Source organism: Malaclemys terrapin, chromosome 3 (genome assembly GCF_027887155.1).
Source record: "Malaclemys terrapin pileata isolate rMalTer1 chromosome 3, rMalTer1.hap1, whole genome shotgun sequence".
In the NCBI taxonomy this organism is placed as follows: domain Eukaryota; kingdom Metazoa; phylum Chordata; order Testudines; family Emydidae; genus Malaclemys; species Malaclemys terrapin.
In genome coordinates this window covers 142,629,061-142,701,149 of record NC_071507.1, presented here as the reverse complement: position 1 = coordinate 142,701,149, position 72,089 = coordinate 142,629,061, and the positions used below count along the sequence as shown (strand labels likewise).

At 43.4% G+C, this 72,089-nt stretch overlaps 1 protein-coding gene, 1 long non-coding RNA gene and 3 other non-coding genes across 11 annotated transcripts in view; all 5 read right to left on the bottom strand.

Moving 5' to 3' along the window:
- Positions 1-12,276, bottom strand: part of SYNCRIP (synaptotagmin binding cytoplasmic RNA interacting protein) — a 36,769-nt gene extending 24,493 nt beyond the window's left edge. For 5 of the 7 annotated variants that reach the window (XM_054024161.1, XM_054024162.1, XM_054024163.1 and 2 more), the window contains exons 1-8: positions 12,085-12,171; positions 10,568-10,727; positions 9,567-9,685; positions 9,264-9,371; positions 6,011-6,124; positions 5,738-5,914; positions 848-983; positions 1-56 (exon numbers count right to left, since the gene is read on the bottom strand). The exon at positions 1-56 is cut by the window's left edge and continues 150 nt beyond it. In XM_054024161.1, the coding sequence (XP_053880136.1) occupies positions 1-56; positions 848-983; positions 5,738-5,914; positions 6,011-6,124; positions 9,264-9,371; positions 9,567-9,685; positions 10,568-10,715 (858 nt within the window). In that variant the 5' untranslated portion in view covers positions 10,716-10,727; positions 12,085-12,171. Of the gene's footprint in view, positions 57-847; positions 984-5,737; positions 5,915-6,010; positions 6,125-9,263; positions 9,372-9,566; positions 9,686-10,567; positions 10,728-12,084 lie in introns of all 7 variants that reach the window. The other 2 variants (XM_054024167.1, XM_054024166.1) reach the window with 2 other exon arrangements.
- A 35,893-nt stretch (positions 12,277-48,169) lies between these two features.
- Positions 48,170-58,531, bottom strand: LOC128833749 (uncharacterized). The gene is made up of 7 exons (XR_008444327.1): positions 58,490-58,531; positions 56,574-56,629; positions 55,356-55,433; positions 54,557-54,661; positions 52,759-52,788; positions 51,713-51,756; positions 48,170-51,086 (listed from the first exon to the last, which is right to left on the bottom strand). It is a non-coding gene; the product is annotated as an uncharacterized LOC128833749 (long non-coding RNA).
- Positions 51,277-51,343, bottom strand: LOC128835192 (small nucleolar RNA SNORD50). The gene has a single exon (XR_008444609.1). It is a non-coding gene; the product is annotated as a small nucleolar RNA SNORD50 (small nucleolar RNA).
- LOC128835190 (small nucleolar RNA SNORD50) lies at positions 52,638-52,706 on the bottom strand. The gene has a single exon (XR_008444607.1). It is a non-coding gene; the product is annotated as a small nucleolar RNA SNORD50 (small nucleolar RNA).
- Positions 53,733-53,802, bottom strand: LOC128835191 (small nucleolar RNA SNORD50). The gene has a single exon (XR_008444608.1). It is a non-coding gene; the product is annotated as a small nucleolar RNA SNORD50 (small nucleolar RNA).
- Positions 58,532-72,089: the final 13,558 nt, after the last annotated feature.

Genomic DNA, 72,089 nt, shown 5'->3' with positions numbered 1-72,089 from the left:
CCTGTTCTTTTTCTTGTCATCAGGTTGATGATACAATATGACATCTGTGAGACCCTCTGTGAAATTAAGCAGAATATTTAATTTGGCTTCAATTGATGTGCTATACTATAAAGCGAAGGAATGATTCTACTTAAGGAAATAAGTACGTTGCAAGCCGATCTGAAAGCATGGATGAGCTTCAAAGATTGGTGTGAAGAAACGCCAAGATACATTTCTGTACTTTCAGAATACTAAGTTTTTATATCACATATCACTGCAGCATCTTAGCATCAATGGACATAATTATTCCTGTCCCATAAAAAGTAACACTGTTTTGTGTTTAGAAGACTTCTGAAAGCCTTGCTTCACATTGCTCTTTTGGATGCCTTTGTGCAGAAGTAACCCTTCAGCATTAAAGGAAAGTCAGTAACTTTAATCCACTAATGCAAAGGACTCAAGCACAGAACTCTCTTCATATTGGTTACATTTTACCTTTAAAAAGGAGACCAATACATTCTTTGATACTGAAGAAATTTTGGTGAGTTGCGGAACAATGCATTTCTTTGAAAGAAACTTTCCTTTTATTGTATTTGCCAATTATTCATAAGTATATAATCTAAGGTTTAGTTACAGAGATTCAAATAAAACAAAATATGTTACTCCAAAACACCACAATGGTTTAGGCAAGGATACATTATTCCTGGTTCTTTCAGAAGTGAGAAGTCTGAACACTCAGGACAAAGCTAAGCGATCTCAGTTTAAAAGGTTGTCATCATTCAACATCAGCCGAAAGATGGTGAAAAAAAAAAAATCATCATTGATCACTCACATTTATTTTACCCAGTTCCCAATACACTTACTAACTTACCTGTTACTTTACTAAATTCTTCAACAATCTGTTCCTTGGTTTTACTCTTAGGAATAGAGCCAACAAAAAGCCTATTATTGGCAACAGAGATGCATACACCAATGTGTTTTCCAGAACGAATTTCATGATTATTGTACTGAAAGAAAAACAGAAAATGGCAAGTTATTACCAATCTTTCACTCTTCCCTACTCAAAAGCATCTACAGCAGGTATTTTACTTCCCTACAGCTGTGATGAACAGTGAGGTATTAACCCTTCAGTGGCCTGATGTGTGCATACAACAGCTGTTAAGATTACTACACTTGTGGTATATTCATATTCTTTGCCACTGGTCCCCAGTTTCAGCCCACAACTATTTCTCCCTATGTCTTGACTCGAGATCAAGCTTTACTTCTGGAAGGAGCTTCTACTATCTCAGTCTTCACTAGATAATGCACTATGCAGAACTACAGCAGTTGGCGCTTATTCTACCTAAAGTGTTGACAATAAAGGTACTGCTTCCAGTCACACTGCAGAGCAAAACTTCCCCTGGTTACCAACTATAAGCTCTTCTTAAACTGAACAAAGCACATAATAGCAGGTATTCAGGTTCAGTTCACAAAACCCTCAACAAGTCGGGGTCCAAGAAAAGCCTTCTATTGGAAAAAAAAATATGGCTCTCGTATAAACAATATGCATACACTGTTTGACCTCACCACCAATTCAAGCAGCTTCTGGACAAAAAACTAGAGCAAGAGAGACACACACACCACGCACAAATTAGCTATTTTCCTTGCAAGCTTCACCATAGGCTGCTCTCCAGTTAGGAAAGTTGATGTTTCTTAGCCAACATTTTCTCAAGGCAGTTAGCTTGCCATTCATTCTGCAAGTGATATTTTGTTTGAGAGATTGACACAGGTAGTTTTTCTTCTGTAGGACCAAGTTCTCCCATACTTCCTCTGCAGTGAATGCTTAAGTCTGCTTCTTCCAGGTTTTGCTAGCTCAATTCTCTGATCCTGTAGAACACTGATTCCGTCTTGCTGAACATTTTCACCAATGCTTGACAACCAACAGTGAACTACAAGGTAATTCTTAAGTACAAACTTCCACGCATGGAGAGGATTCTCATTTCTCTATTGGCTGCAGTAGTAACTCCCAACCATTTAAGAAGTACCCCCAAACCAAAACCTAAAAATTACCATTAATAGTATCTGTCGCTCCCGTTTCACAGGCTACAAAGAAAAAGCTTCAAAAAGGTCAATGAAGTTCCAGAGCTTGCATATCCACTACGGTAGTACCAGCTATTATGCTACTGATAAACAGCATGTTCTACCTAGGAACTACTAAGTATGGTTTCCCTGGAAATTCAGGTGAATGGCCAATATCCCTCAAAGCTGAAAAAAGTCCATTACTTTATGTGTCAGACAGCCTCAGTTAAATACAGGCATATTAGATCGAACACTGCATATCACCATTAAAAAGGACCTTAAAGGTTAGCCAGCATCAAGTCGGGCCCCAAAAGTAGCTTTTGTAAGAAAAAGTACTTACAAAATTTAAGGCAACAGGAATGTTTCCTTTTTTTAAAATTAAAAGTTTTAATATACATTCCCTGAAGTGTTTGCAGCCCAAAGACATTACAGCAAAGCGCTAATTTAACAAGAAAACTGAGTAACCTAGTCTCACTGTCCAATCTAAGAGAAGCAGAAAACATTAATAGCATAGTAAAAAATAAATCAGATCTTTAGTTTAATATCTATGGGTATTACAAATGTACATATGATTTTAAAAAGTTTTGTAAACCAGCAGAGTCCCTTTAAACATACCACCTGTAATTTTACATTAAGTGGGGTCAAGCCCAGTATTTACAAGGGAGATTGCCATGGAACACAGACAACAGAAGCAGCATTGCCAATTCAACATATTTATGCTTTCTCCCAAGTCAGTTTTGAATCAATGCCCCAAACTGGTATTAGGCACACAACTGAAGTGTCTTTTGAGCATGCAAAACAGGTCTGACCTCTTGGGGGCCAGTCATCTAAGATCCCATACTTCTTTCTGTAAACTAAATGCGTTAATCCAACAGCTCTGATGAGACTAAATCTGTGTCATTTCACCCACCGAGAATTCCAACAGCAGTTTTAGTTAGCGTATTCACTTCCTATATTGAACAGTAAGTTACACTGCTGTGTGCAGATGGCACAAATTACTTCAAGACACCTGTGGCTAATCTCACTTCTATCTGAGCTACTGGTCATCAGTTTTGCATTAGTTCTAGATTTTTCATTACAGAGTTAAATAAAACCATACTCATAATTTTATGGATTGTCACAGTAAGAAATTTGGTTCCTCAAGCAAGCAAAAAGGCTTCTAAAATGGGAGAAGTTTAGAATGATGGAATCTTTCACAAAGTGGCCTGATAATCTTGGGTAGCGGTAAATAAAGAAAACTATAATCCAGAACAATGGCATGGAATATTTTTTAATCACACACTCCATTGCAGTGCCTCAATCTCAATTTACAATCACCCAAGTTACTCTAGTCATGGATTTCCTGAGTGAAGTCTGTTAATAGTTCCAAGTCGTGCAGTGGACTTGTGATGAACACACATGTTCACCAAAGACTAGGATGACCCCAAACTCACTTTCAACAGTGATCCATAGTAAAATGTTAAGCCAGTTTATCAGACGATAAATACAGTGTGCTAAAAGTAAAAAGATGTAACCACACACGATTCTCCTGCTAAAGTACTGCTTTGAAATCTACTTGAGATTAAGGGGGAAAAGCAAACACAATATGACAAATGCTCACTTTAACATGCTGAAAAACAGGAGTGTGTGTGAAGACTGATTATTCCGTTCAGATTTATTACAAGAAATAAGGGTGAAAGCCAAAAAAAAAAGATTACAAATTCCACAAACTCAATTTACTTCCACAAAATCTAAGGTTTATACAAAAAGTTTGCCACTGAGCAGCCTCCCTAGTCCCATGACAGAGAGGCTTCTCACCAAGGCACAGTGCCCCGATCTTACTGGTATCCCCATACTCCTACCTTCTGAATTGGCCTCTGGGTAGTATGCACCTGGTAAGTTTTTCCAAATCATGATTTAACCAGCCAAGTGTGGCTGGCACCTTATACAAAACCAACTAATGCCAAGGTACTTGCTTTAAATTAGTATATTTTCCCCATACCCACTCCTCAGCTGAATGGACGCTGCTAATTTGTCAAGAACACCACATTGTCATGTCCTAGTACTTAGGCTGGAAAGGTTTCCCTGCCAACCCCAAATTTTCCCTTGTATTTCCCTAATCCACCCCGTCTAACAATTTAAACAGCATATGGTTCTTTATACAATGTCTGATTATATAAATATCTTAGATGGAAAGCCTCATACTTTTGCAGCACTAGAGACCCTTTATACACAAGGGAAGGAGGATCAAGTCGAGCTTAATCATATCAGCTTAATATAGCAATATAGATGGCCTTCCAAATCTACAAGTATGGTGCATTTAAAGACACCATCTATTTGAAAGTCAAGTTTTAAACCTACAGTTAAGTAACTTCTAAGATTCAATCTTTTCATTTGAGGGAAAAAAAGTGTGTTTCCAGTTTACTTGCAGCATCTGATAGCACTAAACATTCAGTCAGTTTTCATTGTTTTGCTGTTAGTCAGTTGCATCACTCTGGTTCACTAATCTGGACAGAACTCATGCAACAGGGTGTTTAACAGCAAAGCTGAAACCAAAAAGGCAACAAGCAGGTATGTGCACGGACAAAGTGGATTTACCCCAAGCATGTTGGTTGGTGTTCTTTGAGCCCACCAAAATCTTTTATAAAAAAAGACAAACGCAGAAAAACCCTTATGTTTTTAAAGAAAGTTAAGAATTTGGGGACATTATTTAAAATGTATTCTATCAAAAGTTTAAATTATCTTAGTTCCTAAATGAGTGTCCCAACAGAAAGCTGGCAATCTAGTATCTGTGAATCATGCAGAGTTCAGATCCAGATTTCACTAGGCTGAAAAAACTAAAACCACAATGGTGACAACATGCTCAACACTGAGAGGATGGTAACATCATGCAATGCTGTCCAGAAAATACTCAGTACTGAGTGGCCTGTGATTTTTATTCAGCATTAACTGAGTAGCCTCTGATCTGTATTCAGCCTTAATTTGGGGGTGGAGAGGCATGGCCAGGACACCGTAAGAAAAATCTTTATTTATTTATTTGGTAGAATGGAGGAGACACACAGTAGGTGGTTCAGTGTTCATGCTGCATATCTGAAAGGCCGTGGTCCATAATTTACTTCACAATATTTCGTACTTTTGTTCAAATTAAATACTGTGTTCTCTTTCTTTAGATTTTGGTAATCTCACCATCCAAAGAGTTTTGAACAAGAGAGGTAGAATAGTTTGCTACCAAGAACAACCTGTCTGAGGTCTCTCACAAAATTCAATACCTTTTTAAGAACAGTTACTTACCTTACAATAAGTGTGGTTCTTCAATATATTTTGTCCCTATGTATCCCACTATCAGCACACATGCACACAAAGTGTGCGCCAGCAGTTGGATCCACACAAACACCTAATTTAAGAAATTCTTCTAGAAGAAAGCAATCCAAAGTAACCCTCCTCAAACACCACCTCTTGTTCAACAAATGGGGCATCAAGGATTTTTTACTAATTTGAAATTTTGGATTGCCCTACTAGATTATGCCAGCAGTGCATCTAGTTTAGTATCCTGTTTCTGATATTGGCCAGTAACAAATAATTCAGAGAAAGGTGCAATAGACTACCTACAAGTCCATTACGTGTGTGACTGGCTCAAAGGAACTTATTAGCCACTTACTAACAGAGATTATAGTAATTGTTTATGGATTAGGGAGTGATCTCATAAAAGGCAAAGAAAACTTACCAGTTTAACAGCCTCCTGAGCTGCCTCTTTAGTACAGAAAGTGACAAAAGCATATCCTCTGTTTAGACCAGTTAGTGGATCCATCATTAAGCGCAGATCCCAGATAGGCCCAGCTTTCTCAAATAATGGAACAAGCTCATCTTCAAATAAGTCTCTTGGAATCTTGCCCACAAATATCTAAGTAACAAACATATTTAACATTGTTTAAAAAAACCAAACAAACATGGTATAAGTGGGTTGTTCTTTACATGAATAAAAAGATCTCCTACTTACCTCTGTACCAACAGAAGGCTGTTGTCCTGAATACACAGAATCTGGAGGAGGACCACCATACTTCCTCTGTCCAGTAGTCACATCAAGTGTATATCCTGTTCTTTCCAAGAGTGCCTTCAAGAAGAAGTTGAATATCTTAGGTCACGTACAATTCCCAATTTATCAAGACAAATAGACTATAACAAATAAGTAACCATAAGAACAGCCAATGGCACATCTCTCCCAGTATCCTGTCTCCCAACAGTGGCCAGCACCAAATGCTTCAGAGTGAGAGAACAGAACAAGACAATTTATTGAGTGATCTGATCCATCCCCCATCATCCAGTTCCAGCTTCTAGCAGTCAGAAGTTTGGAACACTCAGAGCATGGGTTTGCGTCCCTGACCATTTTGGCAAATAGCCATGGATGGACCTATCCTCCACAAATTTATAAGAACATCCATACTGGGTCAAGACCAATAGTCGATCCAGCCTCGTATCCAGTCTTCCAACAGTGGCCAATGCCAGGTGCTTCAGAGGGAATGAACAAAACAGGTAATCGTCAAGTGATTAATTCTCTGTCACCCATTCCCAACTTCTGGCAAGAGAGGCTAGGGACACTTCAGAGCATGGTTTTGCATCCCTGCCCATCTTTGTTAACAGCCACTGATAGGCCTATCTTCCATAAATGTATTTCCAGTTCTTTTTTGAACCCTGTTATAGTCGTGGCCTTCACAACATCCTCTGGCAAAGAGTTCCACAGGTTGACTATGCGTTGTATGAAGACAAACCTCTGTTTGTTTTAAACCTGCTGCCTATTAATTTCATTTGGTGACCCCTAGTTCTTGTGTTATGAGTAAACAACACTTATTTACTTTCTCTATGCCGCTCATGATTTTATAGACCTCTATTATATCCCACCTTTGTCGTCTCTTTTCCAAGCTGAAAAGTCTTATTTACTCTCTCTTCATATGGAAGCTGTTCCATACCCCTAATAATTTATGTTGCCCTTTTTTGTTCCTTTTCCAATATATCTTTTTTGAGATGGGGGGACCAGATCAGCATGCAGTATTTACAATGTGGGTGTGCCATCTCATTCTTGCCATCTCACTCTTTTTTTAAACAATTATACTTTTGGCCTCCACAACATCCCCTGGCAATGAGTTTCACAGGTTGACTGTGCATCATGTGAAAAAGTACTTCCTTATGTTTGTTTTAAATCTGCTGCCTATAAGTTTCATTAGGTGAGCCAATGATTCATTGGTTCATGTGTTATGTGAAGGGGTAAGTAATACTTCCTTATTCACTTTCTCCATACCATTCATTATACCTTTCTTTGGCATCTCTGTCTGTATTTCCATGTTAATATTACTGCTTTGAAACTTACAATACACTGTAGGTTTATATGCACATGAAACCAGAACCGTTAACAAGTGTAACCATACTGAATATTTTAATATGATTAATGCTGTTGGGTTGAGGCAGAATAGTTAGTTCCGAGAAACAGGCAAGGTGCATCTTCATAAGAATAGATCCAGGAAATTTTATTTTTAATGTAACAATGAAACCAAGTAAAGACATCTCAGCCAGATACCCTTGTTTTTGCTTACACCTTCCTGCACATACATGCATGTATTCCAATGACTCAATGAAACTACTCACACATCAAGTTAAAGTGCACATGTGAGTTGTTTGCAGAACTGAAGCCTTACCTCACCTGTCAAATGCAGCTACTACTTCCTTTCTCCCGCCCTTTGTCTTGTCTAAATTACAAGCTAGGGTCAGGGCGTATCTCCTACATGTATGTACGGCACCCCAGTACAAGGGACTGACCTTGGCTGGAAAATCTCGATACTAACGTAACAGAAATACTAGATAATAGACAAATATAGTTTAATATTTGATATGTTAAATACCTCATCAAGCCTCTATCTGGAACAGCTTTGTTATAAAAGTAGTAAAAACGTTCGATTATTTCTCTTTCCAGAAATATTTCCACAAACAATAAAATGTCACCCATGAGGAAGAGGTGCATTAAATAAATTTAATTACATCAAGAACACTGATTTTTTCACAACTGGAGCCATGCTGAATACGATTTTGAATGGTATGGCATTGACTTGCTGTAACCATGAACAGCAAAAGCTGTATTACTCCAGGAAAATGAATGTAATTAATACTCTAGCTGTTGACAAATCACAGCCTGAAAAATTACAAATGCAAGTCAATTTTAAGAAGTGGTGATATAAATCCCAGTAAGCCCTTAAAGTTTTCTAATTAAGGCACTCAGGTCACAGCCTGCTTTTTCACCCATTTTCAAGCTGAGGAAAGTAAGAAGTTCTGAGAAGTACCCCACTACTGGTAATGTTAGAATATACAAGTTCATCATTCTACACTCATACAAAAAAGCTAAGGATGACAAACTGTTCTCCTTTCCCTAACCATCCATTTAGAGCAGCCTCGGTAAAGCTTAACTTTTAGCTTGAGTCCATTTACTATCAAGGGTCCTTGGACATCAAGGAGTTAATTTTTCAGCCTTTTACTGCTGAGACAGACTTCTGTGCACTGAAACTGTTTTTGAAATTTAAGTTAATTTTTGTATAAAGTTTACTCCACGAAAGCTTATGCTCCAATACTTCTGTTAGTCTTAAAGATGCCACAGGACCCTCTGTTGCTTTTTAACAGATCATGTGATCTACAATTGGGCTAACTCTCAAATCCACTGGATGTGTCTAAAAAGAGATAGCACCATTGCTACCCTCTTTACAATGAGTGGCTAAATTTCATTATTTAAGTCTGGGTAACAAAGAACAGATTTATCCTTAATTAAAAACAAGGTGTATTATTTGATCTTTATATTCCAAAAAAATCCTGTATTTCTTGACTTGCACAGTAGAACTTTGGGTGGAAACATTTGCCCCGAATTATGGAAGAGTGGCACACAGTACTTTTCAACCTAAAAGAGGCATGTCTTTATAGCTAAGCAACCTGCTAAAGGGGTATTTTTACATTTAATATTATAACTCACTCCAATAAAGTAAGTAAATTATACATGCACTGATATGAAGAATTTGCTACTGTTTACTTGATAAAAAGTTTCTAGTCCAAAATACATCTAATATTTGTGATTACCAGGTTCATGAATTATCTGAATTAACATTTACCAGGCAAAGCACAGTTACTGAAGGAATTAAAAAGTCAGACCTGGAATTTTTTTTAATTTTTAAAAAGAGAGAGTGGATACTATCACATACTTTACAACTTCAGACACATACCTTAATTTTTGCCTCATCTGGTCCTTTGCTAGAGTCTGCCACCTTGGTCCCCTGTTTTTCTCTCTGTCTATATGTTTTCATGACTCCACATAAAAAGGCACTTTTGTTCTGAAAAAGAGTTGACATTTTCATATTTGTAAATCTGAAGCTCAGAACCCAATTTGTTTTAAAGTGATTATCTGATTCTAATTGCGCAAAGTTCTACACATCAAAACACAGACCACTGACAAGACTTAGGTACAGTTCTTGCCAATCTAGCAGCAGTTTGTTCTTCCAGTTATATACCAAATTGCTTAACATTACCTGAACATGTGAAAGATCACTGTCTTTAAACTGCTGAAGTACTGCCAATGCACCTTCTTCATTAAATTCCTTTAAAGCTTCAATAGCTCTTTCATCTAGATCACTGTGTGCAACTAGCCCTAGGGAAAAGAAAAAAAAATTACTAATTATATTTGAGCAGCAATCTCTGGTTAACTATATTCATCAAATTTTAGTGGTCCAAGATCAATCACTGAGTTTCTGTAACAAGTAAAAAGGCTCGTATTACACAACCTACCATTCCTCCTTAACTCATCCACATGATAAAAATTATTACCATTTCCCCATTAAGATAAAAACAAAGATATTTACTGAAATAGTTATTGTATTTATGTACTTATTTTAATACCATAGGGCATCCAGATATTACATGGGCCAAAATTATCTTCATCATCCTGAACTGAATGTGGAATTGTTTATAAGCAACAGACTTCAGCTTGAACAGCACAGTAACTTGGTACATTTTGAAAAGGGGCCATCTAGCTCAAAGAGATGTAAGCGCTCAAATTGATACCACAATCAAAATCAAATACTATGCTTAAGCAGCACAACTTCTGCATCCAAGAGTCCAAATACTAAATCAGAGTATCATCTACAACAAGAGAATATAACCAGTGCCTCAGTTACTGAAAAGTTACTTACAACTATTAATATGCACCAAGCACATCACTTGCTCCTACTATGAACAGCTGTTAGCAACAGCTGGTGTAGGTATTGTCTTGTACCTACCCATCTGATTTACTGACCTCCTTCCTTCCCACCTACCCACTCCAAGTGACTTTAATGACTGGTCCCAGACTTATTCACTGGTAATACTAGGAATCAGTTATAGTATTTGATTTTAAAAAATCCATAAACCAGTACTAAAAGATACGACTGCAGTCCCCATACTTTTGGAAACCACAAAAAGTTGCTATTTTAGCCCAAAGCCAGAAGAGTCCAATAAAAAAACCAAAAGTGATTTTGCAAGTTTTACATCTTACCTGCAACGTAAATTTCATCTAGTTTTTCAGCAACTTTCTGTGGTAAACCAGCATCAAGCAATGTCTGGAAATGCTCAGAATGGGTAACTGCAGCAGAAGTATCCATGGGCTCTTCAGTACCATTCCCATTAACATGTTCAGTAGCCATGTTTCCAGATATCTGTTCAAACGCAATAAGCATCATAATTAAGCTAGAAATCTTCAAGCAGAACAATTCAAGTGACAATACATGCAACCGCCTGCTCTATGCTTCCAAAAATTTCTCAGACCACTCCCCTGCTATTTTTGATTTCGGAAGATCCACAAAAATCCTCAAAAGAAAGCACTAACACAAAGGAATACCCTAGCACCACAGCCTATAGGGGGTAGGGTAGCCTTCACTGCAGGTTTTACACAATCCAGCCAGCCAGACACTCTGACTCACCTCCCTCTCTGTCTCTTAACACTCCCTAAGAAGCCCTGAACAAGTTAGAAATGGAGCAAGACGCCAATGGCGGGGGAGGAAGGGGGAAGGGAGGAAGAGCAAATCTGCCACATGCAGCAGCCGCTACCGCGCGATACAGTCACTGACACTCACTACTGCTTCCACCTCGATCGCCTATTTCAAGCCCCCCATCTCTTGGGAGTAAATCACAGGCCATCCCGCCTGGCCGTGCACGGGGTCGGGGTCTATCCCTCCTCCGCTTCGGGGTCTGCCGAGCAGGCAGGAGGAACAAAGCGCTTCCCAGTCCGCACCCACGGGGGCGGCGGTAGCCGCCATGAGCCCAATGGAAACACGTGCTCTGCTGCGCGTTCAGATGTCCTACAACTTCCTCCAGTGACCGACTTCCCCCTCCCTCCCTAGTCCCTCAGAGATGCAGCCTCACCCCCCAGCCATCCCCCTCTCACCCCAACCCCCGGGACAGCAATTGCAACACCCCGGGCCCGATCTCGCCCCTCCATCGGGAGCTCGCCGCGCCTCCTTACTCCACCGCCTCCTCCGGCCCTGAAACAATGAGCTGGCCCGGCCCGGCTCCCACGCCACGCTGGGCAGAGCCGCCGCCCGACCCCCCAGTCCGTGAGCCGTAGCAGGCGAGGCTCGATCCCGCACGCTGGGCGCCGAGGCCGCAACCAAATAGCCCCTCCGCCGGCGGGCCCGGCCCGGCGCCTCATGGCAATGAATGGAGCTGCCGGGCCGGCAGGACAATGAGGCGAAAGCCACGCGCCCCACCCGCTGCGGGGCCTAGTGCGCGACCACCAGCTCGGGGCGCCCGCCCCCCGCCCGGCAAGAGCGGCCACGAAAGCAGCCAGCTCCCCCGCCCATCATGCAGCAGCTGGCAGCCGGGCCCCCCGCTCCCGGGAGCGGCTCACGCGGCCTAGGCTCCGCGTGCTACTCCCCGCCCGACTCCATTTTCCAGGGAGCCGGCTCCCCTCGCCCGAAAGCCCCAGGCCCGCTCCCACCCCACTCGTGGGGCGGCTGCTGCTGCCTGGAGGGAGCCCCGGCCGCGGATCCGGCCCGCCCCGGCCTGGTGTCTGACCTGTCGCTGTGGGGGAGAAGGCCGAGCGAAGGGGCTCGGGGCGCGGCTGGCGGCTCGGCGTGCGGAGGAGCTGCCCCTCTCCGCTCCCGCGGCGTGTCCGGACAGTGTGCTGGAGCTGGCGTAAAATGGCGGCCGCTCGAGCGCTCACGCCGCTGCTGGCACCAACCCCAGCCCCTTCCACTCGGCTCGGGGAGGAGGGGGGCGGAGAGGCGCCGCGCGCGCTGGCGCAGCCCCAAACCCGGGGTCTCCCAGGCAGTTCCGCAAGGGTTATCGCCTCGCCCCGCCCGCTGGGCCGCCAGCGTGCGCGCGCGTTCGCCTGTCCCTCCTCTTCTTCCTCGCTCTCCTCCTGCCGCGCGCTGTAGGTTCCACGGGAGAAGGGCGCTCTGGGGCTGTCCCCTCCCTTCCGCCTGGGCAGAGTGTGAATGAGCGAGCCCGAGACCTCCCCCTCCTCGCGTCCCGGGGGCCGAACGAGGACACACTGCCCCGGCGCCCAGCATCGGGGGCGCCGCGGCTTCCGCGTACCCCTCGCTCCCGGCATGCCAGGAATCCCGTCTCCCCACGCGGGGGAGAGAGCCGGCGGCACGGCCGGTCCGGGGAACGCGGAGCCTTCTCTGCCTCACTGTACGTCAGGCATTTGCACCCGTGCAGCTCGGGTGCAAAGCGGAGCACGCCGGTGCCCACGCTGCACAAGTGTGAATCACAGCGCGCCGTACCGTGCACGGCAGCGGGTTGAGAGCCATCGGGAAGGCGGCGCAACACTAGCGCTTTGTGTGCTTCGTGGTTGTGCTGCTTTGTACTCCTGAGAGCTCCGCAGGGTTTGTCTTCTCGCGCTGGGAGAGAAACGACTCATTTAGGTTTATAGTGAGCATTTAAAAGAGTTTCCCTTTTCCGATGGAGCGTGCCGTCTGTTTCTCCGTGTCTTACTCAAAGTTAGGGTGACCAGATGTCCCGATTTTATAGGGACAGTCCCGATTTTTGGGTCTTTTTCTCATATAGGCTCCTATTACCTCCCACCCCCGTCCCGATTTTTCACACTTGCTGTCTGGTCACCCTACTCAAAGTCCCTTATCCTGCAATTGATTGCATTGGTAGATACCTCTGCATGCCTGGATCCCAGTTGGCATCACTGCATTACCAGCAGGGGGCTTCTGCATGGTTTCAACTCCAGGATGGGGCCAAATTCGAAAAGTTTATCAATCTAATTTGTGGTGGTTTCAAACTGAGATTCTGCAAGTCATTAGCTTGTAAGGAAGCTAAAAATCCAGGATGGGTTTATGGGAGGTGCATATTATGTGCCCATAATTTAAAATTAAAAGAGATTTCAGTGCCCAAATTTTATTTCATTTAGGCCATTGCAACTCCAGACTAGGTGGAATATGAGAGGATTCTAATGCTTCTATGCTAGTTAAGTGAAAGTGTAGATGCTATCCTGTGAGTAAGCACAGGGGAGTTGTAAAGTTCTGAAATTGTACACATGTATTCTTTCTGTGGAGTTGGCTAAGGCTGTGAGTACACCAGGATCTGTAACTGTTAGCACCAGGAACCCCTGTAAGCATGTGCTATGTGCATATTGAGGCACTGCTGAAAGAGGGAAGATGACATGGGCAACTTTTTTCCCCTCCATTTTTGCTTGTTTGTGTTGGAATCCCATGGGTGAGAGTAAATGGGTTGTCAAAGGAGGTGAAGAGCTTATATATTTCAGGGTTGGCCAAATAAAGGTATGTGTAGTAAAGGGGCATGTAGGGCATTATTGAAAGAACAGAATTAAGGGCTGCATGGGCTGCTTTTCCTGGTTTTCCGAAGTTTTGCTCAATTCAGCATTTTGCCATTTAATATAGAATTAGAACAATTAGGCCTAACCTTTCTGTACTAAGCTCCCACGAACATCAACTGGGGTTCTACAACCAGCACAGTAACAGCACAAGCAGACCCTTAGACTGTAAGTTCTCCACATCAGTATCATACCTCTTAGCAGGGCCGGCTCTAGCGCTTTTGCTGCCTCAAGCACACAAAAAAAAAAAAGAAGCCGTGATTGCGATCGGCGGCAATTTGGCGGCATGTCCTTCGCTCCCAGAGGGAGTGATGGCCTTGCCGCCGGACATGCCGCCCTCCTCTTCATTGGCCGCCCCAGGCACCTTTTTGCTACGCTGGTGCCTGGAGCCGGCCCTGCCTCTTAGCTGTACCTCTTTTAAAAGACATCACCTATTATAGTTACAGTGTTATATAATGTTCCACACAATATAGCATCCCCTCACTTTTATTGTTTAAAATTTATATCAAAAATAAAAAATTACAAAACTGAGGTAATAAAATCATGTATACTCTTTTAATGTATCCAACATCATTTGAAGCTTTCTGGATGGTTTTTTGTTTGTTTTTTGTCCCCGACCTTGAGTGGGGTCTTAGGTCTTAGTCTGGTAGACTAAGAGGTATGGGTACAATGCCTTCTCCCATAGTCCGCACAGCACCAAGAATACCTAATAAATAAGTCTACATGATAGAACAAGTAGAGCTAATTAGGTCAAAAGTCCACTTTTAAGAAATACCTATATATAAATATATCAGATATACAGTAATTGCATATGTGAGTTAAGAATCTAAACACCACAACTAGTAATTAGCCACCTAAGTGACAGATCAAAATGCACATGTAAAAATAATTTAGTATTTAATTTAAAAGATCTCAGTGCTTGTAATCTATCTGGACAAACAAATACAAGTACATTGTAGATTACACTATTTCATTATAGAGGTACATTGATGGGGAAAAATGGGAATGGATTTTTAATCACATTTGTTTTTGATTCAGTGAAATAGACTTTTTTCTAACTTGTGATTTTTTTCAAACAACTTTTTTCTAAAACATATTGAATATTTTTGTTTTCTGAAAACCCAGGTTTCAGTCAATCAAAAATTTTGATGTATTAGTTTAAAAAAAAACTAAAGCACACCAGTTATTCACAAAAAATTTTAACAATGTCAACATTTCTTCATTAAACTTTTTTCAAAAGGCCATTTTTTGACAAATAATTGTTTACAAAATTTCAGTCAGTTCTACATACAGGTGACATCTATAGTCAAGGGAAGGATGTTTTGGAGCCAATTTTCAGGGAAAATGTTGCATGAAAATGTATTATTTATCTTATATAAACATGTAACTATTACAGTTCAGTTTTATTGTGAACGTGACTTCAAAAATGGTATCATGAGATTGATTCCCTATTGCTCCAGTTGCACCAAATTAAATTTACTACATTTACAAGTAAAACATGTTTTTCTTCTGAATTAGACGCTTATCTAAGGATTTTTGTATAGCACTCATCACCACAGTGTCTAATCAGTTAGCAGGTATCTCTTTTACTTGGAATCAAAACAAATTTGATCTGGAGTTATTAAGACACAACAAACATACCATTTTAAGTCATTTTGCACGGTAGAATTGCATCTTAATATAGAGCATTACTTACATAAGAGAGTGCATTGCCTTCAATGGGGTTTCTGTGGGCAGAATTTGACCCTAAACTGGAATGTGTTTCATAGCTGATGAAATTCTGAGCCAGATAGTACCCACCTCTCACCCATAACTGTGGCTTAGCTCTGCAGTATTCACAGAAATAGTAAAAACTTACTTTTGTCACTAAAGTTCTCATAAAAAACTCAGCAGATATGACTGAATATACACATGGAGCAAATTTGTTGAGAAAGAAATTCCCATGTAGACTCACTTTTCAGAGGGGAACTTCACTTGAAGCATCGTCTTCATATTCCCCATCAAAAAATCACAGTGAAACACAGAGTTATGAAATCAGATTAAGTTAAAAGAACTTTGCCACTAGAACCTATTTCCGACAAACTTATGCTATTGTTCAGGGCCAGCTTTAGGCCAATTCAACCAATTCTCCTGAATCGGGTCCCGCACCTAAGAGGGCCCCGCGCCCAAGCCCCGGTACAGCTTCCCCAGGGGGCAATTTAAAGGGCCTGGGGCTCCAGCCCCTGCTGGGAGCTTTAAATGGCCACCAGAGCCCCACTGCTGGAGCCCTGGGGTAGGGCTGCAGGGGGCTATTTAAAAAGTCCGGGGCTCCCGCTGCCTCTACCGCCCCGGCCCTTTAAATAGCCTGCTGGAGCCCCGCCGCTTCCCCAGGGCTCTGTCAGCTATTTAAGGGGCCGGGGGGGGGGGGGGGGGGCGGTAGAAGCAGGGGAGCCCTGGGCCCTTTAAAATAGCCCCGAGCCCTGGGGTAATAGGGGGCTCCAGGGGCTATTTAAAGGGCCCAGGACTCCAGCTGCCTCTGCCGCCCCAGTCCTTTAAATAGCCGCCGGAGCCCTGCCGCTTCCCCAGGGCTCCCTCAGCTATTTAAAGGGCCGGGGCAGTAGAAGCAGGGGAGCCCCAGGCCCTTTAAATAGCCCCCAGAGCCCTGGGATGAAGCGGGGAGCTTGGGGGCTATTTAAAGGGCTGGGGCTCCAGCTGCCTCTGCTGCACCCCCTGCCCGCAGCCTGCCCCGCACCCCCTGCCCTGCCCGCAGCCAGCCCGTCTCCAGCCAGCCCTGCACCCCCTGGCCGCTGCCATCCCTGCTGCACCCCCTGCCCTGCCTCCAGCCCTGCACCCCCTGTCCTGTCCATAGCCAGCCCCTGCCACACCCCCTGCCCGGTCTCCAGCCAACCCCTGCCGCACTCCCCTGCACCCCATGCCCTGCCCGCACCAGGCCCGCACCCCCTGCCTGCAGCCAGCCCCGCACCCCCTGCCCTGCCTGCAGCCAACCCCTTCCACACCCCCAGCCTGAAGCCAGCCAGTCCCGCACTCCTCTGTCTCCAGCCCTGCCAACCCCTGCCACACCTCCCTGCGGCCCTGCCTGAAGCCAGCCAGCCGGGAAGATTTTAGCATGCAGAATCAGCTCCTGGGGAAAAAGAAAAACAGACATCAGAAATGTTTGTATGCAATGTGTGTATTCTAGAACAGTAGCACTTGGTAACCTGGGATCTTCACCAAGAGTTCTATTTCGTGTGGCTAACTGACTTTCTCTAATATATAGAAAGTTGTGCTTGTACCTGGAGTCTCCTTAGCATCTAAGGCCGAATACATGAAAAAAAGACTTGTGCCTGTACAAAGTCCTATTGGAGTCGGCAGAGCTCTATATGGCCATATGGGTCTGCCCATGTGCAAGATCAGGGCCTGAGACAGGATGAGCAGAAGAAGAATGCTGAAGGCCCAACAATTAAAGCAGATAAGCAAAAACTGGATTTTCACCAGTTTTCAAAAAGGTCTAAATTTTGTTTCTGATCCACTGGCATATATTTAAAAAGTTATAAAGTATGTACATTTAAAGAATGAAAATCCTTCAAATACTAAGTGTAGCAGCAATCTTGTCTTCACTTTCTATTTGATGCATACCATGGCATCCACAAAAGTGACAAAACAAAAAATAGCAGCAGGAGTAAAATGAATGCAGGCAGAAGTCCTGTAGCAGAATGGAACCTATCCAGTTTATTGCACTAAATGCAGCATGCATGATTATCTGCCTTGTGGGCAGGTGGCATATGTGTGCATTTGGTGCAAGGAGCTCAGGGCCCTCAGAGACCAAGTACAGGCTCTTGAGACCCCAGAGTGGCTGAACTGGAGGAGCTAAGGGAGACAGAGAGACATATAGCTTGAGACTTTTCAGGACACAATAGAGTGGTCCCAGCCCCATTCTGACAGCCTCTGTGCTGTTGAGGAGAATGAAAGTCTCAGAGAAAGAAAACATCAAACTGGAGCTGAGGGAAATGACCCAACGTTGGGACCCTCTTTCCAGATGTCATGGTACCCTATCGCACTGAGGATACTCTCCCGGGGAGAGAATCCCAGTTATTAGGAAGAGACAGGTAATAGTAATAGGAAATTCAATCATTAGAAATAGATAGGTAGGTTTGTGATGACTGGGAGAACTGCATGGTAAATTGCCTGCCAGGTACGAAGGTTGCAGATCTCTTGAGTCATATAGACAGACTTATGTGCGGTGTAACAAGGAGCCGGTGATCGTGGTACATGTAGGTATCAATGACATAGGAAAAGGTAGGAGAGAGGTCCTGGAGGCCAAAGTTAGGCTGCTAGGTAAGAGATTAAAGTCCAGAACCTCCATGGTAGCATTCTTTGAAGTGTTTCCAGTTCCACATGCAGGGTCAATTAGGCAGAACTGCAAGGTCTCAATACATGGATGAGATGATGGTGTAGGGAGGAGGGGTTTAGGTTCATTAGGAACTGGGGAACCTTTTGGGAAGGGAGGAGCCTACACAGGAAGAATTGGCTTCACCTAAACCAAAATGCAACCAGATTGCTGGCATGTAAAATTAAAGAGGTCATAGAGGAATTTTTAACCAAGTGCTGGAGGAAAGCCATCAGGTGCAGAGAAGCACACGGTTAGGACAGAGACAGCTGATAGGGGAGGATATGTTAAGTGTGATTTTCTATATCGTAGTAAAGAGGAGAGGACAGAAGTAGATAAAATACAGGTAGGAACTGAAGAGAAACTGTCAAATGAAAAAAAGAGTTCCATTCAATTATATCACATGAAGTCAGACAATTAAAAAGAGACAAATTGTATAAGTGCTTATATACAAACACTAGAAGTCTAAATACAAAGAGGGTGAACTTGAATGCTTATATTAATATCCTTGTTTAATACCAATATGCATCACAGAAATTTGCTGGAATGATGACAGTCAGTCAATGGGACACTGTAATACCAGGGTACAAAATATACAAGAATGACACAATAGGTCATGCTGGTGGGGGAGTAGCACTGTAGCTGAAAGAAAGCATCGAGTCAAACATAGTAAAAATCTGTAATGAATCAAACTGTACCACAGATGCTCAATGGATAGAAATTCCATGCTTGAATAATAAGAGTATAGTGGTAGAAATATACTACCGATCACCTGATCAGGATGGTGATGGTGATTCTGAAATGCTCAGGGAGATTCGAAAGGCCATAAAAATAGAAAATTCAGTAATAATAGGAGATTTCAACTATCCCCTATATTGACTAGGTACATTTCACCTCAGGATGGGATGCAGAAATAAAGTTTTTAGACACCATTCATGACTGCTTCTTGCAGCAGCTAGTGCTGAAACCCACAAGGAGAGAGGCAATTCTTGATTTTGTCCTAATAGACTTAATAGAAAATGGAGCACAGGATCTGGTCCAAGAGGAGAATATAGCTGAACCGCTTGGTAATAGCAACCATAATATACGGTAATTAAATGCAACATCCTGTTGCGGGGAAAAATACCAAAGAAGCCCACAACAGTAGCGTTTAACTTCAGAAAGGGGAACTACATGAAAATGAGGAAGCTAGTTAAATGAAAATTAAAAGGAATACTCACAAGAGTGAAATGCTGCATGGAAAATTTTCAAAAACACTATAATAAAGGCTCAAATTAAATGTATACTCCCAAATGAAAAAGAATAGTAAGAGAACCAAACAAATGCCACCGTGATTAAACAGAGTAAACAAAGTGGTTAGAGGGGAAAAAAGGCATCCTTCAAAAATTGGAGGTCAAATCCTACTGAGGAAAATAGAAAGGAGCAAAAACTCTGGGAAGTGAAGTGTAAAGGTATAATTAGGCAGGCCACACACAAAAAATTAAAGAGCAACTAGCAAAAGACTCAAAAACTAACAGCAAAAAAAATGTTTAAGTACGTCAGAAGCAGGAAGCCTGCCAACAACCAGTGGAGCCGCTGGATGATTGAGGTGCTAAAGGAGCACTCAAGGAAGACAAGACCATTGTGGAGAAGCTACATTAATTCTTTGCATCAGTCTTCACTGCAGAGGATGTCACAGGAAGATTCCCGCACCTGAGCCATTCTTTTTAGGTGATTAATCAGAGGAACTGTCCCAGACTGAGTCGTCAGTAGAGGAGGTTTTGGAACAAATTGTTATATTAAACAGTAATAGGTCAGCAGGACCAGATTGTATTCACCCAAGATTTCTGAAGGAATTCAAATATGAAATTGCTGACCTACTCATTGTGATATGTAACCTATCACTTAAATCAGCCTCTGTACCAGCTAACTGGAGAATAGCTAATGTAATGCCAATTTAAAAGAGGCTCCAGAGGCGATCCGGGCAATTACAGTACCAGGGAAATTGGTTGAAACTACAGTAAACAGAATTTTCAGATATATAGATGAATACGATTTGTTGGGGAAGACTAAACACAGCTTTTGTAAAGGGAAATCATGCCTCACCAATCTATTATAATTCTTTGCGGGGTGAACAAACGTGGACATGGATGATCCAGTGGATATAGTGTACTTGGACTTTCAGAAAGCTGTTGACAAGGACCCTCACCAAAAGCACTTAAGCAAAGTAAGCAGTCATGGGATAAGAGAGAATATCCTCTCATGGATCAGTAACTGATTAAAAACAGGAAACAGAAGGTAGGAATAAATTGTCAGTTTTTAGAACGGAAAGAGGTAAATAGCAGTCTCCCCCAGGGATCTCTACTGGGACGAGTGCTGTTCAACATATTCATAAATGATTGGGAAAAAAGGGGAAACAGTGAGGTGGCAAAGTTTGCAGCTGATACAAAATTACTCAAGATAGCTAAGTCCAAAGCAGACGGCGACAAGTTACAAAACTGGGTGCCTGGACAACAAAATGGCAGATGAAATTAGATGTTGATAAATGAAGTAATGAACATTGGAAAACACAATCCCAACTATACATACAAAATGAAGGGGTCTAAATTAGCGGTTATCACTCAGGAAAGCGATCTTGGAGTCATTATGGATAGTTCTCTGAAAACATCTGTTCAATGTGCAGCAGCAGTCAAAAAAGTTAACAGAGTGTTTGTTAGAAACCATTAGGAACAGGATAAATAATAAGTCAGTTAATATCATATTGCCACTATATAAATCCCTGGTCTGCCCACACCTTGAATACTGCATGCAATTCTTGTCACCCCATTTAAAAAAAAGCTATATTAGAAATGGAAAATGTACAGAGAAGGGCAACAAAATGATTAGGGGTATGAAACAGCTTCCATATGAGGAGATATTAAAAAGACTGGGACTATTCAACTTGGAAAAGAGTCGACTGAGGGAGAAAAGAAGTCCAGAAAATCATGAAAGGTATGGAGAAAGAGAATATAGAATTTATTATCCCTACACATAATACAAGAACCAGGGGTCAAATGAAATTAATGTGCAGTAGGTTTAAAACAAACAAAAGGAAGTACTTCTTCACAAAATGCACAGTCAACATGTGGAATTTGTCAGGGGATGTTGTGAAGGCAAAAACTATAACTAGATTAAAAAAAGAATTAGATAAGTTCCTGGAGGATAGGTCCAACAGCTATTAGCCAAGATGGTCAGGCATGCAACCCCATGCTTTGGGTGTCCCCAAGTTGCTGACTTCCAGATGCTGGGAGTGGATGACAGGGGATGGATCACTTGATAATTGCCCTGTTCTGTGCATTCCCTTTGAAGCACCTGGCATTGGCCAATGTCGGAAGACAGGATACTGGGCTAGAAGGATGGATAATTGGTCTGACCCAGTCTGGCCATTTTTATATTCTTATGTTCTTATTATAGACTAGTCAGTTTAACTTCAGTACCCGGAAAGATAATGGAGCAAATAATTAAGCAAACAATTTGCAAATACCTAGAATAAGGTGATAAATAACAGTCAGCATGGATTTGTCGAGAACAAATTGTATCAAACCAACCTAATAGCTTTATTTGACAGGGAAACAAGCCTTGTGGATAAGGGGGAAGTGGTAGACATGGTATATCTTGACTTTAGTAAGGCTTTTCATATTGTCTCGCATGAGCGTCTCATAAACAAACTAGGGAAATACAACCTAGATGGGGCTATTATAAGGTGGGTGCATAATTGGTTGGAAAACCATTCCCAGAGAGTAGTTATCAGTAGTTTACAGTAAAGCTGGAAGGGCATATCGAGTGGGGTCCCACAGGGATCAGTTCTGGGTCCAGTTCTATTCAGTATCTTCATCAATGATTTACACAATGGCATAGAGAGTACATTTATAAAGTTTGTGGACAATGCCAAACTGAGAGGGGTTGCAAGTGCTTTGGAGGGTAGGATTAAAATTCATAATGATCTGGACAAACTGGAGAAATGGTTTGAGGTAAATAGGATGAAAGTCAATAAGGATAAATGCAAAGTACTCCACTTAGGAAGGAACAATCAGTTGCACACATACAAAATGGGAAATGACTGCCTAGGAAGGAGTACTGTGGAAAGGGGATCTGGGGGGGTCATAGCGGATCACAAGCTAAATATGACTCAGTGTAACGCTGTTGCAAAAAAAGCAAACAGAATTCTTGGGTGTATTAGCAGGAGTGTTGTAAGCAAGACACAAAAAGTAATTCTTCCACTCTACACTGTGATTTTACAGCCTCAACTGGAGTATTGTGCCCTGTTCTGGGCACCACATTTCGGGAAGGATGTGGACAAATTGGAGAAAGTCCAGAGAAGAGCAACACAAAGTTAACATGACCTATGAGGGAAGATTGAAAAAATTGGGTTTGTTTAGTCTGCAGAAGAGAAGACTGAGAGGTGACCTGATAACAGTTTTCAAGTACATAAAAGGTTGTTACTAGGAGGAGGGAGAAAAATTGTTCCATTAACCTCTGAGGATAGGACAAGAAGCAATGGGCTTAAATTTCAGCAAGGGCAATTTAGGTTAGATGTTAGGAAAAACTTCCTGTCAGAGTGGTTAAGCACTGGAATAAATTAAACAAATACCTTTCAGGGATGATATAGATAATATTTAGTCTTGCCATGAGTGCAGGGGACTGGACTAGGAGACCTCTTGAGGTCCCTTTCAGTCCTATGATTTCTCACTTGAGCAAATTTCCATTGGAAATGTAGACTCACTTGCACAATTATATTTGAACTGATTAAACATGCTAGCTTCATAGTGTTGGGGGGGAGAAACTCTCTATTCATAGAGCAGACACAGCATGGTTTAGCAGCAGCACATGCTACTTCGCCTCAATCTTGAGCTGCACGAGCCATCTCTTTGGATTAGATGGTAGTTCAGTTTCCAAATCTATTCAGCCCTTGGCCTCTCTGCTGAGATTGCCACATTTGTCAATGTGTGTTTGTATAGCTAAACAAATATAGCAACAATAAACCTGATTAAAAAACAAAATCAAACTCTGTGCCTCATACATTTAATCCCTCTCTAAAAACGTGTGCTCTCATCCTGCAAACTAAGTATGTGCTTAACTTTATTCAGTTAAGTATTACCGTTTAAGTCAATGAGGCTATACATACAAATAAAGTTAAGCATAGCGTTTGCAGATTCAGGGCTTAGGTCAATTACTCTAATTTTTACAATATAAATTTATCAACTGGAGACAAAAGCACATTATTTTTCACTGAACAGGCCCTTTTAGAGACATAATTGAATTAGATTTAATTAATTTTCAAACACAAATGTGTGAACAGTCTTAGGGTTAAATCGATCTAACACTGCTAAATTCAACCTAAACTCATAGTGTAGACTAGGGCTTATTCTGCAATAATAGGGTCCACACATGGGGTTATTCAGGAACAGCAGCTCTTCCTTAATAACATCCTTTTGAAGGCAAGCCCCCAGGGCTTGTCTACATTTAACAATTGTTTTGGGTTAACTTGAGGATTTTTGGATAAACTACTTTACATTCATACACAAAAGTTCTTGTTCTGAATTATCTTGTGTTTTAATCTGTGTTAATTAACCTTCTTTGAAAGCGAGTTTACTGAAATTCAGGATGCTTTCCTTCAACCAGTAGATGCATCCCCATTTTGAACCAACTGTTCCACTTCTGGCAGTCCTACTCCCACTATTCTACACTGCTTTGTTGGATACCTGGGTTGGCATGTTTGTTCAGTCTGTGTGCTCTCCACTTTCTGGGGTTAATTTAAAGGCTGGCATGCAGCCAGGTGCACCCCTTTGCATAGGGTGACCAGACAGCAAATGTGAAAAATCGGGATGGGGGTGGGGGGTAATAGGAGCCTATATAAGAAAAAGCCCCAAAAATCGGGACTGTCCCTATAAAATCGGGACGTGTGGTCACCCTACCTTTGCAATTCCAGCTCATGCTGAGTTCACACACCAGGAATCACATACCAATTATACATAGCTCTCATATAGTGCTTCTGCATGATCCCGTGCTTAGGTCTTAGATTTTCTTGTCCTCTAGAGAGAGGGCTGTGACAAAGACACAAAGCTCGGGCAGGATTATAGAAATCTCAGGGAAAATAACAAGACCTCTGGCACAGTTTACAAGGTCTGCAGCTACTACGAGAAGCTGGACCATATTTTTGCAACGGTAGGGTGACCAGATGTCCCAATTTTATAGGGACAGACCTGATTTTGGGGTCTTTTACTTATATAGGCTCCTATTACCCCCCACCCCTGTCCCGATTTTTCACATTTGCTATCTGGTCACCCTACACAAAGGGAGCCACCACAGAATAACAGCATGCTGTGTACACCATTAAGAACACCTCTGCAGTTGCCATCCAGGACACCACTTAAAAGGACAGCTCAGATCTCTTTGAACTGCTAAACCGTGAGTCAGAGACGGTGCTACAGATCCAGGAGACCCCCAAATCACAGGGCAGTGAACCAACCTGAATCACGTGTGAAGAATCAACCTGCCAGTGCCTGGGAGGCAGCCTCTCTCAGTAAGTATTACACCGCTACCTCAGTATAACGCAACCTGATACAACACGAATTTGGATATAACGCAGTATAGCAGTGCTCCGGGGGGTGGGGCTGCACATTCCGGTGGATCAAAGCAAGTTCGATATAACGCGGTTTCACCTATAACGCATTAAGATTTTTTGGCTCCCGAGGACAGTGTTATATCGAGGTAGAGCGGTATGTGGTATATTACAGTACAACTGAACTGGGGAATTTAAGCAATTTTGTTCTGGGTACTGTCAGGGTGCTGCTGTTTGGCTACCCTCTCTCTGCCTCCTCTTCTTATAGTGTTTCTCCTCCTCCCCTCTCCCCCATCCCCCAGCATACTCAAAATGATGGCCACACAAGAGAATTCAAAAGCTCCATACATACCATTTATTTCTCCAAAATCTCAAATTCCACAACCATTGACCAAATATGCTGGGCATCCCCCTGACATCCTCTTCCCATACTGCTGATTGCTCCATCTCCCTCCCTCTACTGAAAATAGCAGCACTGTGTGGGTTAAAAATTAAAAGCATTGCATGGCAGGCATGTTTATTGTAGCGCCAGATACAGACAAGAAAAAGCAACAGTAATATTTTGGCTCACAGTTTCATTAATGCCCTCATCTTTTAGCTGACTTGTGATTTTATGAGGTAAATTTGAGATTGTCAGATATCATAAGGCATTCATAGCTATCCCTCTTAGATCCAGAGCAATTACTGCAGAGTTCTGTTTATTTTGCAGTGCACTTTATGCTGATCTGCAAGTGTCACAAGAGAGAACTTTATGCAAAGACAGTGCTTCTATTTTGGGTCATACATTGCAAAGCAATGCAGCTCTCATGACTGCCCATGTAATTTGTGATTTTCCTTTCACTCATACACCAACTCTGGGGGCACCATGCTGGCAAACAGCAGGCATATCTCCTGGTTTGTCCATTACCTTTTTGAACAAGATCCTTTCCCCCTTCTTGGTGACAACTCAGGGTAATGTCCTAGGTCAGCTTACAAAGGTGCACATGCAGTTACTTACCTGTCCCTGCTCTCCCACCCCCATCAACCAACCAACCCCAAGCCAACTGACAGTCTGAAGACATGTACATGCAATTACTAATTACCCCCAACTGCTCTCCAACTCTCCCCCACAAAAAATACACTCCCCATCCCAGAGGTCTATACAAATTGGGAAGGAAGTTGGAAAACATCTTACTAGCTCCAAGACAACCCAGACTGAAAAGAGCCCTTGGGACTGGAATTTCAATTGAAGAAAAAAGAAACATTTTATCAGTGTTGGCAAGGACACTAAAATTGGGTAAGAACTACTTGTGCTTTTTCTCTGTCCCCTCTCTTAGCACCTGGCATGTCATGGTCCCCAACAACCCTGGTGCTCTCACCAGGTGAATGCATGGCAAGTCTGAGGGAAGAGAAAGAGAATAAGGGATGACACATTTGGTGACCTTGTGGTTGCATCCCAGGAGAGGGAGAAGACAACAGAAAAGTGCAGGGAAAGTTTCCTTCTCATGATGCTAAGGAGAGAGATGAGAACAGGGCCACAGCAGACAATCCTACTGCAGAACAAAGTAGTATTACGTTCACGACACTACCATAACCTACCTAAGTCCTGCAGCCCTCAGAGTTCTGCACACTGGGAGACACCCAGCTTCCACAACTCCAAGTAACAGGTCCTGACCAGTCCACACTACCAAAAAAAAAAAAAAAAAAAAAAAAAAAACCCACACAAGGAGAACAGTGAATACTAGGACAACTACAAGGGGCAAGCCCCTCTATCACCATCCCACACCCCAAGACGCAGAGAACTGCTCCACCTACATAAGTTTGTGACCTCACCTGCACAAACATGCGTCACTCAGCCCTTTAGTTGTTTTTAATTTTGCCCTGCTTTTTAAACTTTGCACCATGTCATGTTCAACAAACATTCTTCTTACTTACAACTTGGTTATTATTTACCAAAATTATAAAAAGTGTCATGATATTGTTTGAAAATTTCATAAAATCATTGCATGAGGCATGATAAAATCCATAACCAAAGCATGAGGAAATCTTTACACAAAGCATAATATGCTTACAGAAAGCCTGATAAAATCCTTCCCAAAGATATAGCATTTTTCACAACAATGGCCTTGCCTATATCCCTGAACCACCATCCTGGCTTATGTAGTGGCAACCAGGATTAGGCAACCTTTATGAACCAGTGAGACATTAAGCATGTGGTCAACAGTTTGAAAGGTTGCCTGAAAGTAAGAGACTATTGTCCCACTGTGGTGTTGGCTTCACTACTAGTGGGAAGGTCCTAGTTAGACCCTTTAGAAAACTGGCTGTTATTGGGTAAATAAATATAGAATAGCCAACCACCAGAGAGTGGAATGCACTGATTGCTATGGGTCCACCTAGCAACAATTTAATAGAAAGACCCTGTCAAGCTGTCTGGAGTGGCTCAAGAGGATGAGTACCAAAATCAGGGCAGACTGTTACAAAACAGGGCACAAACCCTAAACTGCTTGTGAGTTCTATATTTAGATTTCACCAACCAAGCATCAAGTGTGAATTCCTCATGCACTATAAACATCTTAACATGGAATCACAGAGAGATACCCAAAGGGACTATCTTGCCACCTAAGCAAGCTTGTCTTTTGATAGATGGTCCCTTAGATTTAAAAAAAAAAAAAAATCGTCACAACAGTGTTCAGGTTACTCCCAGCCCCAAAGGATCAGTCACTTACCCCAGGTCAATTGCACCTCAGATCTCACACCAAAGACACTGCTGGTAGCCAATCCTATAGGAAACTATCTAAAGATTTATTAACTCAGAAAAAGAAATGAGAGTTATTTACAAGGTTAAAGCAGATAAACATATACACACAAATGAGTTACAATCTTACATTCCAAAAGGTGGTAGAAGCTTCTATAATAAGCAAGCTCTATATGTCCTTTAGGGCTACCCAGGCCAAGCACTGGTGATCTTTAGCTTATGCCTAGTAATCCTTGCCCCTCAGGGCTTGTCTATATGTACAGGGCTGCAGCTGTGCTGCTGTAGCGTTATAGGGAAGATGCTACTATGCTGATGGGAGAGCTTCTCCCGTCAGTGTAGTTAATCCACTTCTGGGAGAGGCAGTAGCTAAATGCATGGGAGATGCTCTCCTGTTGAGATATCTACACCGGGGATTAGGTTGGTATAACTAAGTTGGTTGGGGTGTGATTTTTCACACCCCTGAGTGACACAGTTATATGGATGTAATTTTGTAGTATAGACCAGGCCTCAAGAATCGAGCAGCATAACGATTCAGCTTCCTCTTGTCAGGGATTTTTATTCCCTTGCCCCTCAGAGGTCAAGCTGATGGGACAAGTCCACATCCATGTCTCCTCTTCATGAATCTGACGGGGGGAAGCAATCAACCAAGTCTTTTGTCCTCTGATGTTCCTCAATGGTTTGTCTATGTGCCTTCTTTTGTTGGGAAGGAGATAACACCTCCTGTTTTAAAATAGTATTTTACTCTTGGTAATTCTTTTTCTCATGACTGGTGGTTAACAGTTTCAGAGCACACACTTTTACAGTTATGGAGCAAACACTTTATAACATGGGATGCAGATATTATAAGTAAAATTAACGCATGCAGCAACTAACACACAGGTGAGCCAGACTGGTTTCCAGCTATACTATCTATCACTAGTGAGCATGAGGAGATTCAGGGTGCAGGCACTGCCCAACAGATGCTACCTGCAAGAATTTCCCATCTTGGGCACATGCATACTCACAGGTGCAATACACATAGGGACCAGCACTTGAAGAAGAATCATGTTTTCCATCCCAGGAGAGGAAAGGCATGAGGCCTGACACCTAAGGGGGCACTAAGAGAAAACCATGAAGGGGACAGAGGTGCAGCTATCTCTGCAACCATGATATCCTTAGCCTCCAGCTCAGTCTCCTTCTGAGCTCCTCTTGTGGGGTGAGGCTTTTTGTTTTCTTACAAGTGGTTAATTACCCAAATTAGCATTATATATGGCAGCAAATTTTGGACATTAGCAAACTAGTCTTGATATGAAACTGAACCTAGAGGTAACAGGGTCTCTCTCCCATTATCAATCAGTCCCTTAAGCCAATGAGATCAGGTAATACAAGCGCCAAGGGATCACATGTATGCCAGAGTACAAATCAAAGTTAACTGTTCCTTCATGAATCTTTAAATTACAGCTTGTTGAAATATAAATATTTCACAAAAATTTTCAAAAAAGTTGAAAATGTTTGGTTTTGTTTAGAAGGTTTTTTTTTTTTTTTTAAAAACCCTAATTTGGGGGGAGTTTTTCAATTTATTTGTTGTACTAAAAATGTTCAGCTTTTCATTTCTCCCTTTGTGCCCTCCTCCCCCTTTCCAATTTTGCCATTGGAAAATGGAGTCTGGGGAAGGATAAAAGCAGGAGAAAGGGGGAAATGTTTTCAGTTTTAATTGAGCAAAATTTGTTTTAAATCTTTTGCTTTAAAATAAAAGGCCCTTTTTTGACTAAAAAAAATAATTACAAAAATGTCAATCAGCTATGCTTAAGTGGCTTTTCTAAATGTTGTGCCACTAAAACCTAAAACTTAATATTGCATAAACATTTGCAGAGTAAATTTATAAACCCCTATTTAAAATATTTCTAAATAGCATTTTTAAAAGGAGAAATATTTCTAAACATTTTTGCATATAAAAAAGGGACTGAAGAAAGAGCTTAAATGACTACTTCATTTAATCATCCCTATAACATCAATAATCATAATGGAAATTTCATCTCCGCTAAAGCATGTGCTTATCCAAATTTCCAGTTCTCGCCTTCCTTGCCCTATTTAACCATGTACACAAGTGTATTAATGCATAAATGCTAACTGGATAATTAAAATGGTTAATGCATAAGTGCATTCTCCCAACACAATAACACACAAAGCCTAGTGTGTGGAGCACAGGAAGGTAACCAAGATAATAAACGTTAAATGGCAGACTATCTTGTGTTTAATAAAATAATTCCAACAAGAAACTGAAACAGAAAAGATCTCAGTTGACAACCCCAAATATTCAAAAAATGTGTCAGGCCTCCAAAATTCATGAGATTAGCTTAAAAATCATGAGTGTTTTTTTTTTAAATAACAAATTCTATGTTTTTTGTATTTACCTTCTGTCCAGTCATTAGAGAGTCTTGGGATACAATCTGTAACCACGTCACAAATTGTTGGATATTTATTACCAAATGCTCCTTTGGTAATACTCCTGGGGCAGCCTAGTGGAAATAGTCATATAAAGGGAAATGAAGAATGAATCTCTCATCTGCTAGTAGCTGCTCTGCTATTGGTAGCCTCTCCTTGTAAAAAAAAAAAAAAAAAAAAAAAAGAATAGCCCAACCATTGAGGAATGGTTCAAAAAATAAAAAGAAAGGGGATATTGTAGTTATGGAAAAATTAATGCACCAATTACAAACCCAGCAAAACAGACAAAGAATAGATAGAAACTTAGATATTTGGTTACCTTTTATTCAGTACTCAAAGTACTTCCTCTGCAAAAAACAACAACAAAACCAAACCCACACATCTATCCATTTTTTTTTAATATTAACATTTGATAGACATAGCTGGTCTGTTAAATATGTTGGAGTACCACTCCCTGAATTTGGGCTGCAGCAGGCCAGTGGGCCTGCACAGGCAGGGAGCCAATCAGGGCCCAGATTGGAGGGAGCCAATCAGGGCCAGGCTCAGCCCTATAAGAAGGCTGCTCAGGACAGGCACAAGCAGTCTGTCTCAGGTCTTTGACAGGGGAAAGTCTGTCTGTCTCCAGGCTGGGAGACTAGCACCCGGGACAGCACAGGGCTGGGCAGGCCTGGGGAAGCAGAGGGTAACTCCAGCCCAGAGTCTGTCAGGCTGCAGGCCTTGAAGGGAGGGCCTAGCTGCTGCTAGAGGCTGAAGGGGAAGCATCCTAGGGACATAGACAGATGGAAGATGAGAAGGAGGGCAGGATGGCTGCCACTAGAGGGTCCCTGGGTTGGGACCCAGAGTAGTGGGTGGGCCTGGGTCCCTCCCCCTTGCCTTATACCTGGCTGATGGAGTGGCTATCTAGAGCTGCACCAACCCCCTGCCAAGAGGAGAGTGACTTTGAGGGTGTAGTTGGCCACATCGGCCAGGATGCAGAGAGGCAGCTGATTGATTTCCCCCTTCCTTCCCCCCTCCCCCGGAAGAGGGCGAGGATGGACTAAGGGGCACTGCTGGAGGGCAGTGGGTCGAAGAGGACGCCGCAAGCTTGGGAGCAACGTGGGTCTGGACATGCCAACTGAGGGCAAGATGACTGATGGGACACCACCAGGAGGGGGTGCTCCACTGGACAGAGCTAATTCCTGAAACAACCAGTAGGAGGTGTCAGGTGGTGAGTCCCAAACGTCACATGTGGTGGAGAATGTGGGCATAGCGGTCCGCCCCTGACACAAGGGGCAGAGCAAAGGACTAGGCAGCTTGTGCCACAGTAAGAGACAGACAAAATGTTGGAGAATCAAGACTTTTATTGGAGGGCTTGGGTGGCTCGGCTTGCCGAGCAGCAGAGCAAGGTGCTCTGGCTGCTGCCGGGGTGGGCACCCAGACCCTATAGGGGACCAGGTGCCAAGGGCAAGAGGCCATGGCTTGGGCTCAAGAAATGTTTCTCCTGTGGGCAAAAGGGCCACTTCAGGAGGGAGTGTACCTACTGGGAGAGGGCAGTGAGGCCCCACCCAGACAAGGTGCCCCTGTGAGAGTAACGGGGGGGGCCCAAGCTTGTTGGGCCTGTGCGGAGCAGGGACACCTAAGGAGAGTGCCCCTACAGGGCTCCCAAGGCCTGGGCCAGCCCAGAAGGAAGGGCTAGGGCCCAAACAAGTAGGGATAGGGCTGTGGCAGGGGGAAGGTGCCGAGGGTGCGTCCACTGCCACACCAAGGGCCACATAAAGAGGTATTGCCCCCTGAGGCAGAAAGAGGGAGTGCCTGAAGCCAAGGCTCAGTCTGGGACTAGCTGTCAGGAAGGGGTAGTCCAGGCTGAGGCCCTCAAAGAGAAGGGGGCTGGGGTAGGGAGGCCCCACCTTAAAAAGGGAACCCGCGTAGGACCAGGGAGGTCTACGGTGGGGACCCAGACAATAGAGGAAGGAGGCAGGTTGCTCAGTTAGTGGAGGGCCTGTGCTTTGAAAGAGATTCCCTGAGGGCTCAGCTGTGAGGAGCACAGGGGCACTAGGGAATCCCCCCTTGAGAGGGTTTTTAAGGGGGAGGGTGTATAGTGGGGCGGCTGCCCCACTCCCTGAATTTGGGCTGTAGCAGGCCAGTGGGCCTGCGCAGACAGGGAGCCAATCAGGGAAGGCCTTATAGGGAGCCAATCAGGGCTGAGTCTGGCCCTATAAGAGGGCTGCTCAGGACAGGTGTAAGCAGTCTGTTCCAGGCCTTTGACAGGGGAAGGTCTGTCTCCAGGCTGGGAGACTAGCACCTGGGACAGCGCAGTGCTGGGCAGGCCCCGGGGAGCAGAGGGTAACTCCAACCCGGAATCTGTCAGGCTGCAGACCCTGAAGGGAAGGGCCTAGCTGGTGCTAGGGGCCAAAGGGGAAGTGTCCCAGGGATGTGGACAGATGGCGGGAGAGAAGGAGGGCAGGATGATTGCCACTAGAGGGTCCCTGGGTTGGGACCCAGAGTAGTGGGTGGGCCTGGGTCCCCCCTTGCCTTGTACCTGGCCGACGGACCGGCCATCTAGAGCTGCACCAACCTCCTGCCAAGAGGGGAGTGACTTTGAGGGTGCAGTTGGCCACATCGGCCAGGACACAGAGGCAGCTGATTGATCTCTTCCCCCTCCCCTGGAAGGGGGCAAGGATGGACTAAGGGGCACTGTCGGAGGGCAGTGGCTCAAAGAGGACGCCGCGAGCTTGGGAGCAACGCAGGTCCAGACATGCCAACCGAGGGCGAGACGATGGACGGGACACCACCAGAAGGGGGTGCTCCATTGGACAGAGCTAATTTCCAAGACCTCCAGTAGGAGGCGCCGGGTGGTGAGTCCCAACCCTGTCATGTGTATATAGAGACTTCAGTCAATTTAATAAAATCACTAGAAACACCACAGATGTTGTAATGATGCTCACTCTGATATGCTAAGACCCTGTTAAATAGAAAGATCTGATGGTTATATTCCTATCTAACATCTCTTTAAACAAAAACTTACTGTTGTAAAGATTGTTTTGTTTCCAATATTTATATAGCAAGGATTGGTAAACTATAAAGTGTCCTGAAAGAAGGCAATATGGCAAAATACAAAATGTCCATACAAAAAGGTGTTTGAATGTATCAATAACTTCAGAAGGTGGAGGAAACAAGCAGGGGGATAGTCAGAATCAAGGTTAAAATGGCTAACGGAGGAATTGGTTTGAATCTGAAGGTAGAAAGCAATTTGTGTTACAGTGATCATGAAATGATAGATTTCAAGAGTCTAAGAAAATGAAAGCGTTAGAGCAGCAGAGTTAGGACAAAGGACTTTAACAAACTCAGAGTTGGTAGGTAAGGTTCCCTGTGAAGAAAATCTAAGGGGAAAAAGGAGTTCAGAATAGCTGGCATTTTTTAAAATAGACAATATTTCAGACATAACAGCCAACTATCCTCATGTGAAGCAAGATAGGATGAATAGTAAGAGGCCATCAGGAGCACTTTAAGGACCTAAACATTCAAAACAGGAACAAACTGTGAAGGAAGAGTACAAAAGAATAGCACAAGTATATCCGGACATAATCCAAAAAGCTCGGACAAAATTGAGTTATATTTTGCAAGGGTCATGAAAGGCAATAAGAAGAGGTTCTATAAATATTAAGTTACCCACGAGAAAGATGAAGGAAAATGCAGGTCCACTACTTAGTGGGGAAGGAGAGCTGATAACCTTGAGAAGGCTGAGGTGTTTAATGCCTATTTTGCCTCACTAAAAAGATTGATTATGACCAGATGCTTAACAAAATTAATATTAAATAATGAAAAGGAGGGGTGCAAGCCAGAATAGGGAAAGAACAGGTTAAAGAATGTTTAGATCAGTTAGATGTATTCAAGTCAGTAGGACCTGATGAAATTCCTCCATTGGAGTACTTAAGGAACTAGCTGAAGCAATCTTGGAACCATTACTGATTATCTTTGAGACCTCATGGAGATTGGTCAGGTCCCTGAGGTCTGGAGAAGGGCAAACATAGCACCTATCTTTAAAATGGAGAACAAAGAGAACATGGGGAATTATAGACCAGTCAACCTAACTTTGGTACCTGGAAAGATATTGCAACAAATTATTAAACAATCAATTTGTAAGACCTACAAAATCATAGGGTTAGAAGTAATAGTCAACATGGATTTGTCAAGAACAAATCATACTAAAACAACCCCATTTCCTTTTCTGACAGGATTACTGGCCTAGTGGATGGGGGTGGGAAAGCTGTAGATGCGATATCTTGATTTTTAGTAAGTCTCTTGACACAATCGCACATAACATTCTCGTAGGCATACTAGAGAAATGTGGTCTAGATGAAATTGCTATATGGTGGGCATGATGCTGACAGGCTAGGTGCCAGCTCTTGCAAAGACTGCAGGCATTAGCTAAGAAATGATACTCATTGCTGGAGACCAGACCAGTTCACTTGTATCTTAGTGTTGCTCAAAAAAGGTATTGGCTTTATAAGAATGTACTTAGTGTTTAGACTCTGTAGAATGTTTGTAAGTTGCTGCATGTATTAGTCTTATTTGTAAAGTCTGTATTCCCTGCTATAAGGAAATATGTAATTTATGCTTTATAACTTTGAAAATGTTTGCTCTAAACTTGTGAACTCAGATGGGAAGCATGTTCCCACCCCTTCTCTTGATCCAGAAGAATATCAAAATCAGATGGGCCAAGTTACTGGAATACAGTAACTCCTCACTTAGTCACTGCAGTTAACATAGCTCAGCAACCTAATAATGAAACAATTAGAGAACATACTCGTTTAAAGTCGCACAATGTTCCCTGATAAGGTTGTTTGGCTTGCCCCGCTCTGCTTGCCCACCTGGCGCTCCTGCTGTGGAGCGGGGTCAGGCACAGGGGGTTTGCCCCACTCTGCCTGCCCAGCGTTCCAGCTGGGGAGCAGGGCATGCGGGCTTGCCTTGCTCCGCCTGGCGTTCCAGTCGGGGAGTGGGGTCGGGGCACTGGGGCTTACCCCACTCTGCCCGTCCAGCATTCCAGCTGGGGAGTGGGCAAGCAGCCGATTCCACTCCCTAGCAGGAGTGCCGGGCAGGTGGAACTGGGCAAGCCCCTGCTCCTTGACCCCGCTATGCCAGTCTCAACCAAGCTTCACTATCATCATTGGTGAGTACAGTATTAGATTGTTTGAAAGTTATTTTAAAACTTATACTGTATATGTATATAATGTCTTTTGTCTGGCGAAAAAAAATTCCCTGGAACCTAACCCTCCCCCCCATTTACATTAATTCTTCTGGGGAAATTGGATTCACTTGACATCGTTTTGCTTAAAGTAGCATTTTTTCAGGAACATAACTACATTGTTAAGCGAGGGGTTACTGTACAATGGATTGGTGAATGGCCCTGTTGGATCTTGGAAATGCTACATGCAAGGAAGCTCATCCTATGGCCTTGGAGGCTGAATGAAGGACATACGAGACACAGGAAAATTTTGCATGTCTTTGCAGACTGAACTCTCACAGGGCCAGAGATGCTAAACTGAAGCTAGAGATCTCCCGCAGCTACCTCTAGGTCCATCCTGAAGGACATTATGAATTGGTAGATCACTACAATTCTGTCACTCTGAGGTTTTAGATTGCAACTCATTTGTGTGTCCCTGTTTACATATTTTAACCTGTAAATAACTCATTTCTTTTTCCTTATTGATAAACATGTAAATAGTTTATTACAGGATTGGCTACAGGTGTTGTCTTTGGTGTAAAATCTAGGGTACCCATTGACCTGTGGTAAGTGACTGGTCTCTTGGGACTGGAAGCAACCTGAATATTTTATTGTTTTTGCTGGAAGTATCACTAAGTCCAGCTTGCCTGGGTGGCAAGATAGACTCTCCAGTCTAAGGGGATGGTCTGTGACTCCATGGTAAGACTGATATAGTGGATCCAGGAATTCAGATTTGTTACTAGGTTGGTGAAATCCAATTACAGTAGAACCTCAGAGGTATGGCCCCCCTCAGGAATGGTGGTTGTCCATAACTCTGAACAAAGCGCAGTTTGGGCTCCAGATTCAGCAGCCAACATTCCAGGCCAGGCATCAGCAGAAGCTGAGCTCCCTACTCAGCACTGGCATGAGACTGCAAGCTTCCCCCATCCAGGGAGGGTGGGTGGGTGTGAGTGTCCCTTCCAGCCAGGGGAGAGGAGCTAAAATCATCTTGTCCCCCTCCTGGTGAAGAGGTGAAAGCCATGCAGACCCCAGCCCTGCTCTTGCTCTGCTGGCTCTGGCAGCCCACATCTTGCTGTAAGAGGTTGCCCTGCATGGTGGGGGTGGGGACAGGCAGTCCAGATGTGCCTACCTTTAAGATAAAATACAAGCACAGTACAGTATTTGTTGTGGGTTTTTTCTCTGCTACTGCCTGATTGGTTACTTTCAGTTTCACATGGTGTCTGGTTGACTAGTCAATCCATATCTTTGAGGTTTTACTGTATAGAACATATCAGGAGTTTGTGAGATATACCCTGTTTTTGACCATCTGCCCTGAGGTAGGCACTCACGGTCATGAGTCACTCTAGACAGCATGCCAGTGGGTGCATAACTGGTTGAAAGACCATATGCAAAGAGCAGTTACCAGTGGTTCACTGTCAAGCTGGGAGAATGTATTTAGTAGGGTTCCACAGAGGTCTGTCCTAGGTCTGCTACTAGTCAACATTTCCATTACTTAGCTAGTGGAATGGAGAGTATACATATAAAATTTGCACATGACACCATACTGGGAAGGGTTGCAAGGACTCTGAAGGAGAGGATGAGAATTCTAAATGACATTGACAAATTGGAGAATTGGTCTGAAATCAACAAGAAGAAAATCAATAAAGACAGTGCAAAGCACTATATTAGGAAAGAAAAATCAAATGCACACTTACAAAATGGGCACAATACAGCTTAAAAGGATCTGGAGGTTATATTGGATCACAAATTGAATGAGTCAACAGTGATGCACTTGTGTGAAAGGCTAATATTCTGGGGTGTATTATCAGGAATATAGTACGTAAAACATGGCCGGTAATTGTCCTGCTCTAATTGGCATTGGTGAGGCCTCAGCTAGAGTATTGTGTCCAGTTTGGGGCTCCATACTTTAGGAAAGAAGCAGACAAATTGGAGAGAATTCACAGAAAAGCAACAAATTATAAAAGGTTTAAAAAACCTACAAGGAAAGACTAAAGTAACTGGGCATGTTGAGCCTTGAGAAAAGGCAACTAAAAGGGAACCTGATCCATCTTCAAATATGTTAAGGGCTGTTATAAAGAGGATGGTGATGAATTATTCTCCATCTCCACTGAAAATAGGACAAATAGTAATGTGTTTAATCTGCAGCAAGTAAGATTTAGGTTAATGTGATGGGGTATACAAATGCCACACTGGGCTAGAAGTGGTTAAAGGATAGTATTGGGCCTAGATAGCTTTGCCCCTCCTACCCTGCAGAGAAAGGGTTGAAAAGGGAGCAACGCAGCTCAGAAGGGGGGAGGCTGGGGAAGAGGACAATCCTACTCTGAAGGCTCCTGACAAAGGCACCAGATTCCTTCTTGAAGGAATAGAACTATATGCTGGGCCCAATTGGGGCTAGGGTGACCAGATGTCCTGATTTTATAGGGACAGTCCTGATATTTGGGGCTTTGTCTTATATAGGTGCCACCCATCCTGCTTTTTCACATTTGCTGTCTGGTCACTCTAGTTGGGGCTGATGGTTTGTTTTCTTCATTCTACCTCATCTGGGACCTGAAGGCGAAGGAGGAAAGTAGCAGTAGGAAATGACCCAGGGAGGGTGTGACGGGTTGGATCACAGAAACCCCCTTGGGAGCTGCCACCAGATGTGCAAAGACTACCCCTGCTTCTGCTTTCCCTGCCAGCTCAGGACTCCAGCACCCTGTCTTGCTGAGCCAGACACTCCCGTCTGACTCCAGACACAGACCCAGGGTCTGAATCACTTGTCCCAAAGCTGCAAGTTTACCTGAAAACCGCTCGCAGTAGCGTGCTTGTCTTTAGCACTCAGATGCCCAACTCCCACTGGGGTCTAAACCCAGATAAATCCGTTTTACCCTGCATAAAGTTTATGCAGGGCAAACTCATAAATTGTTCGCCCTCTATAACACTGATAGAGAGATATGCACAGTTGTTTGCTCCCCCAGGTATTAATACATACTCTGAGTGAATTACTAAATAGAAAGTGATTTTATTAAATACAGACAGTAGGATTTAAGTGGTTCAAAGTAGTAACAGACAGAACAAAGTAAGTCACCAAGCAAAATAAAATAAAATGCGCAAATCTATGCCTAATCAAACTAAATACAGATAATCTCACCCTCAGAGATGTTTCAGTAAGTTTTTCTCAGACTGGACACCCTCCAGGCCTGGGCACAATTCTTTCCCCTGGTACAGCTCTTGTTGCAGCTCAGGTGGTAGCTAGGGGATTCTTCATGATGGCTTCTCCCTCTCTCTCTTCTCTTCCCCCCTTTATATATCTTTTGCATAAGGCGGGAACTCTTTGTCTCTCTGGGTTTCCACCCCCCCTCACTGGAAAAGCACCAGGTTAAAGATGGATTCCAGTTCAGGTGACATGATCACATGTCACTGCAAGACTTCATTACTCACTTGCCAGCACACACATATACAGGAAGACTCACAGGTAAATACAGCCATCTGCAGACAATGGGAGTCATCAAGATTCCAAACCATCATTAATGGTCCACACTTTACACAATTACAATAGGCCCTCAGAGTTACATTTTATATTTCTAGTTTTAGATACAAGAGTGGTACATTTATACAAATCAGATGATCATACTCAGTAGATTATAAGCTTTGTAATGATATCTTACAAGAGACCTTTTGCATGAAGCATATCCCAGTTACGTTACATTCACTTATTACCGTATTTTTTCTAAAACCAGCTCATTACATTATATTGACTTATTATCAAGTTTTTATAAAACCATATAGACTGCACAACGTCACAGAGGGTAACTCACAGGGTCCCCTGAGAGGCCAAATGCTGTTGACCCTCCTAGGGCCCTGGGTCGGAGCCTGGAGGAGTGGGTGGGCCAGGGCTCCCTTATCACTGCCCCCACTACAGGGTGGATGCTAACCACTAGGCCACCCAGCCCATCAAGGATCTTATTACAGTTAGATATTAGAAAATCCTTTCTAATTATAAGGATAGGCACTGGAATAGGCTTCCAAGAAAAGTTGTGGAATTCCTGTCATTGGAGAGTTTTATGAACAGGTTAGACAAACATCTGTCAGGGTTTGACTAGTATAGTTGATCCTGCTTCAATGCAGGGATCTGGACTTGATGACCTTTTGAGGTCCCTTCCCACCCCTACAGTTCTATGATTCTATCTGAAATTGGCACCATCTTAATCAAACTCACTCTCCCAATCCACTGAGTTTTAGCTGTTTACTTTAGTGACACAAGTTTTTACTACTTTCTACTTCTATTATTACTGCAAAGAGCTGACACAACTAAGAACACAATTCTATTCCCTTTGCATGTAATCAACAGTTTTTAAATAGCAATTTTGCTTTGAGAAGGGACTAAAAATGGCATGTGGATGGCGGAGGGCAGTTTCCATGTTCATTCCTAATGCCAACTCTGCATACTAAGCCTGGAATTTGAAAGACAATTATTTCTCCCGGTTGATGCATCATCACCCACAAAGAATCTGCAGAAAAAATCCTGAACTAGTTTGCACCTATCCAAGCCCCACTGGATACAAAAAGATTACAGAGGTTTAACTAAGGACTTAATTTAAAGATAATAGGTTTTCAAAAGTATAACTCAGGACAGAATTTGGTTTGTGGAATCTTTTACTGGTGTTGATCAAGGAAAGAACCTAAATTACCTTTCAAACCTTATGTTCTCTATGCAGAGACCGAAGTTAGGCAAAAAATATTTTTATGTATATATAATAAATATATGCATACACTTAACTGAGTAAATCTGATTATGGCAATTATTAAAAAACATAATGATGAATCCCCACTATGCTATTTTTGTGGGTACTTCTCACAATGGAACCACACAAAAAAAACTGGATCATGTTATAAAAATATACTATACATTCAACTTTATCAAGATTTCAAGGAAAAAATGGTTATTAAACTGTTTGTTTTTCAAGATGTGTTGCACTTGCACATTCCACTCTTGGTGTTGGTATGCCCAGTGCACAGCCATCAGAAACTTCTTCCATCAGTGGTACCTATTGGGTGGCTTGAGCTTCCCCTACCACCTTTGTTGATAGATGCAGCAGCAACCAGATACCAACAGTTCAAACAGAGGACCCAGAAGTCTTGATAATATTAAGTTTAGATCCCACAGAGCAATGGTTCTCAACCTGCAGCCCACTTGCAGTCCAATCAGCACACAGTTGTGACCCATGTCACATCCTCAGGACGGACTATACCGGTAGTGTGTGTATATATATTGTGTGGATGCAGCCCACATAACACAGAGAGCAGCATATGTGGCCCACAATGGTAAATAGGTTGAGAAGCACTGCCACAGGGGAATGGGGAATTGCACTTGAGGGTATAATTTTACTAAACTCTTTAAAAAATTTTATGGATGTGTCATTGAAGAAAATGGAGAAATGTAAGAACATAAGAACGGCTGTACTGGGTCAGACCAAAGGTCCATCTAGCCCAGTATCTTGTCTGATAGTGGCCAATGCCAGGTGCCCCAAAGGCAGTGAACCTAACAGGTAATGATCAAGTGATCTCTCTCCTGCCATCCATCTCCACCCTCTGACAAACAGAGTCTAGGGACACTATTCCTTACCCATCCTGGCTAATAGCCATTAATGGACTTAACCTCCATTAATTTATCCAGTTCTCTTTTAAATGCTGTTATAGTCCTAGCCTTCACAACCTCCTCAGGTAAGGAGTTCCACAAGTTGATTGTGTGCTGTGTGAATAACTTCCTTTTGTTTTAAACCTGCTGCCTATTAATTTCATTTGGTGACCCCTAGTTCTTGTATTATGGGAATAAGTAAATAACTTTTCCTTATCTAAAGTGGAGAATAGTCCACTTTAGGATAGAATGCTGAAATGGCAGCCATATGTACTTAGATGGAACTAATTACCAAACCTTGGTATTTCAGGTATAATAAGTCATCCAGAATATGATGCCCATACTGACAATACTAGATGGAGAAACGCTTCCATTTTGCAAGGTAAGTATCTCTTGTAGAGGGATTTCTACTATTTAGCATGACCTCTTGAATGTCTTTTGAGCAAGCCTGTTCTCTAGTGTCTACCCATGGAGGATCCATGCAGTTAAGTGAAGGGACTGTAGGCTCAGGTGGAGTAAGTGACTGTGATCTTTAGTGATTAGGTCCAATTGTAGTGGAAGTGAAATTAGAGGTTTCACTGACAGTGCCAGGAGAGTAGAGAACCAGTGCTGATGGGCCCAGGCTGGGGCTATAAATATGATTCTGGCCTAGTTCTGTCTTATCTTTAGAAATACTCTGTGAATGAGCGGGATTGGTGGGAAAGTGGAAAAGTCTGCCTGACGATGTCAGTAAAAAGGCGTCTGTTGTAGAACCTGGGCTGTGACTCCACTGAGAGCAGAACTGCTGACACTTTCTATTGGACTTTGTAACAAACAGATCTATTTGGGGAAACCCCCACTGCTGGAATATGTATATGGCCACATCTGGGCGAAGAGAACCCTCATGGTGACTTGTAAATGATCTGCTTAGGTGGTCTGCCAGGTCGTTTTGTACCCTTGGCAGGTAAGATGCTTCTAGATCTATTGAGTTGGCAATACAGAGCTCCCAGAATAAAGTAACTTAAAGTGGGCTCTCTGCTTCTTGTAGAGGTAAAACAATGCCACCCTGTTGTCTGAGGACTAACAGGCTGCTTCCTCTGATCTATGATAGAAATACTTAGCACGCCATTCTGACAGTTTTAAGTTCTCTGACACTGTGTAAAGCTAAGTCCTTTGAGGACCATAGACCCTGTGTCTATAGAGAACCCAGATAGATGCTTCTGCTCTGGATGGAAAGCCTGTCAGGAGCATGAGTCATTTGTGGGTGGGTAAACACGTACTTTGACTGGATTTGTCTACCACTCTAGGGATGTGAGGACATGGGAGGGCACTCTTACCACTGAGTCTAACTAATGCCAGCCAGCTCTGCAGAGATTTGAGGTGCAGTCTTGCATATTGAACATAAGTGGCAAGAGGCCATGTGATTTAGAAGCCTCAAATAGTTTCATGCCATTGTGACTGGATGAGCTTTCTAACCTGTAACAATTGATTGGATAGCCTGGAACCTGAAGTCTGGAAGAAAGGCCCTGGCTTGTGATGAGTCTATTACGGCCCCTATAAACTCTATCCTTTCTACCAAGGAGAGGAGAGATTTTTTTCTGTTAATCAACAGTCCCAGAGCATTGAACATTGACTGGATTAAGGCAACACTGTTTTGTATTGGCAGTTTGGACTGCCCCCTGATCAGCCTGTTGTCCAGGTAGGGGAAAACTTGAACTCCTGATCTATGGAGGAATGCAGCTACTATGGCCGTGACCTTTGTAAAGACTCTGGGAGCTGCTGACAGGCCGAAAGGCAGTACAGTGAACCAGTAATGATTTTGATTTATCAGAAATTGGAGTTTGATTGCCATGTGGATGTAAGCATATTTTAAGTCAAGGGTGGCATGCCAATCCCCGGGATCCAGGGAAGGGATAATAGAAGCTAGGGTGACCATGAGAAGCTTTGTCTTTTTTAAGAATTTGTTGAGTTGATGCAGGTCTAAAATTGGTCTGAGACCCTGCTCCCCCCTTTACCTTTGTAATTAGGAAATATTGGGAATAAAACCCCTTCCCTCTGAAACCATATGGAAGCTCCTCTATGGTTCCCAAGTGAAGGAGCAATTGTACTTCCTGGATGAGGAGTTTCTCATGAGTGGTCCCTGAAGAGAGACAGAGAGGGAGGGGTAGAAGCAAATTGGAGAGTATATCCCACTTCCACAGTGCTCAAGATCTACTGGTCTGAAGTAACTTGGGATGAAGCACTGTGGAAACAGGACAAAACAGTTTGTGAAGGTGAGGGACCTTGGGTCTGGAGAGATGGAGACTGGTATGTCGACCTTGACTGGCCCAGCAAAATAACTGTTTTGCACTTCCCAGGTGTTTTGAAGGGCCTGGAGTGGAGCTGGAGCAAAACCAGCAGGAGGGAGAGGCCTATGCCTGTAACCCCTGGACCTCTTTTGACAAGTCCTATTGAGGAAAAGGTATGAAATATTGGTGCATCTGCTGTGGCCGATAGTGGTTCCTAACTAGGGCAGGTGTGTATAGACCTAAGGACTTCAAGGTGGCTCTCCTTAAGTCCATGGAGCTTACCGTCCATCTGGTCCGAGATTAGGATGGAAGAATCCTATGCACTGCTACAGACTAGGGACCAAATGGCTAGGTAGCAGTTCTGCATAAAAGGACCTAAGGGTCACAGTGGACGAGAAGCTGGATATGAGTCAACAGTGTGCTCTTGTTGCCAAGAAGGCTAACGGCATTTTGGGCTGTATAAGTAAGGGCATTGCCAGCAGATCGAGGAACGTGATCGTTCCCCTTTATTCGACATTGGTGAGGCCTCATCTGGAGTACTATGTCCAGTTTTGGGCCCCACACTACAAGGATGTGTAAAAATTGGAAAGAGTCCAACAGAGGGCAACAAAAATGATTAGGGGTCTGGAGTACATGACTTATGAGGAGAGGCTGAGGAATCTGGGGTTGTTTAGTCTCCAGAAGAGAAGAATGAGGGGGGATTTGATGGCTGCTTTCAACTACCTGGAGGGGGGGGTTCCAAAGAAGATGGAGCTCAGCTTTTCTCAGTGGTAGCAGATGACAGAACAAGGAGCAATGGTCTCAAGTTGCAATGGGGGAGGTCTAGGTTGGATATTAGGAAACACTATTTCACTAGGAGGGTGGTGAAGCATTGGAATGCATTACCCAGGGAGGTGGTGGAATCTCCTTCCTTGGAGGTTTTTAAGGCCCAGCTTGACAAAGCCCTGGCTGGGATGATTTAGTTGGGAATTGGTCCTGCTTTGAGCAGGGGGTTGGACTAGATGACCTCCTGAGGTCCCTTCCAACCCTGATATTCTATGATTCTAGAGAATAACCTTCAAATAGCAAGTGCTGTATGGTATTTTGGACTTCATAGGGAAGACCAGAAGACTGCAACCAGGATGATCTATGCATGGCAACTGTGGAAGCCATGGTTGCAAACCCTCATTGACTAAATCTTTCTGCTGAATAAGTCTAGCCTCTTACCATCTTTTGGTTTGGAGGGTGGCAGCCTCATGCCCCTGTTGCACTCTCATTAGCTGCTGTAACAACTAATGAGCCTGGATGGGGATGAGTATAAAGGTAGTCAAAACCTTGGGAGGGGATATGGTACCGAGGTGGGAGACAAAGAGGGTGGAATCTGGCATAAAGCCTCTATAAATTCTAGTATTGCCTTGTTAATTGGCAGAGGTACCCTGGTGGAACCCACAAATGACAAAATGTCCACCAGCCAATGTAAGAACTCTCTAACCACCTTGACCTGTACACCTAAGTCTGCAGCCATTCTTGTTAACTATGTCTGATAAACTTTAAAATATCAGTAGGGGGTGAAGTTGCTGAAGACAAAATGGCTTCATCTGGACAGGACAAAGAGGAAACTAAGACTGGAGGGGGCAAAATCTCTTCTATCAGCAGTTGCTCTGGAACCTCTTTTTCATGCTTAGTACAGGGCAAGGTATCAGACTCTGGAGATGGAGCCACTCAGTGCATAGATTCTGCCCTTCTAGATGAAGGCACTGAGCATGCATGGTGTGGGGAAGATCTGGAAGCTGTGGGAAAACCCTAAGGGTTCCAAAACAGCCACTGGTATGGGGCAGGGCGCCACTGCCCTGGCCACATTCCCATGGCAGGTCCCATTGAAGGGACATGCTGGTAGGTCAGAAGAGAGGATCTTTGAGGAGACTGGCAGATCCTGCTTCAGGATTGTGAGATGGATGTAAGAACCCACCTCCAAGTCTGACAACAAAGAGTCCCCTACCTCTGACCATGGTGGGGATGATCCACTTGGTACCAGGGACTGGTGCCAAAAGCCTGGTGATGGGTGGAGTGATACCGTCATTGTAGGCTTCTCCTGGATGGTACCAAAGACCTGCCTGTCCAGAAAGCAGGCAACTGCAGTTGAATTCTGATGCGCAGGACAGGAAGCAGAGATTTCCTGCCATTGCAAACACCTCTGGGGTAGCTGGCACCGAGATGGTCTCTTGTTGCAATGCCAAAGAAGTTGATGGTTCCAACAGTGCTCCTTTCAAAGCTGGAACCAACTATGCTGACTTAGGCACCAATTTGGTGGTGGAGTGGTTTCAGGTGCACTCTACTTGACACCTTCTCAATCCTCTTATCAGATTTAGAAGGGGGACACTTCTCCCTGACTAGTACCTCCCTGGAAGCTTTGTATTTTTTTTTCTTGGAATGGGCAAGGAAGAAAGTGCCAGGATTCTGCTAAAGCTGTAGGTGCACTACTCACTGAAACTGTAGCACCTTGGTACTGAGTCAGAGTGGGATGGCTCCAATGGTGGCCTAAATGCCACCTCCGTCAGCAGGAATTTCAGCCTAGCCTCCCTATACCTGCAAAGGCATTGGTGCTTCCCAAGTGCTTCCTCCAAGCACTTTAGGCAGCTATTGTGTGGGTCATTCACTGGCACAGGGCTGGAACAAGAAGCACATGGCTTGAAACCCAGTGAGTGGGGCATACCTTGGTACTGTGAATAGAGGAAAAACCCAAAACGGGGGAAAAGTCCAAAAAACAGGTGCAATCACTCAAAGAAAAACAGGTTACTAACCTGCTCCGTATCTGTTCTTCAAAATGTGTTGTACATGTCCATTCTATGAGCCACCCTCCTATCCCTCGTCATCAGTTAGGGCAAGAAGGAACTGAGGAGGCCTAAGGACAGCTACTCCTTTTGTGCCTGCATGCACTGGCACATGGCAGCAGGGGAAGCTTGAGCTGCCCAATGGATACCCCTGGGGACACTGAGTAGAATGCACATATACAATCACTTCAAGAAACTGATATTGTAGGATATGGAAGGCTGGGAGACCTGGCTGTGGTAATACATGGATAGGAAACCTCCATCAAATGTCAAAGATCTACATTTCAGTTTCTCCCCCCCCCCCCCCAAAAAAAATTGATGTTATCTATTTTAATATTTTCAATATAATTTTGTTTCATATGGTATCTGTGTTTTTGATGGAAATTGTGACAATTCTATTCTGATATTTGCTGTACATTAATTATTTTAGCTTAATTTGCTATAGAGGCAAGTTATCCCAATATAAGAACAGCCATACCATATCAGACCAAAGGCCCACTTAGCCCAGTATCCTGTTCTCCAACAGTGGCCAATTCTCAATGTGGATGGAGTTTATCAAATGTATTACAGATGCTGATTATTCTACATTACAATTAGCATAAATATGTATGTGAAGTGATAAAGTTATATTTTTAAATGAATTAATTTTATTTAAACATTAGGGTTCTGCGACTATTACAGATACAAAACTTAAAAGAAAATGAGTTACTTATTTGTAACCCAAGTTCTTTGAGATGACTGCACCAGGCGGTGCATTACCCAGAAATGGAAATACACAGAGCCACTCGAAGAAATATCAGTTGCTCTTTATTGGTGGTATTTTATTGCTCTCTATATTCATGCATGCAAATATTAATCATAAAAACATTCAGTAATTTGATATGACTGTCCTAGTTTAGCTAGGCTTACTTTATGAAGTATATTAAAGTTAAAATTCAATCACAGGAGATCTTCCCTTGACCCAGAAGCACTGTAAACGCTTTTGGGCAGTGAACATCTTACTCTATGTATCATCTCATGTTGAGAAGAACCTTCCTCTGGAATTAGTGCCACTGCAATCCATGGGACCATTCATGATGTACAGCACTACTCAATGTGCATAAGGGTGGTAGAATTGGGCCCTTATATTTGCAAAGCTGTATATTGGTAGTTATATATAACTGATTGTTATGTACTTTTTTGCTCCCACTTTCATGTGGGAAAGCAGAGTAAAGAAGTGACCTTAGGATTCCCATTCTGAGCTGTGGTTTCTGAGCACTTACATTTTTATGTCTAGATGGAGAACGGGGGAAACACAATGCTAGTATATACCATAATGAATGCCCTCCTTATCAGCTATTAAATAAGCATGTACTTTATAAAACATAAACCAGAAATAGAGGCTCAGGGCCCAAATGATTTCTATTAGGAGTTGGATCAGGTCATTAGGTCAATACAGAATTCCAGATCAATACTAAGTTCTTTGAAAATTTCTGCATTTAAAACTTCAAAACTTGCTTGGACTGGATACCTGAACACCATTTTTTTGCCTCTTTTGTATCCTTTTCAGTATTTTCACTACTGTCAGAACTTACAGCAGAATCTGCTTTTTGTCAGAAGCACCTCCACTTACCTCTTAAGAATCCAGGCATGGCTCCCTGTAATAGGATTCTTGCAATTAAATTTTTCATCATGGTGAGTATCTGCTATATTATTACCATTTAAAATTTTATATTCTCCTGGGCTAACTTGCTCTTGCCCACTAAATGTTTAGTGTCTAGTCGGCCCCTAGCTTATGTGAAGAATGTGTGCAATGGGAGACATTAGTTCTTTCTAACTAATGTCCCCTCAGTGTCAGGCCTAGTCTTCACTTACCGGCTGGTTCGGCGGCACGCCATCGATGTTCTGGGATCGATCCTGGAAGTGCTCAGTCGGCGCCAGTACTCCAGCTCTCCGAGAGGAGTACGTGGCGTCGACAGGGGGAGACTTCCGGCCGCGTCTGGACCGCGGTAAGTTCGGACTAAGGTACTTCGAATTCAGCTACGTTATTAACGTAGCTGAATTTGTGTACCTTAGTCCGAAGTCCGGACTAAGTGGGGACCAGGCCTCAGACCAGCAACTTAACAGTTAATCTCTTCATTCTGTTTGGAATTGAAGATACCATTCCTGAAAGTTGCCTAACAGTGGCCATGGGGGAGGGAAGGAAGAGTGCAAAACATTTCTCCCTTCACTCTATGATGCAAAAAAAAAAAAAAAAAAAAAAAAAAAATCTACCTGAGAAAAGGTACATGGTTTATTCCCAGATGTATCAAAGTACAATAAAACTGAGTAATGTAGCTTTAACTTCTCATTTACTGGCTTGCAACAGACAACATTCAAATCCAATGACTATTGGTACAGGATGTCAACAAAGTTTTGCATGATGCATGTAATGTTTTAATGCTTCATTTACAAAGCAACTGAACTTTAAAAGGTTTTGCATCTTGTTGAACAGTAATTTTATAAAATCATGTAAGTGACTGAATTTTCTCATTGTGCATTAGAAACTGCCATGATTTACATTTAATTCTTCCAGGCGATAGCAGGATTTTCTGGCATGATACCATTTTCTGCTACTTTCATTAAACCTAGATCAAGGAGCAAATCCCAGAGTGACATTTTGGAATATGATGCATGTGAGGTACTGGGGGATCCCAAAAAGATCTCACCTTTTGAAGGTTGAAATCTTTCAATTTTGCTCCAACTTTCTTCTATTTGATCCCTGATGCTAGAAGAGCTTATTTTCTTACCATTCTAGTAGAAATACATTTAGCAACCGTATCTGAGAACAGTTTGGTGGTATTCTATATTAGACTCACCCCATGGGAGAAAGATAGATAATGCATCTTTAAATCATGGATCTAAAAAAAAAAAGTAGCAAAAATGTACTCCTCAGACCCCCTAATATAAATTGTATAAGTCTTCTTTCAGAATGGCTAATATACTATTTACCAAATAGACTGCTGCAATATCATCCACTTTTCTAAACTGTTCTTGCAGGCAGCATATTTCCCCCCCCTCTAGGAGGCACGTGAGCAGAATGACTTGGCTAAAACTAGCATCGTTTTAGCTCACCCTTTAAATGCTTCATCAAAAGGTCTCCACCTACTACATAGGTTTTTCTTAAAACTACACTCAGTTTTGTATTGCCCCAGTAATTGCTCAAGCACAGAGAGGTGAATCCCATTTGTTTGGCCCATAGTGTTTGAGTTGGTGCAACGGAAGGCTATTTTGCCTTTGCAGTTCTTGTAAAGTATAAGCATCTGTAAAGGAATAGCTGAAGTAACTGCAGACTTGACATGCAATGACCGGCACTTCACATTCTCATCTTTGTGCAGAAAAGAATGAATTACTGCATCAAGAATGTGTACAAAGCATGGCACATGGAAGTATCCCCCTTCCTTAATTGCACATACATCTGATAATGGGACTAATGTGGTAATAAATCCTGCTAAAAGTGAGCAAAGAGAAAGCCATTCTGCAATTTCTCCAATACACAATGGAGTGTAGGGTTTTTCAAAACTTCAGTGTTGCATGTTGGGCTGTAGTCTGTAGCAAAGTGTCTGGCTACCTGCTACCATAGGTAACTGAACAGGAAGAGCTACCCAATGAGCTGATACACAGTCCATGGTCTGGCCACTAGTCCACATTTCAGTGGTCAGATGGATCTTCCTCACCGTTGACGTCCTCAATGCCTTGGACACTGCAATATGAGTTTTGTACAACTATGGTATTGCCTTAGCCAAAAAAGTAGGTTTTGCTAGGTATTTGCCACTTGGGAATGGTATATTCCCTTAGTGCCTTGCCAAATGAAAAGGGCTGCAGATCCACTACTAGCATTAGTGGCAGTTTTGTATTAAGCATGGGGATTGTAGGATGTTTTTTCCTTATAGTTTGATGTGTCTTTAAGTGTAGGTTGTGTCAGGCGCTGGGTAGTTTGCCTGTGTATCTTTTTTCATTGTGCTTCCCTTCCTAACACTAAAAGGCATACTGGATGTTATGCCACTGACTGGAGTATTTGTGGACCCTACTTTATCAGATGTTATGATCTGTCTCCTCCATCTCTTTCCCTACTGCATTAAGGCTTAGTTGTTGAATGCAGCAGAGATGTTTCTCCCACATTATGGCATGGTTATTTTTCAAGAGGTTTCTTAAAGCAGAAGTTGCCAGGTGTGCCTCTCTTCCACACAAAACATAGAGGGTAGCAATGCTTTCTGCTCGAGAAAAAAAGAAGTTCCACACCAATGCATTGGTCTTATCATGCAGTTGGGCAGCGGTGCATAAAAACCAACTTCTTTCCTCATCAGCATAAACAGAACCCAGGCTGTGGTTTAAGTCTAGTTTTCTCTTGTGACCACAACTCCTACGATGACTGGTGAATTTTGCTTTCTTACAAATGTCTGATATTGTTTGCTTCCTCAATGCCTTCATTGATTAATACCACCACCTGACATTCCTCTTTCACTTCCTGAATGAAATTGCACTCAAAAGGGGGAAGCCTCATTACTATGATTTTCTGCATTAATTGGTACTCTCGCCATCTTTCTACACAGGGTGCCTGGGTTTTCCCTTGCCCATTTTATTACTGTTCAGGGCATACACATTTCCCCAGTAATATCAAAGTGTGCTTTATTTCTTTGTTGTGCTTTTATCTCCTTCAGAGGAAACTGGCTAGCCACTGGGAGTTTTTTTCCAACCCCCATCCACCAAGCTTATTGTTTGTTGCCCTTAATATTTTCTTTACTGAGTAAGGGAGCCTCTCCTGATAAACAGTGGGAAAAAATAGATTTTATGCTACACTTTTAAAGTATGCTCTATTTCCCTTCAGCCACCATAATCTCCTGATAAGTCATGTCAGAAAACAGAAGATGTTAAATCTGACTGATTCTAGCAAAACTGAATTTTCTCTTCTTTGATCCCACATGCAGTTTCCCTATTATAAGACCGCTTTGGTTTCACTAGAGGGAGCTGGGTCTAAAAATTTGGAAAGATCTTTAGATTTCCACAAAACATGATTGCTCACTGTTTTAAGAGAAGCAGAGACCGACTGGTTCTGTGCCATGTGAAGTTTCAGAAATATTAACTACCAAACAATCCCACAAACTATTTCAGAAGCATAAACCTGGTAACATTTTTTGTTGTTAAAATCTTGGTATCTGGGTATCTTCAGGTGTCAGACTTCTTCCAGTGATACAAAAATTCCACCTCATCACTAAAAAGGGAAAACAAACTAAATAAAATGGCTTATTTTACATGAGAAACTGAATCCACAAAGGAAAAAAAAGTGTTAGACATTTTACATTTTATTCTTAAGCAAATTAAGCTATTCCACCTGAAAGTGTGCCTTTATGGTGTAAATAGTTGGTAGATTTAGCCAATAGAGAAATTTAAAATAAGATCTTATTTCAGAAGCTAGATCCATAGTTTTTCAGCAACAAAATCAGGTTCAGAATAGGATCATAAAGACCCCAATAAATTAAAATTCAACCCACATTTAAAGTACAGTACTTAAAAGTGTATAAGTTATCTGGTTCATAAATTTAAGTTAAACAAAACAGTGCAAACAATATGCTCAGCCCATAGAAGGAAGGCACACTGACATTTCACAAACACCTCTACAGATTAGAAGAGGGCAGTGTTGATTAATTCCAAGGCTAATTAAGATTACTGACATATTAAGGGCCTTGAAAAAAGGAGGGATGTCCTTTCAGTTCAGGACAAATTGAGATCAGCTCCTGACCAATTTAAGCCTATAGATATCTGTGAAATGAGAAACCCAAAATTACCAATACAAGGCACTTTTCAACAACAAAGGGTGCATTTTCTTCAAGTACATACCTGAATAACTAAATGCATCTGCTCCTACATTTTCCACCATTTCACTGTTCAAAAAAAGATTCAGTTAATAAATCATTCATTTTTAATTCTTAGATTAGGCAAGAAAATGTGCCAACGTCATTCAATGGACAAGTCTAACAGCTATTCATCCTTTCATACAAGACTTCAATAAGCCGTAGTATTAAATATATAGTATATCTAAGCATTCTGCAAATTCTGTTGAGTTGCATGTGTAACACCATGATTACACATCCCTTTCTTATCCTAAAAGATCTGCTTTTCTGGCTCACATATAATTTGGCACCTTTGTAAGGCTGAGTAAACAACAAGCAAACAAATGTGATCATGACACTAGACTACTAAAATTCTTATTTTCCCATCCTTCAGAGATTAGAACTGGAGGGAACTCCCAAAGCATAAGTTAATTCTCAGCCTATGATGAACAATAAAATCCCAAATGGGCCTAAAAAACAGCAGGTATTTAAAGGCCTACATCCAGGCCACTTTTATTGCACTGTCAGGTATTCAATGCATTTTAATCTATTACTGCAACATAAATGGAAACTGAAGTGGCCTCATCCTAGATTGAAATATCAAATATTTCATGATCAATCACACAGTATATCCTATTAGGAAAGAAAGCATACAAACCAAACCATTTAAGTACATAAAATGAGCCACTGATCATGCAACAGCCCATGCATCACAAGTTCAGAAATCAGACTGAAGTGGGGAACAACAGTGCAGTTTTAGAAGAAAACAAAGGCAAGAATCATGCCTTGTGGAAAACAGTAAGTGGGGATACAATAGGCAAATTTTCAGTCAGTACATGAAATCTACCAAGTAAACAAAATCTAATTGCTTGAAATACTACTTTCACACAGCTCTAGTATTTAGAAAAAGCAATATGAATCATGGTTGTCTAATCTCAGAAGCCAGATCCGTATGAGTTTTTCATCAAGGAATCAGGTTCGGGATAGTATCATCACTGATCAGACCAGAATTACTCATACTTCATCAATATCAACCTTTATTAGAATACATACCTTTAATATTGAGTCAGCCTTCAGAGATCTCTGCAACAAGACAAATTGCACAGTAGTTTGGTGAAATTGAATACTCCAAGGGTTAGTATGTTCATTTATTATTTTAAATAAGTATTTCCCTAGAGCAACTGTCATGAAGATGCCACACTTTCCCACTAGTCTGCTACCTGTCCAGATGCAGGAGTTGACTGCACAGGAAGTTAGGATTATGTAAGTACTTTACATGAACACTTTAAAGATGTAGTATGGATTACACCAAGTCAGAAATTTGATATTGGCATTTTATTTATGAAGGTTAGCTTTAGAAATCTCGGATGGGCTCCTGAAAGTGGAAAAAGTATGAATGGCCACGCAAGGGTCCAGCAGTTGTGCTACAGGGCCTAATCAATTCTTGTCCCTAAGGATCTGCCCATGCTTTTGGCCTCTAAATATGCAGGCTGTCTGCTGTAGGGCTTTTCCTCCTGATCTGGTTCAATGCTGTATGCAGATACTCCACTCATTAAATCCACAATACTGTATTTTAACTAATCTTCAAACCTCCTGACTAAGGAGAGACAATCTGATAGTTATCAATGGTATTTGAGAGTTTAACTCTTTAGTTCTTTTGAAAATCCCAGCCTAGTTACTATTCTTCACTAAAGGAGTGTTCTGGGAATTATGGTATTTGACCCCTCCTACTATAATTTCCCAGATTTGCCAAAAGAATCCGGAGCAAAGTGTCCAGAATGCAGCACACCAACAAGCCTTGCCAGGAATTCTGGGATAGGTTTCCAGACAGCAGTGTACCACAGTTCAGCACAGCCCCAAGTGTGAACACTTCATAACTGCATGTACAGCTAGTACAGCACAAAAATGACAATTTGAGTAACTGCATCAGTTGACAGATACTTTTCTAGTGGTAGCAGTAAACATGTTTAAGTAGTGCACAGAACAGAGGTGTAACCAGGTTAACAATTCTGAATGCCAGTGGTCTCATCTCAGAAGCCAGATCCGTATAAAATTTCTCATCAGCAAGTCAGGTTCGGGATAGGTTCGGGATAGGTTCATCACTGACAGACCACTTCAAAAATAAGACACTTTTTGTTATACTGGAACACTATACCAAAATGAACTATAACTCAGTTTAGATACTATCCTAGAATTAAATTATTTTTCAACAAGTTGAACAGTGCCCTTTATCCATTTGGGCCAGATACCTTTATCAATACAAGGCTCTGCAACTTATAGATACAATAGAGTCTGTTGGGGGAAAAAAATAAATAAAAATCACTTTTCTTTATATATATGTAGCGCATGCATGCCCTGACAAAGGAAAGCACTTAACAGATCCATCCCTATTACATGTCTTTTCTTGATTTAAAAAGATTGGAACTGCTTATACACCTCTGACCCGATATAACATGAATTCGGATAGAACGCAGTAAAGCAGTGCTCGCGTGCAGGAAGGGGGCGGGGTTGTGCGCTCCGGTAAATCAAAGCAAGTTTGATATAATGCAGTTTCACCTATAACGTGCAAGATTTTTTTGGCTCCCAAGGACAGCGTTGTATCGGGGTAGAGGTGTATAAGCTAGAAATATCTAAATCACTTCTTTTATAGAATAAGAGGCATGAACTGCCTATACATTCCTAAGAAAGACTACTCAAAGGTTCAATTGACAAAGCTAAGATATGGAGTAAGCTCTGGCTATGTCCCACACTTTACAGTATTTGAAAGTATTTTGTGCTTTGAAGATTAGTATATTGTGTTGTGTCAAAATAGTCAGAAGTGTATTTTTCAATTGTTTTAAGTTAAGAATACCTGTTTTAGTAGTACTAGAGTTGCAAGTAGTTTTATATCCCAACTGCGCTGTCAGTTATTCATTCATTGAGTCATTATCCACTGGATACTTGCTAATAAGTCACACTAGAAAGAAGGATAAAGTAACCATTTAAATTGTTACTAATAAATATTGCATAATACAGCATTTTGAAAGTGACTTAACAAAACAAGTTACGTTCCCCTCAAGCATTTTCAGGAAAGGGAAATACTAGATACTCTTGTTAACCAGCATGAAAGCTATAAAAAAAGTGGCCCAAAGTTTGCACCATTCAGGGTCACTGGCCAAGACCCTGAAAACCAAAGCTAGTTTGCATATAAGTGAGCATATTTTTATTAAAACCACACACCACAATACATGTTCATTTTCTCTGATAGATTTGAATTTACCACCAACAAAAATCGTTGAGTAGGTCAGTTTTGTTCCCACCCTCTTAAGAGTTGAGAACACTAAACTTCTATTCTGAGTTAGATAATTCAGGTTAATTGACAATACATTAACATGGTTGTAAAGCCTAGTGGGGCAACTCCACAAATGGATATGGTTTACAATCAAAATAAACTACACCACCACATCTACTCCCATGAATCTCGCAACTGTTCACAATGTCAAGATGGACCACGTGATACCTCATAGGACTGAAAGCAACAATTTTACCTCAACTATTTAGTTAAATATGGATTAATTAAATCAAAACAATGCATTAAAGTCTAGATTTTTGCCAATCCATTTATCCCCATCTTAATATTTATTCCTCCACTTGACCATTCACAAACATACTTCTGTCTTAAATATTCAGGAACATCCACAACTGTACATCATATAGTCTTCTAGAACTGTTGATGTTTTCATGAAGGGCTGCAGTTAAAATTAAACAGAAGGTCAGATTTCAATGTAGAAAAATCAATAGCAAATTCAAAGTTTTATAATATGGGAACACTTATGCTGTCTTTGTTGTGATACAACACTAAATCATATTGCACCATAAAAACTGTTTAAAAGAGTAAGATGTTTCCTGCCCCAAAGAATTTATAATTTAAGTCAGTCAAAACAAAGCTTCAGCTCATGTGTCAGAGAAAAAGTTTACATCTAATCAATAGACACTCAAAATTAACATGGTGTATTATGCTAACCTGAAGTATTGTCTACCTATGCAATGACAGGGGATTTCTGAAAAACCAAGTCATATCAAACATACACTTAGGCCCCAATCCTGCAAACACTTATGCACAAAATAACTCAATGGGACTAGCCACATATGTAAAGCTATTCATGCTCAGATACTTGCAGGATTGAGGCCCTAATTACTGCAGATGATAGTCAACTACCTGGCTTAGTCCATATGGCCAATTCACATATTAACCCTAAAGGTATGTCTAACACTACCACAGCACAGCTGCAGCCACATCTCTGTAGTGTAGACATTTACTACAGTGACAGATGGAGTTTTTCCCATTGCTGTAACAAGGTCAACAAGAATACCTGTCAACCCATCTACAGTGCGGGTTAGGTCAACCTAACTACATTGCACAGGGTGTGAAATTTTTCCCAGCCCTGAGCAATGTTATACACCTAAAATTTAGGTCAACCTAGGTACATGTCTAAAAACAAACATAGAACAACATAGTGCCAGGATAAACAGGTGCTCCAGAGTCCAGAATATAGCGTACAGTGCTGGTAATAGCACCAAAGTGCTTTACTCTACTAAGAATAAGTAAGCAGAAGCAATAAGATGCTAGAGAGCTGATACATGGAATATTATATGAAATGAATCCACTAATTTACCATAACTATTTTTTCATGCCGCTCTACCCAGTAATACTGTGACACAGTAATTGACTCTCTGGCACGTACATAAGAGGGAATTACTTTCAAATAGATGAAGACGTGGAGAGCATACTATGCAACTGAAGCACTTTGGAGTGTTCAATCTTGACCAAACCCAAAGACATAGTGCCCTTTCCAGCCCAACCAAACTCAAAATATTCTCAGTCATACCTTAATTATTCTGCACAACTTCCAGGATATCACCATGAAGTTTATCTCCATAGTTCCTAGAATAAACAAAATTGCAACAGAACTAGTTATATGCACTACCCACTTGAAATACAGACAGTTGAAACATTGTCAAAGACAATCTTAAGAGTTAGACAGAATAGTAGTGGGCTTAACAAAAGTGGCTAATGTGTGTTATTTAAAAGTTCACATGTCCCTTTAAGCAGCAGAGTCACCTAATTTAAATATTTGTTATTATGTAAAAAGTTTGTTAAAACATAAGTTTGTGCTTCTACCTTGGTTCCTGCTCTTGGCAAATTCTGAGAGGCTGTTTAGTCTTCTATATAGTCTTGTCTCCCAATTGACAAGCCACAGAAATGTGTAACTGACAATAATAAGTACACAACCTACTTAATTAAGGATGTTTCAACTACGCAGCTTTAAATTGGGCAATCTCACAGATTAATTGTTGGAGGGTGTCCTGTTACAGCTGAATAATCTTAATTCAAAAGTTTTATACAATAGTGGTTCCACATTTTGGTGTTCACACCCCAGCTGCCTCAATATTCAATCAAAGCAGCCCACCCAACTCTCCCAAATCAATACAACCACCTCCCAATTGCTTGTTGGAGCACTTCCTCTCCCAAGGCTGCTGCTGTAGCACCCCTCATTGTCCTTCAGGAGTCTAGAGAGCCTTAGCTGCTAAAGTTCTGGGCTGTTTCTTTGCCACCCCTCTCCTCCAAGCCAGTTCCACATCTAAGAGTACTAGGCCAATTCGAGTGAGATGATATCATAGTCAGGAAAAACTCCAATATGTGTTACTCATCTTGATTGTAGTTTCAAATCCCTAGAGCTAAAGATTAATCAGTAATATTCCAAAAACTAAGATACCCAGCTGACTTCAGTTTGTGTACTGCTCTGGTTATAGGTATACTAATTCAAGCATCAGCCACTAAATTATACTAGGTGGGAGTCGTAACTGTACAATTGCACTAAAAGGGGATTTCAATATGAAATACCGCAACAACCATAAGGATTAGGAATTAAAGCTATCAGTTTATAGCCACGGAGGATCCATGAAATAGCCCATTTAAATTGATTGAGATGCTTTTAAATTTCTACCTTAATACATTTTCAACTTAATATGACTACAGAAACACATTTACACGATTAAAGCAAGTTTATTGCGCACACACAGCTACTAGTACCATATTACGGATGCCTGGGCAAGTGTGAACTCCACACATCATACAGCTGAGCAGTAACAACGCAGTTTCACAGGACCAGAGATTAGCATAAAACGGGCCCCTTGTTTTGCTTAGAACACTAACCGCTGGATGCCGCGGAGAACAGCTCAGGCCCCGAACAGGAAGAAGAGGGACGAAGTACCCGGTGCTGCACAGGAGCAGACTGTTTGTTGTCCAGGCCAAGTTTATTTTGCGCTCCCCTTGCGGCGCGGCACAGCACGTGACACTGCGCTATTTCTTGGCGCGGCCCAAACGCGGCGCCGCCACGAACGCAGCACCCTGCACCCGCTCCGCAAGGTACGGGACAGAGACCGGGACCCACCGCCCAAGCCACATTTCGCGCGGATCAGCCTCGCCGCGCCCAATCACGCAGCGCCTCTAGGAGCTACTGAGCCCGCCGACCCCAGCATGCACTGCGCCACCTGCAAGAGGCGGCTCAGACGAGCGCTGCATTTTGGGACTTGTAGTCCCCGCAGCCCTCATCCGGCCGCCGCCGCGAATCACACAACCCGGCCTCGGCAGGTGCAGCCGGCGGCTGGCCGCTCCGCCAGCGCCGGGGGAAACGCGGCGAGAGCTCCCGGAGAAACCTAAAACGCGGTCTCCCGCGAACAGGGACCGGATCGGACCAGACCAGCTTGTTCCCTCCCCGGGCGCAGGACTCCCCAGACTCACCCACTAGTTGAGCCACCATCTCTGACTCTCCGCAGGAAAAGGAAGGGACCGTCCCCCAGAGACTATTATATAGCAGCTGCCTGAACCAGAGCGAGGCCGACTCCTCCCCTACCCGCCCATTGGGCAGCGTGCACAGGGGCGGAGTTTTCTGCGGGAGGGTTTGAGTCCCGATTACCTCATCGTGCAGCCAAAGCCACGCCCCTCGCGCCGAGGGCGCGCGTCCGAGCGGCGCGAGGATTCAGCGCAGCAGAGACTTCGCGCGCAGGGTGAGGTTCCAGTGGTTAGCTCCGCCCAGAGCTTGGGTACTGGCATTGCATTGGCAAACTGTGGTTCAGTCTACAGCCCCGCCCCCGGAGAAGAGCGCTGTGATGCTCCAAAGCGTGTCCTTCCCACCAGAGCCGGCTCTAGGTTTTTTGCTGCCCCAAGCAAACAAGTTTTTGGCTGTCCCCCCACCCCAACGTGGGCTCTCCCCTCTGACCCCCTGCGGCCACCCCACCGCTGGGCATCCCCCCCACCAGTGCTGACTCTGCCCACTCCCCCCTTGCCTCCAGCCAGTCCAGCACTGGCAGGGTCGGGATAAGCAGCGGGGCTCCCGGGCCATGCCTCAGCCCAGGGTCCCTACAGCCGGGGCTCCCACCTCTAGGACCGGCCGGGACTGGGGAGGACAGAGCCGGGGGCCCACCCTGGCAGGGGGCTGAAGAGCCGGGGCAGGGCAGCCCCAGAGGGAGCAGAGCCCCTGAGAGCGGGACGTGGGCTCCGCCCAGCAGCACCCCGCCCTCTATAGCCCCGCCCCTGCTGCTGCTCCTGGCCGCCCTGCTGCAGTCCCTGGGCAGCTCTGGCCGCTTCGCCCAGCCCCAGCTGCGGTGCTGGGGGGTGGCCGCCCTGCGGCACCTGCAGGCGGCTCCGTGTCCCCGCGGGATGGCCCCCAGCCTAATTGTCCCGTGCTCAGAGCCTGCCCGGCCATAAGGTGCGGGCACTGCTCCCTGACGCAAACTGCAGCGGCCCCAGGGTGTCCCCGGTGCAGGACGCACTGCTGCTGCCAGGGCCCGCTCTAGGCTTTTGCCACCCAAGCGTAAAAAAAAAAAAAAAAAAAAAAGCTGGCTGGAATGCCATCCCTGAAAATGTGCTGCCCCAAGCACCTGCTCAGTTTGCTGGTGCCTGGACCCTGCTCTGCTTCCCACCTGCAGAAGTTGAGCCAATAAAAGTTATGACTTGACCTCCCTGCCCTGCTTCCCACCTGCAGAAGTTGAGCCAATAAAAGTTATGACTTGACCTCCCTGCCCTGCTTCCCACCTGCAGAAGTTGAGCCAATAAAAGTTATGACTTGACCTCCCTGCCTTGTGTTTCTCAGAGTGCATGAGAAAAATTTGCATGAGAAAAAATTATTAAACAGAATCTATTTGTGCATTGTCTAATTAGTGCCAGAATAGTGTTTGTTAGGGTTATGGCAGCGTTTTCAGCTGTGGCAGCCTAAGTGAGGAAAGAAGATAAAGTGTTTTCTCAACAATTGCATGGGCAAACTATTGTGATTTTTTTAATGTGAAAAAAGGGACAGTATATGACCTGAAATGCTCAGAAGGTGAGAATCACTATTGCTGCTTAAATTGCTATAACTGCCCTTACTTGTGTTTTACATAGCTTCAGCATTAAGAAACTGTGATCATATTACCTGTAATTGATCTCACACTTGGTAAGGCAACGCCCATCTTTTCATGTATTTATACCTGGTCCTGTATTTTCCACTCCATGCATCTGATGAAGTGGGTTCTAGCCCACAAAAGCTTATGCCCCATAAATTTGTTAGTCTCTAAGGTGCCACAAGGACTCCTCGTTGTTACAAATTTTCTTGTTGATCAACTTTGCCTCTCTCTTACAGACACAGGGAAAAGGTGAACATGGGCTGTGTTTGAATCTGAGGTAACAGTGCATCCTCCTGTAGCATAGTTAAGAGGGTGCTATGAAAAGACACAATGTGAATGGAAATAGGCTTAAGATGAATTTTTAGTAATTTCCCTGCTGGTTCTTGTATATTTTTCAAAGTAGGTATGAAAACAGTGAGATATGTGGCTGGGTTTCTTTCAAATAGTAAATATATCTATGAATTGTGTACTCTGTCTCTGTCCACATTATAGAGGCATTACAATTTTAAGGCAAGCTTCACAAGCTCTTTATTATAATGCTTGCGTTCTTTAATATTTTATATACTAGCCAAAATAAGCACATAAATGCCAGTTGGCCAACCGGAGGACCATCCCCCTAAATAAACAGCACGAAGGCCAAAAGTTTAAAACTTGTGTTCCTAAGCTTACATAAAAATCCAATGTCTTCAGTGGTAGTTTTGAAATTGCAGATCTCTTACTTATTTAGGTGCCGAAATAGGTATTTAGTTATCTAAACTTTTCTTGAATGGAATTTTACTTCAGGATTATGAAATTTAGTATTCTTATTTTCAGTACATTTTCTAATTTATTTTTAAATATCCCTAGTGATAGGTCTTCCACTAATTCACAAGAGAGGCCACTCAGCAGTCTAATAAGTTGCATGGTCAGTCACTATAATATTTCAGGACTAGATCACTCACCCCTTACATGGATGACTATTTATCCACAAAAACAATTCCACTGAAGACAGTAGGCCTACTTGTGTAACTGCTCATAATTGCAATGGATGCGGGGGGGGGGGACGGACATAGATCAGTGTTCACATCGCACTCCCCCTCAGTACCAGTACCAAGCTGGGGAAGCTAATGATTCAAACAGCGCTTCAAATTCGGTGATGAATCCTAGTCATATGCCACCTGAGGCACGTTGTGCCTTCTCTAAGAAGTGCAATGGATCCAGATCCACAATTGCTCCCAAAGCACTTTTCCTGATATTGTAAAATCCCTTTTCTTTATTTGAAAATATTATCCTTGGTGACCTCCTTACACCATCCTAAATTATTGTTCTCCATGCCTGGTGTTTACACCTTTCATATACTTGTACAATGGTTAATACATCCCTGTTTAATAACTTGGCTAAGCTATATAATACAGTTATTTTAATCATTCTTCACCTGTTAATCTGTTCAGCACCTGGCTATTGATCAAATTTCCTGACACTGAAGTAATAAATATTTCAAGGTGTTGTCTCAACTGAGTCATACACAGAGAGATTATAATTTGTTACTCCAGAACATGTCATCTTCTTGTATGCAGCATAAAATCATATTGACATTCTTTATTTTTTGCTGCCATCCTACACTATTGTCTTATTTCTTTCTTTGTCCCTCCCAGTCACTGCTGGAAGGCTACTTTCCAGGTTTGACCCACCCACTGAATATCTGTTTTCAGATTATTATTCCCCACCTGTATTAATTTGCATTTTCCTAAGGTGAATCTCTTTTTATTTGCTAATAAAGAGACCTATAAAGGTTAGAAATATACTTATATGTGCACAATGCCTCCCACTTAAGTATTATTATGCTGAAGAGTATTGATAGCTGCCAGTCAGGAATTGCTCTAGGTGTAGACAAACTAGGCCACAGCCTAGCATAGCAGATTTTTGAGATGGAGGCTGGTGGGGCTGCCCTGGGCAGGGGCCATCCCCTAACAGGCACTCCAAGGAGCAGGAAGCAGCCCCCAGCTGGGGAAGCACTCCTGCCCCCAGTGCAGTAAGATCATGACTCAGGGCTGCTCCTGGGGCTTCAGACACTAATACAATGACTCGCCCTGTTCCCTGTCAGCATGTGGGCTCTGCTACCCAGGCAGCAGCCAGCCCCTGTGATGGCTGCCTCTGCCACTTCAACCCCACTGTGGCTGGGTTCTGGAGGTGCTACCACAGTGTGGGATAGGAAAGGTGTGGGCTGAGGGTGCAGAGACTGGGCAGGGGTTGCAGAGCAGGGGTGGAGCATAGGGGGACTGTATAGGCCATGCAGGCTGGGATGGCCTGGGGTGGGGGGTGGAGTGCAGGGGACCAGGCAGGTGGCTTTGGGATGGCATGGAGGGCTGGGAGCATAGGGCTAAGATGGGGCTGTGATCCAGTGATCCTCACTCTGTCCAATAGGAAGGAGCCTGCTGCTCCCTGTACAAGGGGTGATCTTCCAACTTGGAGTAATAGTTGTCAACCTTCTCCCCGGGGGCCCTTTCCAAACTGTCAGAATTGTCCTTCCAACAAATGGTAACATCTATTACCACTGTAGTATCACCCCTTCACAAAAACATCCTGCTTATGAAAATTCCCTTCAGTATTTCTAAGATAGGGCTCCACTATTGTCTTCCACCCAAGTTTACTAACTATCAATCACAGCTGAGACTATCCTCTTATGTCTTTTAATCTGAGCATCTTTAGTTTTATAGCACTGTCTAGATATATGTGGAAAGGTTAGGGGGATCATCCCCACCCATCGACACCTAGCATTAACTCTTCCTCTTACTAAAGTCTCCCTAGTTGGATAAATGTTAGCCCTCATTTGTAATGCAGCAATTAAGGAGGAAGATTTAGCTATACAAGGTCTCTTCAAGAAGAAGTTACTGATAATATTCTTACCCTACTTAATAGCCACTGTTGTCAGATGCTGCTACTGGTGTGGTACTCTGCTCAATGTTGATAACAGTTGGCTGTGTGTGTGTGTTCCCTCTGTGTGCTGCCCCAGGTCTGTGCAGATAGCGGACACAGCAGACTCCAAGAAAACCCAATTACCACAGACTCTAGTAAGGTATGAAGGCACCTGGGCCAGGTTTATTGTTGAAGAGAAACTGTCTCCAGCTCCCTGAATCAGAGATCCAAGGTGCAGCTAGTTAGTACTTATGTGCTCCCTGACAATGGACCGGCTCAGGCAGTGGTGAGACTTTCCCCTGCCCCCTAGGCCAGACAAAGATACCACCCCAGGGGTGCATTCTTTTACACAGGTACAAACAAGTTACACATCACTCCTGACTTCTTGAGGTGCAACCCCTCTGTGTAGCAAGGTACAACCCCACTACAAAGTAAGGTACCACCTCTCACCTTGTACATGTTGGTTTGAACAAAACAACTCTATCCATCATATTACCCTTTTGGCCCTGTCATTGGGATGGGTCAGCTTGTTCCTAGTTATCTGTGTGGAATGTACAAGTATACGAATGTTCTGATATCTGGTGTCCAGTATCTTTTAGGTATGTCTCTTTTTGCAGCATCAGCCCTTTCCTTGCCAGCTTCTGTGAGCAGGGCCTGCCTCTGGCTCACAGCTTAACTTTGCTTTATGTTAGCAAAGTCTTGATCATTACTTTAGTTCAGGCCTTAGGCCTCATACTGGGCCTCTGATACCAAGGTTTATATCTCAGGGCCTCCTCTTACCACCCCCACCCCAACATCTCAAACTACACCATCTGGAAAATTCCTCATCTCTCCATTTCCTCAGGTTAGGAGTATCAGCACTATAAATCAAGATCTAATCCACTAAATTTTCTCCTGTGTAAATGAAAGATAAATCAATCCCATTATCCCTTGAGACTATATGCTTCTTCCATTTATGAATCAACATTTTGGGAATCTGCACACTAAATTTTGTTAATGCTAACCCTCCATCTCTTTCCTGAACATAAAATAACCCATCTGTAGTACACTGTCGGAGATGTAAAATATTTAACACCTTTCCTAACCAAAACATCCAATCCACTTAATATAAAAGGGAGGCTTGACTAAAAGCAAATTCTAAAATAGCCTAGGTGATTTTACAGACATACTTTTACCAATTTTTGGGCAGGCTTAAGGGGAGCCCTGCATAGACTATCGCACCACTCGGTCAATTTAACCTCTAGAGACATTGCCCATTCCAATCCAGGGGTTGATTCTTGCCTGCAGATATTTTTCAAACTGACCTGGTTGCACATAGTCGATACTCTCGCTACCCAATTTCCAATTCTCCTTAGGGTTAATCACATAAGTCATATGTTTAGGTAATATGTGAAACCCTTTGGTCTTCTTAAGATTGACCTGTAAACTAGTAGTCATACAAAATCAGTCTAAAATATCAAGATTTTTATGCCTCCCCGATAAGAGCTACTTAAAATTGCCACATCAGGAAATGCCAATGATGTAATACTATTTCCCTGAACATAAAACCCAGACCCCACTGATTCTAATTTAACTAACAGGGGATCTGTAGCTATATTAAATAAAATTGGAGACAAAGGATCTCCTTGTTTTACCCCGCTCTGTATAAAAATGGACTCAGCACTATCACCACCAACCTATACCTTAGTAGTGCAATTACTATACAAATCCCTAATAACTTCTATAAAATGTTCACTAATGCCAAACCTCTTAAGGCCAGATATAATATGCCCACGTCCAACAGAATCAAAGGCTTTGGCCAAATCAACAAAAATAGCTAACTTGTCCCCATTCCGTTTCACTCTTAATTTAATTATCCAAAATAGAAATACTCCCCTCACACCCTGGGGCTGAAATAAATCCCCTTTGTCTGTTACATATTTTAACTGCAGTTGTCAATCTCTTGGCTAACATTTTTGTATACAGTCTAATCCAAATAGATGCAATGGTCAACCGTCTCCAAGAGGACAGTTTTGCCAATTTTTCCTCATCCTGTACCTTGGGGATTAAAATTGTTTTATTTTCTTTAAAATAAATAAGGATCTGTATATATAAAAAATATACAAAGTGTGAGAATTTGAGAGTCCAAATTAAATATTTCCCATAAATAATTAATAATTACCCTGTCAGGGCCTGGGGCACTAGTTTTACAAATAACTCGAGGCCTCCCCAACTTCCTCCATAGAGATCGACTCAGTAATAAATTATCTGCATTCTCAACATCTGGGGGGCCATCCTCTCATAATACCATGTCCAATATTATCTAACATACCTACATAATATTGTTTGATCTCAGTCAGGGGAGTACTACATTTGGCTTTTAGTTCTCCCATAACTATCCATGCCAATCTTTTCTTATCTTTAAGAAATAACTGTTGATAGAATTTGTATTGGGCCTTTTTAGTAGCATACCTTTGAGTAGAGATCAACCGCTTCTTTCCATCTCCATTCCCTTTATTCCTTATCCTATTTCCATTCTTCATCTCGTTCCTCAGCATCACTGCTTAAATCAACATCAAGGATTTACACCAGAAGTCGGAAACCTTTCAGAAGTGGTGTGCCGAGTCTTCATTTATTCACTGTAATTTAAGGTTGTGTGTGCCAGTAATAAGTTTTAACGTTTTTAGAAGTCTAAGTCTATTATATAACTAAACTATTGTAAGTAAAGTAAACTATGTTTTTAAAATGTTTAAGAAGCTTCATTTAAAATTAAATTTAAATGCAGATATTAGTTTAGTACAGTGGTTCTTAAGCTGGGGTGCATGCACCCCCTGGGGGTGCGAGGCATGCGAGATTTTTTTAAAAGGTAAATCATTGAAAACACAGGCACATAAGTACAACTACTTTGTTTCATCAAACTTATGTATTAACATTATACATGTTTTAACGATTACTGTAATATACAAAGTTTTTCAGTTTTCAAGTTTTTAAAGCTAATTTTAGTGTAATTTTTTATAAGGGCTGCAGAGTGCTGGGACCAGGCCAGGAGCAGAGCCCTGGGCTGGCTGCCGGTACCCCAGCAGCGAAGTGAGCAGGGCCGGCGACTGGTATCCCAGCCAGCAGCAGGCTGAGCGAGGCCGATGGCTGGGACCCCAGCTGGCAAGGGGCCAGTGGCTGGAACCTCAGACCAGCAGCGGACTGAGCGGCTCAGCCCGCTGCCGGTCTAGGGTTCCGTCTGCCGGCTCCTGCCAGCCGGGGTCCCAGCTGCTGGCCCCGCTCAGCCTGCTGCTGGCCTGGGTGAAGGGAACTCCCAGCCAGCAGCAGGCTGAGCAGGGCTGGCGGCAGAGACCCCAGCTGGCAAGGGGCCAGTGGCCAGCCCCCAGAACCGGCGGTGGGCTGAGCGGCTCAGCCTGCTGCCAGTCTGGGGTTCCGTCTACTGGCTCTTGCCAGCTGGGGTCCTGGCTGCCAGCCCTGCTCAGCCTGCTGCTGGCTGGAGGTTCCCTTCACCCAGGCCGGCAGCAGGCTGAGCGGGGCCAGTGGCCAGACCCTGGCTGGCAGCAGCGTGCCAGTAAAAATTGGCTCAAATGCCACCTTTGGCACGTGTGCTGCAGGTTGCCAACCCCTGATTTACACAATTCCTCTACCATCTCTCAACCAACAGAAACCATATGAGCTTCTCTCAATAACTTTTCAATTTCCTCCAGACTACCTAAAGTCTGCTCAGCCTTTCTACTTTGTCTACCTTGCCTACACAATGTAACCACATTATCCACCGATGGATTCTCTTAAAGGAGAATTTTTTTCCCTAGGGGAATATACACTTATCACAAACTCCTTCATTACTTAAATGAACAATATCCTTACTAACCCTCTTAGCCAACTTATGTCTTTTATCTGAAATTTGTTTATTAGTTTTAGTCCCTAATTAACTCTAAATATGCAGGTAAGAGAAATACAAATGTGTATAATCTCTAATCGGGTAAGAAGTTCAACTTCTTGTTCAGTCCATATTTGAGAGTGAGTAGACTCACTAACAACCTTCCTAACCACCTTACTTTCCTTCCTTTGCTCATTTCTAACTTCAGGATGCTTATGTCTAGTATGTTGGCTCAGTCCTAACTTAGCGTGAAAGCCGACCCACAGAACAAACAGGCATAACCCATATCTGGGGTGGCCATGTTCTTGGGCACACACTTGGGGTAGTGGCAAGCTATATTATGGGACTGAGTGTTTACCACATTTTTTGCATACAACTCTAATGGTCGTACTCTTATGGACTACATTGATATGTTTAGCCTACTTACCAAAGGTTGCTAAAGTCTGTGGGCATATAGGACAACAACATTCAACGAAATATTCTAAATAAAAAAAATTTCATCCTTCCATGAGCTGCTATTTTGTAAATTATCTGCATTATTAAAAACAGTTAAATTAGTGCTAAAAAGTGTCCAAAGTACCTAAATACTTAACTAGGATTAAAATTGTCCACATCCAAATTATTAAAAAAGCTATTCATAAAATAACAAATCATCATCAACCTGGTCCTCACCTAACCAGCCAAAATTCCCCACTCCCATATCATCTCAGTCTAGTGAGGCAGCCACTCACAAAAAGTGAGTTATGCATCAGTCCAGCAACCCAAATTAGTTCCCTAACATATTTGACACTGCCTGCCGTGACATCAAAACCAGCAGCGGGGGCGTTGTTTACCTGGTCCAGCGCCACTACAGTATGAATATTAAAATTCCTTTTCTTCATAAGGAAAAGGAGATTACCCTTCACAGGGGGAGGCTACACCTTACCAGGGGGATTCACCCATGCCTGGAGGAGGCTACCCTTGCCAGGGGGAGCAGATTTTCTTGGGGCTGCCTATCCCACCCCACAATAAGGGGGGGTTCACCCTTGCCATTCTGCCTGGTGATCTATGCCAGTTACTGACTCATCATGAGGAGGTGGTGGTGGGACTTGCCATCCAGAGGCTTTCCTCACTGAGGGGGTCTCTGTCAGCTTAATGTTGAGTCCTAATGGGAGTGTGAAAGAGGACTTAGATCTTGGCAGAGATTGCCACTTGCGGTAGGGTTTGCATCCTTCTCCAACTCACTGATTACCCAATCTACCACAAAGGCATTAAAAACCATCTGAACTTGACAACTCAACAGGGTTGAGAGACACATAAATGGCCTTAAGAGTGTCTTTGGGGTTATACAGGTCACCCATGCAGAGATGCATAGCAACAACAGTCATATAGGCCACAGCATCCTTTCATGCAACCCTTCCCCCCAAAACAGTGAGACTATCCCAGGAAGAGGAAGAGAGGAACTGCTCGAACTCGAGGCTTGGCCAGTATTTTCACTCTTCTTCAGTGCCTGCTAAGTGCCCATTTTGACTCTTCAGTGAGTCCAGGGCACCATTCCAGTTGTCGTTCTTCCACCTTCATTGTCCCTCTGTTTGGGAACAGACTGACCTGCTTTGACAATGCCTGGGTCGCAATTATCTGACAGCTGGGTCTTTGACACGGTCAGATCAGGCTATATCATCCAGTTCCTCTTCACGCTCCCTCCCCACCACCTTTCCTTATCCATCTTCAGAGACCTCAGCACGAGACACAGCTCTTTGAGCAGGTCAGCTCTCCGCTAACGTTGGGAGCTGTGGACGAAATTCTGCAAGAGTAATGGAGTCATGGGTTCTACTCCCAGTATTTCTTGATACCAAAATTCAAGGGTGGGATGAGGCCCATCCTCAACTTTCACAGACTCAAGTTCATCATGAGATTCCTCATGGTCATACTCTCAGCTATCCTCCCTGCTTGGTCTCAGAATGACTGGTTCGCTGCTCTGGACCTTCAGGACATTTATTTTTATGTGGCCATTCTACCGAGTCACAGGAAGTTTCTGTGTTTTGTAGCAGGAGAACGTCATTGTCAGCATGACATCTTCAGCCTCTCTTCCGCCCCTTGAGTCCTCAAATGCATGGTGGTGGTCATGCCGTACCTCAGGAAGAAGTGAATCTACATCTTCCCCTCTTGATGACTGAAGGGCTGCTCTAGAGAGGAAGTTCCCGGCCATGTCAACACCCCACTGCATTTACTCAACCATTTGGGACTCATTCTAATCATGAAGTCAACCATGGCTCCCACTCAACAAATAGAATTTATTGGGGCCTTGTTGGATTCCATGAAGTAGAGTGTTTCTGCTGACTGATCCCTTCCAGGAAATTCAACAGCTGTGTCTCAGTCTACAATCTCAACCTTCCATGACAGTCTGCATATGCTGAGCCTGTTGGGTCACATGTCCACTTGCACACAGGTGGTCCAGTTCTCTAGGTTGCATCTTTGCCTTCCTCCACTTGCCCTGGAGTCCTTGCACTGGTGGGGGCCTCACACAATGTATGCCAAGAAGTCCCCTTCGCTTAACTCTCTCTGACCAAGTCAGCGATTACCAGTGTGTCCCTTCTGGGTAGGGGAGTGCATCTGGACTTGAGGATATAGGGCCAATGGCTGGAACACAAAGCCTCACTCCACATCAATGTGTTGAAGCTTTGGGCCACCCACAACATGAGTCATGCCTTCTGGGACTGTATCAGGCATTCAGTGGTTCACATACTCACTGACAATACCTCTGCAATGTACTGTGTGAGAAAAAAAAAAAAAGCCCACTCCTGATCTCACTTCCTAGAGATGATCAACCTGTGCCAGTTCAGCACTAAAGAGGACATCACCCCACTAGCTATTGACTTGCTAAGGGGGAGCCCAAAACCAATCTCAGCAGGATTTTCTCCCTGAGCAGCAAATGGTTTCTGAAGGCAGGTGTCCCTCAGATTGTTTTCAGAGTGGGACAGCCCCATGAGCAACCTATTTGTGACAAGGGACAACAGGAAACATCACCTGTTCTGTTCTTGGGGTGGTCTCAGCCCAAGCTCCCTCTCGGACACCTTCCACTGCAGCTGGCAGTTGACTCTTCTGTATGCCTTCCTTCCTATCTCAAACGCCAAGCTCAAGGTGGATTGAGCTAGGCTCATCCTGGTTGCCACAGCGTGGCTGAGACAGTGATGGTTCTTGGATCTCCTTGCTCTGTCAGTTGTGCCTCCCACACTGCTTCCTCTCCTTCCTGACCGTCTCACACAGGACTGCAACCACTCTGTGCATCCAGCGATCGGTTCCTTGCCCCCTACAAGGTGGCTGCTGCCTGGGTGAACGAGGAGGAAGAGCATTGTGACAACTGGTGCCCCCCAAACTGGGGTGAAGGGGGGAAACAACTGAAGGGGAGGACACGTGACCTCCCCATATCTCCTCCCCTTCATGCCCTGCCCCCAGACCCCATGCTCTCTCCACCCCACTTCATGTTACCTGTGTGTGCAGAGGCTCTGTCCCCCCACTGTGCTGGCTCCCTCCCCCCAGCACGTTCAGCTGTTCTTCCTGACAGCCAGAGCTAGGCAGGGAACAGGACAGAGCCACTCCTGGATGCTGCCTGGTGCGGTGCAGCAACTGCCTGGGAGAGTGCCTGGCTGTGGCAGCAGCAGGCTGCCTCCTGCTCAGGCAGGGCTTCTGGGATAGCGGCTGAGCAAGTCAGTGACCCCTGCTGCCTGCCAGCATGCTCAGAGTCAGCTCCTGTCCCCAGAATCAGAGCCTGGGCAGCTGTTGTTGCTGCCCCCCCCAGTAGAAGAGGTGTGTTTTTTTTTTTTTTTTTTAATAAGAGTGGTCCTGGGCCTGTGGGGCCTACCCAGCAGGGATTTCCATCCAGGACACCTTGTAGTATCTGCTATACTTTCAGAAATAGTGTCTGACTCAATTCTCTGAGTGCACTTGGCAGAAATATCCAAGAAAAATGCCAATGCCATGGTGATGAGATTTCTGAAAGGACTTCTCTACCTGCATCCTCCAGTCTGAGAGCTGGTCCCTTTGTAGAACCTGAACATGGTTTTAGTAGCTCTAATAGGGCCTCCATTCAAGCCTCTTTTCCCCTGTCCACTGCCCCCCATGTCAAGAAAACTGCATTCTTGATTGCTATTACCTCTGCCAGGAGGCAGGGTGAGCGAGTTACAGGCCCTGATAGAAATGTGTGTAAGGAGGTCCTGCTAAGGACAAAGGTAATGCTCCAGTCACACCTGATGCTCTTATCCAAGGTGGTTTCTCAGTGGCTGTGTGTTTGCCTATATTTTCCCCTAAGCTGGAGGAGCAATGCCTCCATATATTGGACACTGTCTACCCTTTTATCTGAGCAGGACTACACAGTTCTGTGCTTTGCCTTGCCTGTTCATATCGTATGAGAGGGGCGGGATAGCTCAGTGGTTTGAGCATTGGCCTGCTAAACCCAGGGTTGTGAGTTCAATCCTTGAGGGGGCCACTTAGGGATCTGGGGCAAAATCAGTACTTGGTCCTGCTAGTGAAGCCAGGGGGCTGGACTCGATGACCTTTCAAGGTCCCTTCCAGTTCTAGGAGATGGGATATCTCCATTAATTTATTTATATGTGGACCACAAAGATACAAGCCGTCTCTGCATAGACCATGACTGGTGCCTCCCTCTACTTGGGGGCACCAGCTAAAGTGGAGGACACATGACCTCCCCACATCATCTCCCTTCCCTGCCCCCAGCCTGGCACCTGTGCTGTGCCCCATGTTACCAGGGGATGTGGGGGCAGGAAGGGGCTCTGTCCTCTTGCTGTGCTGGTTCCCCCGAGGCACGTTTGGTCACCCTCCCTGGCAGCCAGGCCTGGGTGGGGAGTGGAACGGAGCAGTGTAACAATGCTGTTCTGGCGGGACCCAACTGAGAGTGCCAATTCAGGACAAGTTGCTTAAACAGGACAGTTACAGCCCAAGGCTAGGGTTTTTCCACCTCTAAGGCAAACCAAACCAGCCAGACTAAGAGGGTCTCACCCCACTGGCTAACCACAAGTCACACAAGCAATTCCCTTAGACACTCCAGTTTCCCAGTATCACCACCAGTGTCACTCGTTATGGGGACAAATGGTTATAAAAACCAATACCCCAATAAAAGAAAAAAGGTTCTCCTGATCCCAAAGGATCAAGCCCCAGACCCAGGTCAATATACAAATCAGATCTTACCCACAAATTACGCTGTTGCCAATCC